Genomic DNA, 60,860 nt, shown 5'->3' on the forward strand with positions numbered 1-60,860 from the left:
TATATATATATATATATAATTATTCCTATAGTTAAGATAGGAGAACTGAGGCATATAAAGTTTACTTGCATTAATGAATTACTATAATACAAGGACAAATAACTATTAAATAACAGAACAAAGATTTGAGCAGTCATCTGCTTCTTTCTTTATTCTACCCTCTTTTTTTCCCTTCTATCTTACTTTTCCCCCTTTTCTCTTTGCCTTAAAATATATAGCATGATGCACTTAATTCATCTCTAACATAAGGGACAACTAAGGGCATAAGTACGAATTATGACTGAAGATTATGTTAGAATATATGGTATGTAATTCCAAGACCTAAAACCTCAAAGATATATCATTATCTAAAAAAAAAAGTTCTTTTGTCTGAGTAAAATAAATTAATATTTTCAAGTGTCAAGTCATTGTAGGTCAAATATATTCAGTAAATACAAGGGTGCTTCAAAAAGTTCATGGAAAAATGGAATTAAAAGATAACATGAATCTTTCTATGAACTTTTTGAAGACCCCTTGTACATACACACAGACCTTACAAACGTATATAGTAATCTTAGACATTACATATTTTGAAGCACACTCTCAAATAATTTTAATATGAATTCTTTTTTTCTTATATGAGTTTCTTACATTGCTTTTCTCTGTATAAAAATTTTCTTTTGAAAGGAGCGTTAAGAAATACTTTATTTTGTTTGCATCAATGTATTATAATTTCAATCTGAAACTTTAATGTTTTTTTAAACTTAATATGGTATTTTCAGGATTTGTAGAGTTTATTTTTAAATATCTTATTACATCTTGTTAAGTAAGCTTGTTAGATTCTTTACACACATTGTTTACTCCTTACTGGTCTCTGTGGGGTTAATTTGTCACTGTTAATAGCTGCATTTTCTCTGTTCTGTGTTGAATACTCCAGGGTTTTCTATTAATACCAGCGAGTCTAAGTATGACAGAATTACACTATAATTTTTTGTCATTGGGGTTGTCTCTAATATATATTATATATGAAACTTTTAAATAAATATTATTATTTTAATGACTAACTTTTTAAAATGAGTATCTGATAATTTTATCATTTCTCAGTAAAACTAATCTTAAGACCATAGGTTTTTAAGTGACTTTTTCCTCTAATACTGTTGAAAAGTAATTTATTTCATTATGAAAGGATTATGCTGAAAAATATTACTAACAATGTTTTTTTCAATATAAACTTTTTAAATGATTCTTATTTTTAGTACATTTTGAAAACATAAAAACAGATAAAATTCAACTTTCCCAGTGGTCTAAATATACTGTTCATTAGAAAGTTCACTTGTGGAGCATAATTTATATATGTACAGCACATGCTACAAAGAAGGACTAACACACATTAATTTAGTAAAATGGACATTTTTAGGTTAAGAATGACTCAAATATGACAAGTTGTTTTGTAAGAATTGGTTAAAGCATTGAAGTTTCAAACTATCAAAGCATACTGTTTCATAATATTAAAACATACTATAATTTTTTTACTTGTTTTTATTAGATCACTTCAAACAAATAGCTATTAACCCTTAATTCTACACCAAAAATAACTAAAATAGTATGAACTCTGTTACATTATTCTTAGTGTTGTCTTTGTTTTCTAGGTATAACATGTCGAGAAAACATGCTATGTACGTTATAAACAATGTTCTATTAAATCCTCATAACAACCCTCTGAAGTAGCCTTTCTGACTCTCATTTTACAGATGAGGAAACTGAGGTTTAGAGAGTTTAGTTAACATGACTAAGAGGATAAAGGTAGAAAGAGGTGGAGCCAAGAGCTGAACAAAGCTCACTACAAAGCCCATGCTTTGTTTAGCTCCTTCAAAACTGAGGCTAATTTTGGCCACGTGATTTGAGAGAGAGATTGAGAGAGAGAGAGAGAGAGAGAAGAGGAAAGAGCAGAAAGTGCTTCTTCTTCAATTAATTCCCCTGTGTTCCTGCCAATTAAGATCCAAACTCCCATCTAGGGATGATACAACATTTTAACGTTGTCTTTCCTGCCCTTATCTTTCTGTTTTTCAAAGGATAAAAACTGTTGGTGCAAACTGTTGAGACAGTGATAGGACAGAATTAGACACCTGCAGCTTGATCACCTCCTCCCCTACACAAATCATGCTACATAGAGGATTATCTGTATTCCTTACAAGAAAAGGAGACTTCACTCTACGGCATTTAAGCACTCTCAAAAACAATATTCCTGGTTGCCTGATGTAGTCAACCAACTTTTCAAAACACAAATTAGGTCAAATTCAGTTATAGAATATTTATATACTAAATCCATGGATGCACAGAACTGAAGTTTACAACATGAGGAGACCTTGTACTATACTCTTTCCGAAGATAAATTAACTTGTTTAGAGGCTAAATGTAAAGTAGGGAATCATTCTATAATAGGCAGTATAATTAAAATTGCTCAAGGTCAACTCCCAGAAACACTGCATTAGAGATCTCTGAAATATCTCAGAACTGGAAAGGTCTTTTGAATCAACTGTCTCCTTTTTTCATACTGCTGGTTTTATTCCTGGGTGATGCAAAGTCTGCCACTGTTTCCGACTATCAGTAACTATAGCATAATGGCTATGTACACATTTTCACTCACACACAACTAGCAATGACACCTTCAATAGAAATAATGTTAAACATATATTTGAGATTAAGCATAAATGTCATTACCACCATCTGCAAAGCCAGTTGCAGTGATAATAGGTATAGCCACCATAATTAGTCCACTGCTGCTCCAAACATACTTCATCAAGAATTGCTCTATCATGATGTACCACAAACGTTTGGACAAAATGAGGTTCATCTGGTCCACTAAAGCTTTGTAACTTTTCTGGAGTTGTTTCATTTCTACCTATAGAGGGAACAAAAAGATAAGAATGAGCTATAAAAATAAATATTGTAGGTGTTTGAGGACTTTCTTTAAAGATATCTACATATTACTTTGTTTTACTTAGTACGGTACTACCTATGAGACTTAAGAACCAATAAATGCAGATTAATACTAGAATTAGTCATTAAAATTTAGTTTTGGTCACATCTACATTATTTTTTTTGCAGCTGGCTGGAATGGAGATCAGAACTCATGACCTTGGTGTTATAAAGTTGTGTTCTAACCAACTGAGCTAACCAGCCAGCCAACATCTATGTTATTCTTTAAAAATTTATGCTACTCAGTGAATATAATGTTAGGTATAAAATAAGTGATTTATAATCATGGTTTAAAATTTATATTTATAATAAGTTACTAAAATTAAATGATATTCTGGAAAACAAATAGCTTTATCCTTGATTATGCCAAAAATATCTGGAAATGAACACATCACAAACACACATACACATACAATGCACAAACATATACGAGAGTGCTTCAAAAAGTTCATGGAAAGATTCATATTATCTTTTAATTCTATTTTTACATTAACTTTTTGAAGTTCCCTTGTGTGTGTGTGTGCGTGCATGTGTGTGTGTGCGTGTGCGTGCATGTGTGTGTGTGTGTGTGTGTGTGTGTGTGTGTGTGTATAAAATTAGGCTCCACTTTAAACTGACTCAATTTACCAGATTTTGTCTTTTATGCAAGAGGCCTACAGCACACTATAATCTACATCACTGGGTTCAATGACTCAAGAAGAATGACAAATCAATATGATTAATACAACATATGAGACCAATTTTCAAGTACGAGTAGAAATCCTAATTTTGCTTTAAATTTTCTTCTTCAGGTTGGTACTGCTGTAAAAAAAACCTCTGATAATTACTGATGCTTCAAAAATTAAATAATTCTGTTTGATGATTAGAATACTATCTTCAACTTTAGAATACCTTACTATTTCATTTGCCAAGTCATTTGTGTGAAGATTTTAGATGCATTATCACTTTCAAATTTTCTGTCATATTTAATATTCTGAAGTTGCTTTCATACACTCTGAGTTATTTAGTTGGACTAATTGTTTTAGGGACCAGCTTAATGATGAAAGTCTTTAATACTTAAAAACATTCTAGAACTCCTTTTGTCCTCCTCATTTCCTTTCTAATCTCAGATTTTACCTCAAAGCTAAACAAAATTTCATTTAAATGCCTCTTTTTATGTGTCAAAATATGGTGCTGAACATGAATTGAAAGTAATAGAAATGCCATTTTGTGAGAGATTCTCCTGCACTTCTCAGGACTAAAGCCTGTCCGTATTACTCAGATATGCAAAATTGTCAAAATTGTCTTCCATATGAAAGCAGGTTTTTCCCTCCCTCTTAAACAACAAAGAACAACAAAGAATACCATCCCAAATTTTCCATCTCAAAGGAAATGTGTTTACTCCTCGTTTCTAAATACATATTTTCTTCTCATGCTGTAAGACCACCTACAATTAGAGTTTCAGTTTTAAGAAAGGGCTTTAGAGAATTCTGAGCATATTTGAGTAACTGAGTCTAAGTAATCTGTATTTTAGAGTGCTGAAAATTTTATTGTCATGAAACTTTAGAAAAGTTTGCACTTTACAATTCTCTAACAGCTTGTGATTAAAAAGGGTAATGAAGCATATATTTTAATACGGGTTTAGATGTCAGAGGAATCTAAGACGCTAAAGAAGTGAGTCCATCAACAGTACAACAGATGGTATCTAGTCCTGCAGCGGCAGCTTGAATAGTCTCACATTTCACCCATCACCTTAATTTCTATCTTACCTTATGTCCTCCGTAAAAAGCTATTTCTTCCACATTGGCTATGATTCTGGAGTGTACATACCGCAAATAGCCTTTTCTATGAGCTTCTTCAGCCACCAATTTACCAAATTTGGGAGAGCAGGCTTTCAACACTTTAGCAGTGGCATACACTACAAGTCCTGCTAACAGGGTCGGTCCAATTGGGCTTGCTCCTCTGGATGTAGCAGTCTGAATGAGTGTATAAGAGGTCAGGATTACATCTAAAATAGGTTTGGTCAGATTGGAATACAGATGAGCCACAGATTGGGAGAACATCATAATATCCTCAGTAAGAGACTGGTCAGGGTTTGCCAGCCTCCCATCCATATTGATCACTTTATAATAAGTCTGATTTGTAAAATAGGTTTCATAGGCATGGTCTACTAGGCGAGTTCTGAAGGCCAAAGCCAATTTGCACTCCAGGTACCTTATTGCACTGTTGACGAAAGTGGCAGGGATGGCAATCATAAGCCACTTGATTAATTTTATGATGAAAGTCCGAGGCTTCTTTTCTACAATGCTTTTCACGATTTTCCCATCCAGACCTGCCACATAGATGGACAGAAAGGTTCTTGAGATCAGAGCCACCGAGTGGAGGCAGAGCCACCCTGTTTCAGTGGTCACAAGTTTTGGAAAGAGAATTTTCCGAAGTTCTAGTAGCTGTTTGAAAAAATCTGCATTCACTCCTGGCGGAGGGTTTTTACAAATAGGCTCGGTGCAATGCAGTATTTCTCTGTTCTCTGCAGCCGGGTAAGTTTCTTTTTTCTTCCAGTGGCCAGATTGCTTTAAACGCTTGCCAATGATGGGATAGAGGGTTTTCAGAGCATATGCCGCAGCCACCAGGCAGGCAGCCCTCTTAGCTGCGCTCGATCTGGTCCATTTCACTCGATCAGCTGCTGCATTTAGCATATGTGTCATTTTCCCAGTTACACAAACCGGCTTCAAAAAGAATTCGTTTTAAAAGATCATGCTCCACAGGAATCCCCAGGAAATATTTTAGAAAGTCTTACAGCATTCCACCGTCTGCAGCGTTTCTCCTCTACTGTTTTTTGCGTTTTGTTTTAGTTTAAAAAATTTTGTTCTGCTGTGACAGATGCAGCAGAGCTCAGACTCTACTGCACATACTGGGGATGATTCCTTCAGAAGCTCGAGCTGCATGCACTAAGCTCCTCCCTCCCAGACCCCTCATTGGCTGTGAGGGCGGTGGGACCTTGGAATCCTCGCCGCTTTCCTTTGAACCTTGAAAATGGTGAAAGAGCAAAACGAACTACATCCTTAAACAGGAGTTCAGAGAGGTAAATGTCTATTTTTAGAGAGGTTGAATCAGGCCATCTGCTGGCGAACAAAACCTGCCCTAGCTACTGAGCATGCTCAGCGTCACTTAGAAACCCGTAGAAGTTTCAGAATATACATCATTTCTCTAGGGTTTTAGTAGATAACACAGGGGAAGAGTAAGTAAGAAAGGGAGACTTCCAGGAGCTTTAATGAGATGAGTGAGGAAGGTCAAAAGGATCAACATAAAATGAATATTAAAAGGGTATGGAATGAATCTGAAAGGGGTCAGAGAAGAAAGTGACAAGTGGAAGGAGCACTGGAGAAAACAAAGTATCAAATCCAGTACTTGGATTTGTCTTGTGGTAAGCCCTCCCCCCCACTTCTTTTTTTGTTTGTAATTTCAAAAACGGTCCCAGAACCTATCAGTCAAATTGTAATTGAAGGTATCCCCTGTAAATAAGTAGGAGAAAATCTGTTTTGCAGAAAAGAATTCTTTGCTATATCTCTAGCCCTTCTCCCTTTTTCCACTCTATCCCTGCATTTACTTGTCCTTATAATAAAAATCTTCCCAGCCCCATAAATGTTATTTTTAGCAATGGAGATCCAGTGCACTTGTATTTATTTATAAGGTGACCATTAAATAAATGACAGCAATGTTTCACTTCTACCACCCCCTGGTGTTAGGTAGTTTTTACTTGGAGGTATGTAGTCCTATAACCAAAATTTAACCATTTGAGAATCCAACTGGAATTGGATGATGAAAATAGCTTCTCCAGGACCTTACTTCTTTTTTCAAGAATTCCTTGTCTTTTTCAAGTTTTTCCTTTGCTTGTTTTTTTTGGACTTAGAGATCTACTGGCTTAGAGATCTACTGACTTAGAGATCTAATTCCATTTTGGTTATTTGATAAAAACCAAAAGTGTGAAAAAAATCCTTCAGATCCCTAATAAAGGGCTTAAACTGGTCAATAGTCAAGCAAAATTTTGCATATTTTAAAAGATGTAAGGGACATTTTTTAGTCAAGGCTGAGTGTATTTTTTGAATATGGGAAAACTATTTTTTGCTCTCTCCCCATCACCCTCCCCCACACAACATACATACATACATATTTCTAGTCAACTGGAAGCTTGGGAAGATATGCATTAAGCTGGAACAGAGGTTGGCAAATTACAATCTGCCTGCCACTTATTTTTGTATGACCCTTAAGCTAAGAATGGTTTTTATATTTTAAAGTGGTTGAAAATACATAGGAAGAATAATATTTTGTGATGTCAAAATTATATAAAATTCTTACTTCTATGTCCATAAATAAAGTTTTATTAGAACACAGCCACACCCATTTATTTACTTCTTGTCAATGGCTTCTTTCAAGCCACAATGGCAGAGTTGAATGGATGTGACAGAGACTAAAATATTTACTATCTGTCCTTTTATAGAAGTTTGACAACCTCTGTGCTAGAATGTAAAAATTGTCTCAGTGTTCAGTAATCTTCATTATTCAGTTTATCATGAATAAAGAATTATCTCCAATTTTATAAGTAATAATATTCTAATACTCTTAAGACTCCTCCTTCCCATGTAACTATATTAATTTCAAGAACTGTCACATATCTGTTTTCATTTGTTTGCATTCAATTCACAGATTTACTAATACATGAGTGGCATGTATTAGTCTCTCTGATAGCTGAACATATAAGCAGTACACTCTATCATTTCACAAAGACTTTCTAAGTCTGTATGCAGAGATTTCAGTTTCATAGTAGTTATTGTCAAAATCTTTTATTCCAAAGCTCATGCTCTGGTGTATGCAAAATAAGCCTTCTTTACATTTATAAATTTTAATCATTTATGTTACATCTCCTGCCAGCTAAACACAGAAGGGTTAACTGTGACAGGACAGGTTGAGGGCCGGGGTAAACCTAAACTAGGGGTAATGGCAGGATGTTCAGTCAGGCAGAACATGGTCCACAGAGAGATGCATGGGTCAGACGGCAGCTGGCAGTCAAGGCAAGTGGCTTGCATCACTGGCAGACAATCAGAGGTAGCTATATCAGGGGAGGAGCAGGGCAGTGGGAAATCTAGAAGCAAAAAAACACAAGAGATTCAAACAGGACTGCACTTACCTGTAGGTAGGTCATTTTACCAACTGATAATGGGGCTCAGGTGTAGGAAAAAGCTTTTAATGCATAGAATGAGAGACTTGTGAGAATGAAGAATTGGGTATGAAAAAAATGATTAGGATAGAAATTTAGTTACCAGAATTGTTGTACAAGGATGGTTGAAAGTCAGTTACTAGAACTGTGCAAAAGGTCAATGTGAGATTTGACTTGATGTTGAGCCACTTAGGTACAGACCTAATTATGACGATTTAAACTTCACTCCCACCCTTCACCCAACCCTGCTCCCAAGGGTGAGGGTTGGTCCTAGCATTTGAGGCTAGACTCAAGCTTTCAGATAAGGATTCATGATAATAGGAAACCATATTGGCAATCAGAGTCAGCAATACATACTATTTAAGTAAGAAACTAAGAATGTCAAGGTGCTTCTTTCATTTTTGTATACTGGCAGTATGCAATTAAAGGAAAGAGAATGTTAATTTAGTTTGAATTTCAAACTACGAGAGAAAAGGGAGATGACAAAAAATCACTTGTTACATACTTAGTAAACATAATTAGGCCTAATTTCCACTAAGCTTCTCATCTTTATGTGTGTTTATATGGGAAAATATTAAATTTTTCTTAAGAGAGGAGAAATAATCTTGGAGAAACACTTTAAAAATGAATGAAAATTTTATTTATTCATTTATTTTTTGGGGGGGCAACTGGCCAGTATTGAAAAATTTTAAAAAAGCAGTAATTCTCAAATCCCTGTGCTCTCAAGTGTGATACTTTTATGACACTACCAATATCATGCAAGAGCAGAATTAAACAGATTTTTTCCATACTAGAAAGTATATATTAGAAATAATATATATATACTCTATAAACTGTAACACATCAGAAATTTTTTATAATAAAGAGAACTACATATACATCTATATAAATAAATAAATAAAGGAGGGTACTTCAAAAACTTCGTGGAAAAAAAGAATTAAAAAATTAAAAGATAATATGAATCTCTCTGAAAGAAAGTGAGCCGAGATGCTGGGTACTGTTCAAGCTTTATTAAAGAAAGAAAATCTGCTGAGCTGTGCTCAAAGTAGCAGGCAGCCCAGGGCTGCCCTGGAAAGGGGACAGCACCAGGTGTGGGGGTGGTAGAGCTTATATAGTGCGCCAAGGGCTGGCTGATACCATCAAGGAGGGTCATTATGCTAATGTGGATCGGGGTGGAGAACTGTGTCCTTGCGGAAGCAAAAGGGTTTCTGTTTAAGTCAGGAGGCTTCTCCTAAAGGGAAGTGGGGAGGGAAGGGGAGGAGGTGGGCAGTGCCATTTTGTACTTGGGCATGTCTAAAGTGGTGCTGGTTATGTTGCAGATCTATTACTTTCCATGAAGTTTTGAAACACCTTTGTATATAATATAGATTATATATGTGTTGTCTGTTTATATTATAAATCACCAGAAAGTAAATAATTTTTATAAGTAGGAAAAGATAAATCGTTTAGAATTTAACAATTTTTAATAGATTTCCTTCTCAACAAACGTTAAATAGTATTTCATCTGTGCTGTATTGCTTTCTTGAACAGTTTCCTGACCCAAGAGGTTAACCAATTGCCATTGAACAGTTTCCCGATCCAAGAGATTAACCACTGGCCCTAAAACAGCAGTGTTTGATTTTTATTATCTATCATCCATAGTAATCTTACTCATGAAGGAACAACAATGTTGTTCAGAAACAACATTGCAGATGAGATCCTAGGTCAGCATTGCAGCTGTTACACATGACTACCTAATACCTAGTTTATAAAAAAATGCCTTTTGCTGTGAAAGAAAACTCAGTAAAAATCTTGTCTGAACATGTGTCTCATAGATCAATCTTTCCTTAGATTAATTCACCACTCCCACTGCCTCCCTGTGACTAAAAGCAAAGCAGTGGCTATAGTCAGGGAAAAGAGATGGTTCCATCCTGCTCTTAGTTCTTGTTTCTTCTCAGCAAATTGGTCAACCTCTCCTTTATGTCCCTTCACACATAATACAGCAAAAAAGAAAAAAAAAAGTCGGTTAATTCTTTAGCAAATTATTTTCCCTTCGAGTTAACTTAGTCAACATGTTTTAAAATGCTAAAAGTAGGAAAGGCTGATACACAGGGCCATTGCTCCTGATTTGACTGTATCGTTTAGTAACTGAAAAACCACTACCCACTCTATGTGGACAGCTACTTTTCTCTGAAATGCCAAAATCACTTGGTCTAATTCAATTGTAGATATACTTTGATGAATTTTTTAAATAAAAATCAGGATTTATATGACTAAACAAGTTGTCTGCTCTGGGACACCATCCTATTCTGCATACCATTTCCCAACGATTTAACATAAAATGTATTACATTTGAAATTACGAGAACTTCCCTAGGTTATGCTCTGGGAAAAAAAATCTTGGTAATTAAAAAAAAAATGTACTTTGTGCATTTATTTGGGACAACAGATTTCTAATTTCTAACCAAAATATCATAGAACGGTTTGTAAGACAAAGATTTTGTGAGCATATACAAACATAATACAGAAATGAACAGCAAAATCCAATTTTTGTTTTGAGATTTTTTTCCTATAAGGAGTTTAAAGTCTTTGGGCCTTTACAGCTAAGTTAAGCTTTGATCAAGCATGCTCAAGAAATGCACAGAATAGTAAATTACTACAGTGCAATGTTTCTTATATACAACTGTTTACTGAATATTAAAACTGCACATGAAAGATATTTAAAGAATATGGGTATAGAATAATAAATGAAATGGAAACATCATTTTTAGCGTTAGCAATCCATAACTTTGTCCTGGCCTTCTTTTTCTTCCCAAATCTGATCTCTGACCTGAAAAAGATGTCAGAGACCAGTACAGAAGTAGAGAGAATTGTGGTGGAGACAGTTTAAAACACTAATCCTGGGGCCACTGTCAGATACCTCTATTCCTTTAGGTTTGCCTGGCTTAAGCAAAGCTGTTAGTCAGGCTGACTGCTCTCCTACAGCGACCCTTGCCAGATCTCCGCCAGGAAGGAGCATGCGGAAGCCGCAGAGGCTGTCGGGAGGTTGGCCTCAGGCCATGAACCCGGAAAGAGCCAACCCGGAAGGAGCCTACCTGGGCGCAGAGGCTTCCGAGAAGTTGGGCCTCAGGCTGGGAGTACTGGAGGACGCCGGTGAGGCTGTGTCTTTGCACAGAGCTGAGATATCCGAGCTTCAGCCATACGGACCTCAGTATCTTGCTGGTCAGAAGATTTGGGGAGATGAATTGGGTCGGGGGTTCCCGGTAAGTTGTTCTTCTGGAGCTTGAGACTGTAACCCTCAAGTACCTGAATATGACGCCCCTTTCCTAGGCCCTGGAGGAGACATCACAGCCTGAGCTGGAAAAGTTGATAGAACTGGTTCTTTCAATCGTTATCCAAGTCGGGATGGAGACCCTCCCACCCTGTCCCTAATCCTAAAACAGAAGCAACTCAGCTTCTCCTGTCTTAAAAAAGGCTTCACTTTTGGAATCCATCATGGGCGAGGTTCCCCGCTCCTCTTCCCCCCTCCCGTGCATCCTGAGCCCTCCTCCTCTAATGAGGCCTCCAGCACCTGAGCCCTCCACTGCTGCCTTCGTGTGCCTCTCTTGGGAGGGGGTTCTTCTGGGCCCATGCATAGTTTTTGCATGAATTTGGAAAGTACAGTATTTTGAACAGTCCAGTCCCAGCTACACTTCAGTCTATAACAGGGCAGTAGTATCATCATAAATCCAAATTATAGTTTGTTTTTTAAAGGGAAAGTGAGCAGTTTTTACTTGAATAATTTACAAGAAAATTTACAATTTATTTTCTGTTTAAGGATAATCACATAAAGCAAGATAGGTTGACAGTTTAGTTTTATATAACCTATTGCTATTGACCTTAAAGTTCACTGGGATGGAAATCATGTAGCCCTGTAAATTCATTTGATCCAAATCCTTGACAAGAATTATTTTGATTGTAACACGAAGCTACCACATACAATTTTTTTTTTTTTTTTTTTTGTTATTACAAGTAGACCCAGACAGTGGTGATACAGTTAGAACATAATACATTAAAGTTGTAAAGAATTTTATGAGGAAAGAGAGCTTTTGTATTTACCAAGTAATGATTCTTGATAATTTTAGCATGAGCATTTATCTTGTTGAAGAATATGCAAACATTGTGTTTTAGAAATTTTTCTGAATTATTTCTGGCCAGTGTTCAGTGGAAATTAATTTATAGGCTTCAACAGGAGTTAGTTGATAACATTAGTATAATTTGATGTTTTCAAATTTGACATTCTTTAAGATGAATATTAAATAAGACTATATGAAATCATTTTACAAATGCTTAAGCAGTATTAAAATGTAGGTGCTGCTATTCTATCATACAGCACAAACTTTTCTGGCTACTGCGGGAATAATAGTTGCTATTGGGAGGATGCAAAAGCAATATAATGCAGGATTATATTAATGTAGTCTAGGATTACATTTCTCAAAATGAGAAACTGTTGCACCTGGAGATGTTAGGTACCACGGGGCTTATGAAACCATAGAATATACATGGTTACATATCCCTGGAGCATCAGTTTTACTCAGAGATTGGGGAAAATACATTACTAAATTTAAACAGACATCAATACATTATAGAGTGGAATGCAAAACTCTTCTGAAATGTTAAGATAAACTATGCAATTTTAAATTAATTTTCCTTGGGGAATGGGCTTCTTAGGGTGAAGCCCCAGATTGGTAATGAAAAAATGGGTTTCTCCACTTTCTACCATCTGAATAGACAGGGTAGACAAGATTTGTTGATCATGGCGCTCTAATTATGAGGCCCTAAAGGGCCTCAATTCACAACGTTAGTTTTGGTAACCAGTAGCACCTTATTCAAGCTACTATAGAATAGAAATTTTAATCCTTATCCCAGACCATCCTGGAATACCTCTTTACTCCCCTTTGTTGTTAGGGGTGTTTCTTGGTTGAAAATTTTGAGAGCAGTTAGGAACTTAAAATATAGACAAGTAAAGTGACTAGAGAATAATTATAAAGCTCCTTCGGAACAATTCCAGATCATTCAACTAATGTTAATCAAACAAATATATTTTTACATACCTGTTTAGGACATTGATAACTGTACAGGGGGAGTCAGCAAAGAAAAAGATATAATTCTGATTCATATAAAGAACCTGTGGTAGAATGTCAAGATTAGAATTAGGTAAATCACTGTAATAATAGACCCTTAACACAGCACTTAATATGTAAAAAGCACTGTTCTAAGGGTTTCTTGTATATTTTGTATATTAGCTCATTTACTCTTAACAGGAACTCCATGAGGTAGTTACAAGTATTATCCTAATTTTACTGATGGGGAAGCTGAGACACAGTTAACAGTTAACATTAATTAAGTGACTTATCCAGGATCACCCAGCTGATAAATGGCTGAGTTAGGATTTGAGCCCTGTGTGCTTAACCACACAGGAAGTTACGCTAAGCCTTGAAGGATATCAATATTGTACAGAACAAGCACCATATAGAAGCATTGAAACACAGGTTCTTAAAAGTTGAAGTAGAGGTAAGATAAATAATTGATCAAATTGGAGGCCTAGTTTTTAGCAAGCCTTCTTAGAAGAGATAGTTTGGGAAGTGGGGTATTAAAAAACTTGAAAGGATTATTTAGCAGATAGTAGGTGGGTCTGCATTAAGACCTTAAGTACTTAATAAGGGGATCGATCTATATATTTTTTTTTTCAAGTGAATGCATGAAGCAGGCTATAGAAGTTTATGTTTTGGTGGTAGCAGCCTGATTGCATACATTAATTTGAAACAGAATGTTCTTGTATACTATAGAAACCTGATATATTAAGTTTAACTGCAGAATCATTTGATAGGAGCATATTTACAACTTTACAGTTGCAAAGGTCTTTACAACTTCTTTTGTGTAAAACAAACTTGGCATTTAACCTCTTCCTATTGGGGCAGATCCAGGTTGTGGGGAGCCTTCTTTTTGGAAAAAAAATACAAAATTGTGACTACAAAATGAGACACAGGGCCTTGGAAGGGACACATTCAGGCGAAGGGCCACATTCAGGCAAAGGGCCCTGAAGCTTAAGCTTAAGTAGCTTTACAGTAAATTAGCCTCTGTCCCTATGTATCTCTTCCTTCATCTGTTAAGTGTGGATATTGCTTGCACATTTTGTATTTGTACAGTGAACATCATTGCAGTTTGCCTGGAACAGTCAAGGTTTATGCCTGTGGTCCTACAGAATCCGAACCCTTGCCCTTGGTGTTACAACACTGTGCTTTAACTAACTGAGCTACCAGGCCAGCCCTTGGAGTTTTTGGTTTTTACCTAAATGTAAACTACCATTAACAGTTCTATGAAAATGAGTCCAAGTAGTTTCTTTTCTTTTTTCTTTTTCACCTCTGTCAGTGTTCTATTAGTCTGTGAACCATATGTGCAGTGCTGACAGACATTCAGTGATACTCCAGCTCTCATTTCCTGACACTTTCCTGATGGAAGGTAACTAACAGCTCTTTTAAAGACAGCACGAAAGGCACTTGCTAATAAAAGGAAGTGTGCTGGTACATGAGCACCTAGACACAACTAATTTGCCAGGTAGGGTGAGAGAAGTATTTATTGCTGCTGTCTCTGCTGGCCATTTAGTGTACCAGCTAGTTATACCATTGCATACTAAGGTCTGAGAGATTTATATAGTTCCTGTGCCTGGAGTGGGGTCAATAGGAAACAGCGAGAATTTCAGATTAGGAATAAATGAAACATTTGCCAAGGATAGAGGGTAATCAGTCCTGTCAGAGGGTATAGAGTAGTATGAATGCTGTTGCTGTGGAGGTTTTGTCAACAACTATTCGTTTGGTAATGCTTCTGTAATAATTCTTTTTGGCAGCAGGGAGCTCAAATAAAGGAAAAGTTTATGCTTACTGAAAAATTAAGTACTGATACTTCATTTTTCATTTGATGAAACCTGTAACTTGTGTAGAAAATGTTTGCCAACATTTAGCATCCCCCATGGTTATATCATTGACCACATGAAAATCTGAAGACACAAATCTACTGAAAAAGCATAGGGATTTACTTTTAAATTCATTAGTTATTTTGAGGAGATTATACCTGAAGATAACAACTCAAACATTAACTGCAGAAGGTGCTTTACGTGTCATTGGGAAGTATGACTTTTCATTTCAATCAAATGAGTTCTAAATTCATTCCACTTATTTTAATTTAAATTTTTTGTGTGTACATTCAAAAAGGAAAGTAATAGCTGTAAGGGTGTAGTCTTTATTAGCAGAACTTCATAAACATTAAATGATGCCAGTTTTACAGCAGCGTCATCAGATACTACAAATAGAAAAATAAGCCAATTCCGCTGTTTTTCACCTAATTTATGAATTAAAGAGAAGTTCATTCTGTCAAAGGTGAAACATTGATATTATTGTGAATGCAATTTTGAATTCCTTGAAGTTCAACACTGAAGATAAAATTATTTCTGCAATGACAATATTAATACAAATTTGGTGGATTATAGCATTGTGGGTAAAACAGGATTCTTACTAAAGTAACCTGTGTAGCTGAGATATACTTGGAATTGGTTGTGGTTTACATATATTACATAGTTGCATCCTAAGAAGCTTGATATTTTATGAAGTAGAAGCTACACTTGTCCAAAATAGCCAGTTATTTTTTTTATTTATTTATTTTGGCAGGTGGCTAGTACAGGGATCTGAACCCTTGACCTTGGTGTTAAGAGGCCACGTTCTAACCAACAGAGCTAACTGGCCAGCTTGCAAATTATTTTATATATGCACAGTAATGTAAAATATTTCGAGACAACACCGATGTTGAGTATAAAAGGAGTGCTTTGGCGTGTTATAAGCTTTTTCTCTTTGTAACCTTTTCATTAATTGGATTTTACAAACATCTGAAGAATTACTTTGAAGAATTACTTTATAAGTCAATCTATAGGTTCTGCATTGTTATTGAAAGATTTTTATGAGCAAGTCCTCTAAACTTTGATGACATTTTGTTCAAAAACAGTTGGAAATCTATATTCAAAGTCTTCTACAAATGGAGTGATCAAAAACTTTAACTTTTGAAGCTTTTAGTAATTATTATCATTGAAAATAATTTTTATGATTTAATTCTGGACAGGATTTAATTCTGAAGATTTATTTCTGATATTCAAGTTTTATATCGGATTATTGTGACTGGTACAAAGAATCTTTTGATGGAGTGCTTATTTTTAATTGGTTATATTTTGTACCAGAACAGAATGAAATTGAAGAAGTCTACTGCTTCACAACATCTACATTTAGAGAAATATTTAAAAGAATCATAGGCTACTTATTTGTCAAGTTTGTCTTAAAAAAATAAGGAAGATACTCTAAATGGAGTGACAAAGATAGTACTTGTGAAAATATTTGGGCTAAATATCTAAATACAAAAAATAAAGGACAGTATTATCAATTTGGTTAAATTTGTTCTGAGCTTAACAGGTACTTCCGCATCTATACAGAGAGTATTTTCTCAATTAAAAATAATAAGGTTTGTGCAGAAGTGTTGATTGAAGGTTCAGCAGTTTTAAATTTATTAACCAAGTGTAATTTTAAAGAATATTGCAAGCAGTTTTATGAAGAGAATTTAAATATAATGAATTTATATTGAAAAAGAACTTTCTTCTGAAAACTATGACTAATAGTGTTAGAGACAAATTAAGCAATTAATTATAGTACATATATACAATAAGTAATTTTTCTGCTTGTGCCTTTTTTTAACGTTCTGGTAATTGATATGAAGAATATCTTTTGCTTTAATGTTCCTGGATGTACATATAATTTTAATTTTTTTTAGAAATTAATTTATTTTTGAAAATAGTTTTCATAGAATATTTCAGAGGCTTGACAGCATAGTAAAACCAATGTTTCGTTCATAAATAAAATTTTAAATGTGTATAGATGTGTATAAACATCAATAATTTAATTAATGTATATGTACATATATGTATATACACATGTGTACATATACATACATGTAGATATGCATTATATGCATAATATGCATATGTACGTGCTTACATATACATGCATGTATAATTTTAGTGATATTTAATTACCATTTAGCTCCCTTTTTTTCTCAAGTGTTCTATTTGGACAATAAATGAAGAAAATGCCAGTATTTCTGGGCATGTAGCGAGCATTGAATAAATGTTAGTTATTATTTTTAAGTGAGTGTGGTGTAGTCAGTAATGCCAAGGTTGGCCCAGTTGGTTGGATGGAACATTTGGAAATTTAAGTTTTGGTAATGAAGATCCTTTGAATGAGCAGTGTGCTTGGCATGTAGTCAGTGGTCAATAAATGTTAGCCGCTAAAACTTATATATTCAGTCAACCAATTCACAACTATTAAAAAGCAACAACTGCCAAGCTGGGGCCACTAGGGCTCAGAGGAAGAGGAGGAGAGACCTACAGAGATCATGAAGGCAGGAGAAGCCATGGTGAGAGAAAGAAAGGACCACTCTGACCTTCCGAGCCCCAGCAACTTCAAGGCTGGCCCTGGTGAGCACACAGAGCAACAGCTGGCAAAAGCCACTGCTGTGCTCTTCATATGAAGTTGTTTGGATGCAGCTGGGGAGAAGAGGGCCTTGGTGGCTCCCAGGCCAATAAGACCACTAACTGTTCCTGTGGACCCACATAGGAGTGAGGGGCCACAGACAACTGAAAAAAGGAGCCACTCAGAGGCTGGTGAGTCATCACAAGGGATCGGCGCATGGCCTGCTCCATGGGAAGTGTTTGGAGTGTGGGCAGTCGGGGAGACGGGCCCACCAGGAGAACATTGGGGGACACCATGGGCAGCTGATCTGCCCTCCAGTCAGTGCAGGACCACTCAGTAGGGACTGGTCAGGAATATAGAACAGCAGGGATACAGTTTGCTGAAAAGATTCAGGCCCAAATCAGAGTTTCCACACAACCCAGGTGTACCGGACTTCCAAGACCCAGAAGTGCTTTCAAGGTCAACAATTAAAACTTGAGCTGCCCAAAAAGCCTTCCCAAAGGAATCCGTAGCAAAGCAGCAATTGAGCTCAACCACAAGGCTCAAGTGTTGGTTCTCACAGGAAGTTCCCCCATTTTAGATGTAAGCAAAGGATGACAAATTAGTTCCACTGCAGAGTTTAAGTTGTGGGAATAGCGAATAATCCAATATAGAACTGAGGGAAAAAATGAAAAACCCACAAATCAGAGACAAAGTTTTGATATTAACCAGTAAAGGTCTAACATCACCAAAGAACACCTATAAAAGCTAGAAGGACTGGAAGCCGCCCTGGCTCCCAAGCTGGGGTGGGGGGAGGGCCAAGGGCCTCAGCCATGCCCCCCCGCAATGTCTGAATCTAGCCCAGTGATGACGAGCTATAGCCAGAAGACCCCCAGGCTCCTGAGCTAGGAGGGGGGGGGGGGACAAGGGCCTCTGCTATGCCCCCCCAGTGTCCACATCCATCCCAGCAACAATTACCAGGCTGCTGTTGAAAGTGCCCTGGGCTCCTGAGCTGGGGTTAGAGGTGGGCCAAGGGCCTCAGCCATGCTCCCCTGAAGTCCACATCCATCCCAGCCACAACTAAGCTGCTGCTGGAAGCCCCCTGGTCTCCCCTGCTGGAATGTGGGGGAGGGGGAGAGTGCCACAGGCCTCGACTATGCCCTGCCTCCCTCCTTCCTCCTTCTCCCATCCTATCCCCCTCCTCCTCCCTATCTCCCCCTCCCCCCAACTGCTCTGTAACATCTTAGAATGTAAAAAATAAATTTTAAAAAACCTAATATATTCATAGTACTGATGCTAAAATTTAGAAATACTTATTACTGTCATCATCATCATCATCCTGAAAGTGCATAACATTCAGGCCCTTGACACTTAACTGTAAGCTTTATGACTGTCTCATTTCATTGCCTACCCTTTTTCTGTTTGTGAATAATTAGGTTTTAAAGATTTATATAAAGAAGTTTTTTTTTTCTTAAAGGAATTTAGTGCTTTGTATTTATAATGTTACTTATTAAAGTTAAAATCTATATCTAGCTACTGGTAAGACTACCAGGAACATTTGTGTGGAAAACTTGCCAAGTTTTTAGCTATAAAATGAGTTGCCAAGTTGCATCTAAGTGTAGTACTAGTTTAATAAATTTGACGGAAATGTGTTAAATGTTTCAAGAATATTTCTAAATTTTAGAAACAGTGCTAATAGAACTATGAATATATTTTTTTCTTCCTGAGTTAATGATAGTGTGAATAGCCTGAAATATACATCCATGTTGAAGTGTGGTTTGCATTCTAAAATCTCTTCCACTGTGTGACTCAGGAGATGGCTGTTCTGTTTATGATTATGCTTGTAGCTGTGAAACAATATTTTCTGTGTGAAAATATAAGAATTCAGTCTCTGAGAACTTACTTTAATTAGGCTCTGTATTCTGAGTATTAGATGGATTTCTTTTTTTTTTTTTTTTTTTTTTTTTTTAAAAGGATGACCGGTAAGGGGATCTTAACCCTTGACTTGGTGTTGTCAGCACCACGCTCACCCAGTGAGCGAACCGGCCATCCCTATATGGGATCCGAACCCGGGGCCTTGGTGTTATCAGCACCGCACTCTCCCGAGTGAGCCACAGGCCGGCCCTAGATGGATTTCTGCTTTATTGATTTGGCAATTTTTTTCCCTCAATACCTTTCCCTTTTGTAATTCATAGATCTCTACAAACTTTTTTCATGTATTAGAAGAATTTGTTTAAAAGCCATAACTTTCTAACATATATCATTACTATTCCTAACACATCAGGTCGATCTGCTTTAGTTTTGTGGAAAGCCAATGTAAGTACTTTTTCTAGGCTAGTTACTGTCCTGAATCTTAATAAGTCCACCAGCTAACAATGTTAGATTTTGATGTTCTAGGTTAATATTAATTTCAGTGTAACACAAGCCAAAAATATTGTTTTTCATTTGTTAGTTGTTGCTCTATTAACTTACTTTGCATTTTCCACTTTTAATCACACTTATTATTATAAGATCTTAACATTCTGACATAGTTTCTTTTGCATGGCACCATGCCCCTAAGAAAATAAACTAATTGGGAAACCAAAAAGCAAAACAAAAGAAATAAAAAAGAGCAATTTGACACTGACAATGTAGGGTATTTATATGACATCCATAACATTTAATTCCTAATGTAGTCTCAGTATCTCTTGCATACTCCATGTAAAATGTACATGTTAGTGTTGTTTTTAATATTTCTTGGCAAATGTATTGCTCTTTTGTCTTTTTCTAAATTTATTTTTTAAAGAAAGTATTTCTTTAGCATTTTCCTTTAAACCTTTCCTTACTAGAAAGAATAGCAAGAAGCAGAAATGCCTTAATGCATTTCTGTAATCAGCATGGTATTTTCTCTCTTTTTTCTCTCCCTCTCTCTCTCTTTCCCTTCTTCTCTCTCTTTTCTTCCCTTCTTTCCCTTCCTTCCTTCCTTTAACCCCTATACACTTCATTTTCTTTATTCTTTCTTAGCAAAGAATAATGTAACAAATAGCTATATTCCTAGTACACAAAATAGTTAACTTGTAGAATCTTCTACGAAGAGGTTATGACTTATATAGACTTTCTTTGAAGTATGTAGCTATAATAGTAACTAATATCGTTCATGAAAACTTTGATTAAAAGAGATGGTTGCAGGCTGGCCCGGTGGCGCACTGGAGAGTACGCCGCTTGGGAGCACGGCAGCGCTCCCGCCGAGGGTTCGGATCCCATGTGGAGACCGGTTCCCGCTCACTGGCTGAGTGCGGTGCGGGCGCGACACCAGGGGTTGTGATCCCATTACTGGTCAGTAAAAAAAGACAAAAAGGAAAAAAAAAAAAAAGAGATGGTTGCAATATATTTCTTTAAAAATCTAATTTCCAGAATAATATAGTAATTGCTTTTAAGAAGGTGAGTCTCATTCCCACCCTCCATCTCACCTCCAATTCTCTGGTAATTTAAATTTCAAGACAAAAATTAGAGAAACTCTTATTAAAGTTATTATTATAAAGTGCACATTAATTTCAAAAGAAATTGACATTCAAATGAGGTCTTGAAGGTATTGAAAGTTTTGCATATGAAAATATGGTGGGAAAAGTATCCATAATATGAAGAAGAAAAGCATGTATTTTAATTTGGTTGGGGGTTGGAGTACATAAAGTAAAAGAATGGAATACAAAGTAGAAAGTTAAGTTAAGGCCATGGTTTGGAAGTCATGTCCCTAACTGATAATTAGAGCTGTGTTTTGGAGCGATCACCCGTGTAGAAAAATATAATGGGGAACATTTGCATAAAATCAAAGAGCTCCATTAAGATTTAATTATGGTAGTTGGCTATGTAATATTGCAGTAGTCATCGTAGAATACTTTTAGCAAATAACTTCTGGGTATACACTGGCAAGTCTTCGTAATTATGTGCAAATTTTTGGTATGATTTATTTTTGTTAGGTATAATGTTCCAGCTAGTTTCCACCATTGTTTAGGGAATATGTCCTCCCAACATAGCTGTTTTATTTTTATATTAGCCTAAGCAAACCATAAGAAGCAACTATTAGGAAATATATATATCTGATATAACCAAATAGAAATGACAAAGGAACTGAATAAACATTCTCAAAAGAAAACATACAAATGGCCAAGTATATGAAAAAAGGCTCTGTATCACTAATCATCAGGGAAATGCAAATTAAGACCACATTGTGATATCATCTCACCCCAGTTAGACTGGCTGTTATCAAAAAGACAGAGAATAGCAAATATTGGCGAGGATGTGGAGAAAGAGGAACCCTTCTACACTGTTGGTGGGACTGAAAATTAGTACAGCCATTACAGAAAACAGTATGGAGGTCTCTCAAACAACTACAGATAGAACTGTAGTTCTATCCAGCAATCCCACTACTGAGTATATACCCAAAGGATGGAAGTCATCATCTGGAAGGGTTACCTGTGCTCCCGCATTTATTGCAGCTCTATTTGTGATAGCCAAGATATGGAAACAACCTAAATGTTCATCAAGGGACAACTAGATAAGGAAAATGTGGCCTACACATGATGGAATGCTTCTCTGCAATAAAAAATAATGAACTTCTACCATTCGCAGCAGCGTGGATAAGCTTGGAGAAAATTATGTTAAGTGAAACAAGCCAGGGACAGAGAAATACCACACGTCCTCACTCGTAAGTGGGAGCTAAGAAAATAAAAAGAAAAAAAGAAAGAAATTCAAAGAAACAGCAATCACAATAATACTTCGAATTTTCAGAAGGAGAGAACAGAGCAATGGTTACTAGAGGTGGGAAAATGGGAGGGGGATTAGTGAGAAATTGGTTAATAGACACAAGGAATGATTATATTTTGTAATGATGAACATGCTAATTATCCTAATTTGATCATTATACATTGTACACAGGTGTGGATATTCAACTCTGTACCCCACAAATATATATAATCAAGTATGCTTTAAGACATCTTAAATATAAGGATAAAAACAATCTAACGTGTTCTGTTTGAGAAATCACCTGTGACATGTATGTCAGAATCTTTTTTTACTTTCATTGTGGTCTAGCAGTTACTAGGGTGATCTACATATTGGTTTTAAATTCTTAATTAATTTTTTCTTAGGCACATAGGAATAGGCATTATGTAGTACATAGAATTTGGTGAAAGCCATGACTGTCCTGGATAATACTTGATTTATTCTTAGAAGAATGTATTTAGACTTCAACTGGTATCTAATTCTACTGAGCTCTATGAGAACTGCTTATATAATTGATATTCCTTCTTCTATCTCTTTGTAATATGGATTGTTTAATATTATTGACGACTCTGCATGTTTCTTGTATTTCTGAACTTTGAAAAGTCACTGCTTTCTGTGCCTGAATTTAACAAGTTTTAAAATAATGGAGAATAAACTAACCTCAAAGGTCCTCCTTATCCTTAGTATTTGATGAGTCAATGAAATGTAATTTCTTTCCTTTTCTTTTTGTAGTTTGAATGACAGCAGTACATTTATGATGCTGCATGAAGCAGAATATGTAGAGTTCTTTGCTCAATAAGTTCAAAATGGTCAATTAAGACATAGTTAATAGGAAATAAGATAAAGAACAAGTTTAATAAGTGGCAAAGTCTGGGGGTATTCAGTAACTCATTCATGTAGTTTATGAAAATCATTGGGAAAAATGAACAGCATTGCATATTCTCAGTTCACAAACTTGAAAGGCAGTATAAGGCTCTTTTGGTTAAATACTTTAAAATCAGACTTTCTGGATTTGACTCATGCCTCTGCCACTTATTAACAGTACTACCTTGTACAAGTTACTTAGCCTTTCTTGTGCCTTAGTTTTCTCATCAGTAAAACTGGGATAGAAATAGAACCTGCCTTATAGACTTGCTGTGGAGATTAAATGAGTTTATGCATACTTGCAAATTGTCTGAAGTATCTAAAATGGTGCAAGGTATATAGTACTCATTATTAGCAATTATTTTGATATAATTACATCATCTCATAGTTAAGATACATTTTGTCATTTTAGTTATAATTCTTACATAAATCATGAATTTGAGATCATAGTTTCATGCATATCTAAAATATATATTCTGCAGATCTGCTTATATTGTCATGAATGTTTTGTAACATTCCACTGTTGTTAGTAGAGCAAATATTCTATAGCCATTAAATATTGCACTGTCATTGGTATTCAGTGCTATATTTGGCAGAAGGATCATAAGTGTGAAATACATTCATATTGACTAGGTTTTCTTAAAAGAGGGTACTATGATCTGAATGTTTGTGTCCCCCCCAAAAATTCATGTGTTGAAATTCTAACCCTCAAGCTGATAATATTAGTAAGTGAGGCCTTTGGAAGGCCATTAGATCATAAGGGTAGGGACTTCATGATTGGAATTGGTGCCCTTTTAAAAGAGACCTCAGAAAGGTAGCTCACCCTTTTACTATGTGAAGATAAACTCAGAAAGCATCATCTATGAACCAGAAAATGGGTGCTCACCAAACATCGAATCTGCTGGTGCCTTGATCTTGGATTTCTCAGCCTCCAGAACTGTGAGAAGTTTCTGTTATTTATAAGCTACCCAGTTTATGGTATTTTGGCATATGGTATTTTGGTATTATGGCAGCCTGAGTGGACTAAGACAGAAGGTATGAGATTTCAAGTACCCATATCTGATATATTAATGTAACTGAAGTTGCTTTAACAATAAATTTAACATTTCCTGAAATCCTAGATAGATTTCTACCTTCTCTCTGTTCCCTATTGATTTCAGAATATCGAAATACAAAGAAAGGAAAAGAAAGAAGTGTTGACCAAGAATATTGCTATCAGCTGAGAATGTTTCAGTTGTATATCATTTCCAATGCATTAATTTCTCTTATCTTGGTTTTATAATTCAGACTTATTGTGTGCTTAATTATTCATTGTACATATGGAGTATTTTTCATTAGATTTTGGAATTCCTAACTGAGAAAATTTTGTGAAACATCATATACTATAAATACTGTAAGTACATTTTTGTGTTTTCTTTTTAGAAAGTAATACAGTTGCTACACTCTTAGATTTTGTTTCCAAGTCTTCATTTCAGCTAAAATGGCAGTTATCTTAGAGACCATTTCTTTAATCATTATGTATTTTATCCTGCTTCTCTTTTCAGGACCAGGGTTCTGATCAAGCAGGAAAGGAGAAAGCAAAAGGTAAAGAAAAAATACTTTCATTTGTTATATTAGTCTGTTTCTGTTGCTTATAACAAAATACCTGGAACTGGGTAATTTAAAAGAAAACAAAATTTACTTACTGCTTGCAGGGTCAGAGGCTGAGAAGTCCAGAGTCCAGGGAACACATCTGGTGAGGGTCTTGGTGAGGTTGACAGTGACCCAGGGGTCTCACGTGGCAGAAAATGGTGGAACAGAGAGAGAGAGAAAACTCCTCATGTGCTTTTCTTTTAAAGCCCTCAGAACTATGCCCATGACTGACATTAAACCATCAACTTAATCACCTCTTCAAGGTCCCACCTTTCAATCACCGTAATAGGACTTACCACTTTCTTAACACTGTCACGGTGGGGACAAGCCTCCAACACATTAAACTTTTGGGGAAACACAATTCAGTCCATAATATTTGTGTTAGCCTTATCAGAATAGTGGTATTCTAAAGCATTTTTCCACCATTAATAAACTCACTTAAATGAAACTCGAGGATCTTCTTTCTTTAGTCTTCTCCATCCTTGTAGATAGCTTGATTAGCCACCCATTGTGCTCAGGCAAAAACTTAGAAATTATTATTAATTCTTGTTGTTTCTAGTTCCAAAATATATCCTAAATCTTACCACTCCACACTACCTGTACTATTAGCACCCTCATGTAAATCATCATTTACTGCCTAGGGTACTGTAATGGCCTTATAACTTGTGTTCTACTTCTGTTTATTTTGTCTTTTTTTAAAATTACACTGATTGCATTATATAGTAAGTGGAGCATGTCCGTACCTTACAGCTGAGCAGCGCATGTCTGAGAGAAACTTGCACATGTGCACTTTGAGACATGTACAAGATTGTTTGGGTTACTGTTATTGCTAAAATAGCAAACAGAGAAAAGAAGGAGAAAAAAGAAGAAGGGCAGGGAGAGGGAGGAAAAGAGAGAGAAGGAACCACCCAAATGTCCATTATTGGTAGAATAATGTGTCATGTCCAAGTAATGGTATAGCAGTGAAAATGTATGAACTACATGTAATTGATGTGGATGAATCTCAAATATATAATGTTGAGCAAAGAAATAACTCACAGAAGAATACAAGCAGTATGATTCCTTTTAAAAGAAATCCCAAAACAGAAAAAAAAAAATCACTATATCAATATGGTCAAAGGTAGTGAAGTTTAAAGAAAAGCAAGTGAGTGGTACGAAAGCAAGATAGTTGCCCTTTCACCCCCTTTCTTTCCTACTATGCCCCTTCACTCTTATGTGACATTCACACTGAATAGCTCTTGCTAATATCAACAATGAACTTCATTTTTTTCAGTTGAAAGGATATTTTTCAGTCCAACTTACTTTAATATGTTGTCATCTCCTGCATAGTTTGCCATTCCCTTAATCTTGAGACAAACTCTTCCCATGCTTTCTTTGACACATATTCCAGATTTTATTATTGTCTGGTCGTTTTTTTTTTAATGGCTATTTTTAAGTTAAAACTGAATTACTTATTTTCTGAAAGTTTTCTAATTTTCTTCAAATTGTTTTCTGGTTGTTTCTACCAATTGTAGCTGGACAGAAAAATTGAGCCTAGTCTTATCAGGTAAATCAGTCACATACCTTTATTTTTTCCTAGGAACACGGAGATGAGAGATTATCGTGCTGGCTAGAATGTGAATGATAGACCTCTTCAGCAGTGTTCTCTGGCATAAAGGCTAATAACTCCCTTTGCAGAAAGCCCTTGTTCTGTCTTATTCCTAGAAACATATTCTTATCCTCTTTGGCTAACTCTGACTCATCCATTCCCTGTCCTCTTGCCCTCCCTCTATCCATCCTCCTCCAAAAAATAATTTGCATATGCTTCTGAGTAATTTATAAAACATCCTCTCTCACACTTGTAATTATTTATGTTATTATCTCCCTCACTATGGTCTTAGCCATCACAAAGTACCGTGCCTTAAGAAATAACATCTTAATTCCATGACACTGTCAATTATAAGATCTACATTGAGTTACTCATTTTTTTCAAGGGGGAAAAATATATACATCCTGAAGTTCTTATTATTTCATTGCTGAACCATAGTGATGTTTTAAAAGACATTTTAGTTCCAGTTTGGGGTTGTAGATTACTAAATGAAATATGAACAGATATTTTATATTTATGATTTTGTATAACAAGACATTTACTTTTTTGCTTGATAGTTGGCAAGTCTCATAGTTCTTACAAGTTTTTTGCAATCTTAAAAGTCAATTTTTTTTTTCCTTTTTGTCTTTTTCCTGACCGGTAACAGGATCGCAACCCTCGGTGTCGCACCCGTACCGGGGACCGGCAATGGGATTGCAACCCTCGGTGTTGCGCCTGCTCCGCGCTCAGCCAGTGAGTGGGAACCGGTCTCCACATGGGATCCGAACCCTTGGCGGGAGCGCCGCTGCGCTCCCAAGCAGCGCACTCTCCAGTGCGCCACCGGGCTGGCCCTTAAAAGTCAATTTTAATTAACAATATTCTTAGATGTTATTGTGAAAGAGCCTTAACATCTTGAAAGTATGATATGTAACCTTTTGGAAATGTGACATCTTGCATTAAATTTTTTGCCATCTTAGGCTTTTCTCATTTTTGACATCTTACCTTTATAATCATGCTTATAGTATTGTATTATGAGTTATTTAATGGAAGAGATGTTTCACAATTTGTTAGTGTCTAGCACATAATAGTTGCTCGATAAGTAAATTTTAAACAAATAAATGCCTTTAACTTGGTAAATTAAGGATGTAATCTGAAAGAAAAAGAATGAAGATAAGGAAGAATAATTATAGTTCAAACAGCCAGAAAGAAAATAAAAACTGAATGAAGAATGATAATTAAGTGCAAGTCTGGATTAAAAAAACAAACATCCAGAAGTCATGGAGAAATAACAAAGTGAATTACATTATCTTTGGTTGTGGATTAGTTCTCACATAGCTTCTTTTTCATTCTCTCATTTCAATTGACTTTTAATGCACTCAGCTGTGCATATCTTTAAGGCTTTTTCATATCTGTAGAAAACAAGTTTTTATCTTATCAGATTTTTTTTTACTTTTTACATACAGATAATTTCCAACATTTTGATATAGGGGAATAGCTTTTTAAAGTTCTGTTTTAAAAGTAATGCTTAACAAAAGAAAGATTATAACAGGCTGTAAAATTTAGAGTCTTTAGGCAGACTGCAAAGTATCGTGATTGATTTTAATTTACATGTCGATATATAAAAGTGGTGTCACAAAAATATGACGTCAAGTCAGTGATTTAATAGCATTATTGCTTTTTTATTATTTATGATTCTGCCTAAAACCACATAATTGCTACATTAATTTTTAAATTTTAAAAATTATTTTAGGAATATTTTGAAAAGAGCAGGTTAAAATCAAAAATGAAATTACTGGGAGTTTTATCACCTGTCAAAAATTCTACTGTCAGTTTAGACCTTCTCAACCTATATATGGTAAATCAGATATCCTGCAAGAAGACACCTGGTAAGTGTTTCCGACAGCATTTTGTTTTGACCTTGAAGTGATCATAATAATATTTAGCTTTCTAATTAGTTTATAATTTTAGAACTCAAAGCATGTGGAAATTAATTTTAAAACCTGGTAGCTTAAATTAGAAGCTTAGTTAATATATGCTTAAAATTTTTTGTTGCCTAATCCATTTATTTTCATTTTTTGGTTGTGTATATGTTAAATAAAACTAGTTTATTAGGTATGGTTAAACTTATTAGAGTGCAGTTGTTTTAATTATTATGTTATTCTATCTAGGCAGGTAATGTTTACCTAGAGAGCAGGAACTAAATGTCTTTATTATGTTTTATTATTTAGAGAATTTGTTCAAAAGGAAGAGCTGAAAAGATTTTTGCCTCAATGACTAGTTTTCTATCTCACAACTTGAATAATTTCTTTGACATTCCTGGGATAACTATAGTAGTCTGGTACTTCAAAGTAAAGTTCATTTTGTCCCATACTTTGATTCTTCAAGTAAACATAAAGTTTAATCACAGTATTTTTTTTCTTTCTCCAGGGAACTTGTGTCTGATATTGAATTTTTAAAATACATGCTAAAATGAGAGCTTAAAAATAAGACGATTCATCAAGGAAGGATAATCAGAATATTGTTAATATCTTCTTTCTTTTTCTCTGCCATTTTTCTTTCTCCCTCCACAGATGACAATTTACACAAGCAAATTAAGTTATACCTTAGAAAAAGTAAACACATTCATGTACTTTGGAAATAAATCATTTAAAAAATCTGTTTGATGTATTTACCTTTACTCCTTTTTGTGGGGAGGAAATACATGTCTTCCTTACCGATTGCTATGTTCATGGCTGAGGCCCCAATCACAAAAAGACAGATTAAAAAGAGAAAAGCATATAGATTTATTTAATAAGTTTTATATGACATCAGAGCCTTCATAAGGAAATGAAGACCTGAAGAAATGGGTAAACCTGTGCATTTTTAATGCTACGTTTAATGAAATGGATAGCCATGGGGAAGTATGGTTATATTTAAAAAATCATGATCTAATGTTATAAACTGAGGATTTCATGACTGGCTTAAGGGGAAGGTCAGAAAAATCCTTTGTATGTTTTATGACCCCTGTCAGGAGAGAAGCAGGGAAGATGAGAGTGACCTTCCTGCTTTTGCTGTTTTCTCAAATGCCAGGATGCTATATTTGGGGGTAATGTGTCTTGAACCCCATCACGTTTTGCTCACTTTTTTTCATTCATTCGTGAAATGTATGCTTATTGAGTACCTAATATAAGTACTGTATTGCATACTGAGAATAACATAGAAAGCAAGACTTTATTAGTCAAGACTTATGGCTACAAATGACAGAAATTCAAAAAAGAAATATATTCTGTTATTTAACTAAAAGGAAGGGCCATAGTGCAGTAGTCCTCAGAGATAACTTGAATTAGGGACTTGAATGCTAACTACCAAGATTTTTTTCTCACTTCAGATATTAGCTTTACTCTCTCAGACTGTCTTTATCATTGAGGCTCAAAATATGGTCATAAGAAACTAATATCGCTCATCTCTTCTAGTTTTGCCACCAGGGAAAGATTAAGTGTTGTTTCTCTGGTTCCAAATTTTTAAATTCCTGTGGGAGGATGTTGCCTGGTGCTACTGGTGCTGGGTCCCATCTGTGGAACAATTTTGCTTATGACCCGAAGGATGGGATACAGTTATTGGTTCATCTTTAGTCAGATGGCTACCCCTAAGCTATTTATTTTGTCCAGAGAGGCAGGATTTTATAGGAAGATAGAAAGTCTCCACTAGAACTGCATAATTGGGGTGGATGTAAAAAGCATTTCTCAGAAAAGGAGAGTACGTAAAAGTACTGAGCAGACAAAATGATGTCTTCTATGAAGAAAGGCTTCTGTCCCTATAAAGTTGAAAATCTAGTGAGTGAGATAGAGTTAATCAAGTACAATAAGGTATAGGAAGTGCTATAATAGAGAAAATATATAGTGCTACGGGAATATCTAACATAGGTCTGATATAGTCTGGGGATCAGGGAAGTCTTGGAGGAAGTAGAAGAATGAATTAGTAGGCCCCTTTCATGAGGTGTATGTAAGATGATAAAGAAAAAGGTGTTTGTAGTTGTCTGTGGTAGCTGTTAGTACTGTAATGACCTTTTCTAGCATATATAGAATATAAATATTTTAGTAGAATTTCTTAGGTACACATTCATTTAATGAACATGATACAATGCTTTTAAAGGACTTTACTTTTTATTTTAAAATTGCAATTATACATTTTTTCATTATAGAAATGATGAGAAAACCAGTCCATGTGAATATGAATAGAGACATAAAAATGCCTCTAAGAAAGCATGATTTAGAACTTCCAATGTCACCTCACTGTATACCTTCTAAACTCTGCCTTGATGATATGGAAAACAAGTATGTTTTAGCTAGGATTTATATTATTGAGTTTTTAAACTGGTTATTACTAATACTTTTATTCATTGGAAAATGTACAAGGAGCTTACCTTTTAGCTTCAGTTTTTGTTTGTTTGGCTAAAAGTATTATAAAACTATTAAAACCTTTAATCAAATGACCTAGGTGTTTTGTACAAATAGTTTGACTTTCCTTATCATAAAAATGTCTATCATTAGTATTAATATAATTTTTTTACAACTCAGTAATATTATGACCCTTGAATGATTTACTTAGAGTTCTATGTTATTGTGTGCTTGTGTAGAACAGTACGTATTTTAATTATATACAAAAAAGTCAATTTTATTGCCATTTATATTTTTAACCTTAAAATTTTCTTTTCATCAGTATACGCCATCAAAGACTAGGTAGCAAGGATGAGGTTGGCCCAGCTCAGGTGAGATTTTTTAACCAAATTTTATAAGTTATTTTAACAATTGTGACATGTCACTGAATAATCTAAAATTTTGAATATTGGGGAAAATTAGTATCCTTTAATAAAAATTTTAGTCCTTTAATTCTTTTAAAAGCTTTCTAGTATAAGAAACCTATACCTTAAGAATATTTTAATTGATTGCTTTTGAAAATCCCTTTGGATTACTGGTAATGTCTCTAGGCCTCCGTGTGCACACCATTTGATCCTGCTTGTCACTGATTAGCTGCAAAGGACAATCCATTTAGAGATTCTTACTTTGGATTCATATGATTATTGGGCAACTTTTCTCTTCAAACATAGTGATCAGTTATTTTATCTTACATTAAACTGTGATGTTCAATCTTCACATTGATCCCAAGATGATTTCTCCTTCAAAGTATAGCAAATAATCAGTTTTTTAGCAAATAAAATTTTAATCAATTAGAAAATGCATAAATTGTGATTAAATGTTAAAATTGTGTTTAACATTCATTTTCATATTATCAACTATTCTTTCTTTCCTTTGAATTGTCAGAGATAAACTAGATCAGAAAGATAATGACAATGATATGAAAATTCAGGAAATCTCATCACCTGAATTGTGGGTTAATGAAACTCAGATTTCCTGTTATTAGAAGATGGCATACAAGAATGGAGCTAGATAGTGAAGGGGAGCAGAGGTGGGAATGGCAAAGGGAAAGGAGCTCCTAAATATAATCTTAGTTGATAATCTGTGTCATACAAGTCCTATCAATTACTGGTGGCTTGCCTTTCCTTGGGACCTTGTTTTTCCCTCAATCCATGCCCTTTTCACTTGTTTTAATTTCACTGTTTGAATTTCATCTTCTCTAGTTTATATATTTTGTGCAATTTAAATGATTTTCTTTTCTTTAGTTGTCACAAGTCATGGACTCACATAGTATGTTTGAACCTCAGTTCAGCAGAAGAGAAAACTGCAGTTCTACTCCACCATCTTTTTCAGCAGAATTATCTTCTAACAGACATATACCAAAACAAAATTTCCGTCCAAAAATAGCACCTAGTCCTTGGAAAGTTGCATATGAAAAAAAGCAGAATGAGGAGGTACCTTTGAATCACTATTTCATAGCATTTTATATCATTATATTTTTGTGATATGCTTTTTCAAACCCTTTTCATAGATTTTAAAAATATAAGTTGTGAGTTGCCATAGATATAACCAAATTAAGAGATAAGTTAAGGATAATTATTTCCCTTAAGTCTAAAGTTTAGTTCTCCTGGAAATTATCATCCTTTTAGGAAATTATTGATAGTAAAATTGAAGATAGTTCAATATGTTACATAGTAGTTGATGTTTATAATCACTGTAAATGACTAGTTAGTGATGTCCTGGTGACCCAAAATGCTTGATATGGGAAGTGTCTTGTGAATAGCAACATACAGTCTCAGTGATATCATAGTAGTCTCTTAAAGTATGAGTTGTGATGGCTTAATTTTTTCTGTGATTTGAGAAATGACAACTGTTTATATGCATTTCTACTAACACTATGCAAATATATAGAAATATTTAGTGCTAAAATGTTGTTCAATCATTGTGTGCTCTAAAGTTAAAAATATAAAAACATCCAAATTTTAAAATTCTGAAATATATCTATCATAGAACATACCAGGAAATAATCTTCTACTAAATTTGTATAGAATTTAAAAAATAAAATTATTAAAAGTTACTATACTCTTGAATATAATAGTAATGATGAAATGGTTATATGAACACTATGTCTTAATAGGAATATTTAGTTTTGAATTTCTCCCAATTTTAGTGTGCAGTGGTATTATGCCATGTTTATGTATGTACTTATTATTTATAAATAAATTTCTAATCTGTAATTTATAAATTCATAGGTTATATTATAGTTATGTATTATAGTATATTATAGTTATATGTCTATGATAAAATAGTTATATATAACTCAATATTATTAAAGTATTAAAGTATATTTTACTATTTCTCAAAGAAGGGAAAATAAAGTATTATATTTCAGTGATATGTGCTGGCCTTATCAGTTTAAGGGCCCAGTAATCTTCGAATGATGCAATAAAAGAAATTCAATTACCAATTTGATTTATATTTTGTAAGATGAAAACTTGCATTCTAGACAAACTTTTAACTTATCCTTGCTCCATTAAATAGTTTATGGGATAGAGAATAAAACACTGTAATCTCTATTTAAACAGTCTCTTCCTTGCCTACAGATTAGTTGTTAACTTCAGAGAGGTAAATAATGTTATAACTAGTATGTCAGAAGACTGAAAAGAGAGGCTAATGTCCCTTTCCAAGTTATCGTGTCACATCATGAAGTATTAGCGAATTAATTAGTAGCTTATTTGGAGGGATTTCAAGAAAAGTGATAATTAAAATGAAATTATAAAATACTTAAGAAAATGAGGTGAAAAACCAGGTTAGAAGAAAAAGTGGTTTGGGGCTTCCTGGACCCTAGAGAAGTAGTATTGAGCCAAATATGTAACATTGTTTTCTCTTCTCTGTTGATTTGTTTGTGTGTCTGTTTCTCACTTCAAGGGATGACTTTGTCTCTGCACCTCTGTCACTGTTTTTCTTTCTGAGGGTGAGATGTATTAGCTGAGATGTTAGTGTCAGCTCTCCCTGACTGGTCTTTTTCTTTTTTCCCCAAAGACTTTTAGTGTGTTTTTTTGACCCCTGCTCTTTTTTTCTGACTATTTTTTGTCATTGATTGTCTTTGGCCTTCTCATTTTTATGTTTCATGGGTTATAAATCAATATACTACAGCTATAAATTATTGTCGCTTGATAGATTAGTGTTGGACCAATATAATAAGTTACATTTATACGGTACCTTCCACATTAACAAATGGATTATCTTGTCTGCTTTTCATACACTATCCCCTGAATGATACTGATATTCAGAAAAATTAAAGTATCTGTCTAAAATTACTCAGTAAATGGAAGAACTGAGATAAGTACAGCTGTTTTCTTAGGACAAATTATTACTTTCTGTCAGAGGAATTTAACTTTTAATAACTCAAGATCCTTGTATCCTGCTTGTGCTTTGTTTTGTTTTTTAATCTTTTTTTAAACTCTGATAAAATAGTTAGCTCATCATAGTGTCAACTCTGCTATTTTAACAATTATTCAAATATTGATACTGGTTTCATTGTTAGAAAAGTATTTGTTTGCAGTAAGGGCTAAAATTACTTACTTTCTTTTAGACTAAAAAGTACATTTTTGAATATAGATGTAGTTCACTTAAATGACATTTTACCATAAATAATTTAAATTATATGTATGTACATTTACTTAGTTGGCATTTTTTTTTTTCATTTTTCTTTTCAGTTCAGTAATGTTAATTGTTCTGATGCCTTGGTTCTCAAATTAAATGAAAGTCAGGATGTTCTCAGTCCATCATTTAAAACAGCACGATTTGGAACACTATTTGAAAGATGTAACAGGTAAGCAAAGATGCTGAAGGTAATAAAGAAGCTGTAGCATTCTGTACTTTCAGTTATTAATTTGATTTTAATGGACACAAATATTTTTAATTAGAAATATAAACAGAACTGTAACTCTTCCCCCCAAAAGTGACTATTAGTAAAATGTGTTATTAAAATAATTTAAGTAATTATTTTCTAACGTGAACATCTGCCTTTCATTTACATAGTTTTTAAAGTATTTTGGACAAGGTATTTTGTATCTTTTGTAATCTCTATGAATCACTATTTTATTTTTTTGAATCATTGATTTCTTTTTCACATTTATGGCAGTTAGTTGAGCAGAATCCCACTTTTATTTTCTGGATGTTTGTGTATAAACCCTGGTTCATTGTTTTAAAATCCATTAAGCTTATAAAACCAGTTTGAATCACTCCTGGTAATGTAATGAGAAACCTTGACTCTGTAATTCTATCCTAGTCTTCTTCATCTTAGTAAGTGGCACCACTATTCACTCAGTTGCTAAAGCCAAAATAAAAGTTGTCCTTAATTCCTTTCTTTCCTTCATCTCCCAATATCCATTACACCAACAAAGCAGTATCGTTGCTATATTGTAATAAACTTTAAAATTATCTATGCACATTTCTATCTCTACAGGTTCTATCCCAGTCTAAGCTATGGCTGCTTCTTGCTTGGAGAATTGTCATGCCACATAACATGATAACATTTTTATTTTTTCTCTGTTCTAACATTTTTAAAAAAACAGTTTAAGAATGTATAATTGAGATACCACAAACTGAACTTGTTTAAAATATGTACTTTAATAAGTTTTGACATATGTTAAAGACAATTAATACATTCATCATCCCCAATAGTTTCTTTAGGCACCTCAAGGCTCCACATATGAGTGCGATCATGAGGTATTTTTCTTTCTGGGTCTGGCTTATTTCACTTAACATAATGCCCTCTAAGTCCATCCATGTTGCCATAAACAGGAATTCATTCTTTTTTATTGATGAATAGTATTCCATTATCTATATATACCACATTTTTTTTTGTATGTTCATCCTTTGTTGGGCACTTAGGTTGATTTCATATCTTGGCTATTGTAAATCATACTGCAATAAATATGGGAATGCAGATATCTCTTTGACATGTTGACTTTATTTCCACTTGGTGTATGCCTAGTAATGGGATTGCTGGATCATATGGTAGTTCTGTTTTTAATTTTTTGTGGAACCTCCATACTGTTTTCCATAATATCTGTACTAGTTTACACTCCCACCTGCAGTGTACAAGTGTTCCCTTTTCTCCACATCCTCACCAACACTTGTTTTCTTTTCTCTTTTTGATTGTAGCCATTCTAACTGGAGTAAGGTGGTGTCTCATTGTTGTTTTGATTTGTGCTTTCCTGCTGATTAGTAATGTTGAGTATTTTTTCATATTCCTGTTGCCTATTTGTATGTCTTCTTTTGAGAAATCTATTAAGAGCCTTTGCCCATTTCTCAGGTGGGTTATTTGTGGGGTTTTTTTGCTGTTAAGTTCCTTATATATTCTTGATATTACCCCTTGTCAGATGTATAGTTTGCAAATATTTTCTCCATTCTGTAGGTTGTCTCTTCATTCTGTTAACAGTTTCCTTTGATGTTAAAGCTTTTTAGTCTGATATAATCTCACTTGTCTATTTTGGATTTTATTGTTTGTGATTTTGAAGTCTTATTAAAAAATTCCTTGTCCGGCTCCATGTCGTGCATTGTTTCTCCCTGTGTTTTCTTTTAGTATTTTCATAGTTTTGGATTTTACAATTAAATCATTAATACATTTTGTGTTGATTTTTGTATATGGTGAAAGGTAGGGGTCTAGACCTATTGTTTTGAATATACAGTTTCCCAGCATCATGTACTCAAGAGATTGTCTTTTCCCCAATATGTACTCTTGGCACCCTTATCAAAGATCATTTGGCTGGGGGCCGGCCGGTGGCGCACTGGATAGTGCGCCGCTTGGGAAGCGTGGCGGCGCTCCCGCCCGAGGGTTCGGATCCCACATACAGACCGGTTCCCGCTCACTGGCTGAGCGAGGAGCGGGAGCAGCACCGAGGGTTGCGATCCCGTTGCCGGTCCCGGTCCAGTGTGGGGGCGACACTGAGGGTTGCGATCCGTTGCCGGACACGGAAAAAAAAAAAAAAAAAAAAAAAAAAAAAAAAAAAAAAAAGATCATTTGGCTGTAGGTGTGTGGATTTATTTCTGAACAGTCTCTTCTGTTCCATTGGTCCAGGTGTCTGTTTTTATGACAGTACCATGCAGATTTGGTTACTATATCTTTGTAGTATACTTTGAAGTCAGGTAGTGTGATGCCTCCAGCTTTGTTCAGTTTTTTTCAGGATTGTTTTGGCTGTTCAGGGTCTTTTGGTTCCATATGAATTTCAGAACTGTTTTTTCTATTTCTGTGAAGAATGTCATTGGTATTTTGATAGGAATTGCATTAAATCTGTAGATTGCTTTGGGTAGAATAGCCATTTCAATAATACTAATTCTTCCAATCCATGAACATGTGATTCCATTTATTTAAGTCCTCTTTAATTTCTTTCTTCACACTTTTACAGCTTTCATTGTAGAGGTCATTTGCTTCCTTGGTTAAGTTTATTCTGAGGTATCTGAATGTTTTTTTATAGTTACCATAGAAGGAATTGTTTTCTTGATTTCCTTTTCAAGTAGTTCACTGTAAGTGTATAGAAATGCTACTGACTTTTGTATGTTGACTTTGTATCCTGCAACTTTGCTTTACTCATTTATTCTAACAGTTTTTTGTTGGAGTCTTTAGGGTTTTCTGTATATAAGATCATGTAGTCTATAAACAGACAGTTTCACTTCTTCCATTCCAATTTGGATGCCTTTTATTTCTGGCTCTTGTCTAAATGCTCTGGCTAGGACTTCTAGTATTATGTTAAATAAAAGTGGTGAATGTGGGCATCCTTACCTTCTCACTGATGTGAGAGGAAAAGCTTTCAGCTTTTCTATATTTAGTATGATGTTAACTGTGGGTTTGTCATATATACATACATACATATATATATATATATATATGTATGTATGGCTGTATTAGTCCTTTTCTGTTGCTTATAACAGAATACCTGAAACTGAGTAATTTATCAAGAAATAAAATGTATTCCTTACAGTTTCAGAGGCTGGAAAGTCAAAAGTCCAGAGAACACATCTAGTGAGGGCCTTGGTGATGGTGGCTCGACAGTGACTTGGTATCACATGGTGAATAGCTTGAGCAAGAGAAAGCTAACCTCCTCACTCACTCTCCTTATAAAGCCATCAGAACCACTCCTATGACCACCTGTTAATGGATTAGTGCATTCCCTAGGGCATGGTCCTCACAATCTGATCACTTCTCAAAGGCTCCACCTTTCAATAACAATAACAAAACTTCCCACCCTCTTAACTGTCACAGTGGGGATCAAGTTTCTAATATGTGAAACTTTGGGGGACACATTCAACCCATAGCAATGGCCTTTATTGTAGGGTGTACATACCATCAATACCTAACTTGTTCAGAGTTTTTATCATGAAGGAATGTTGAATTTTGTCAAATGCTTTCTGAGTCAACTGAAATGATTATATGGGACTTCTGGTCAAGATGGCGGAATAGACGGTCCCCAGCATCACTCTCTTCCACAACTAAACTAATTTACAACTATTAAAAAGCAATGACAGCCAAGCTGGAGCCACTAGAGCTCAGGGGAGGAGAGACCTATGGAGTGTGTGAAGGCCAGAGAAGCAACAATGAGAGAAAGAAAAAACCTCTCTGACCATTTTGAGCCTCAGCTGCTTCCAGGCTGGAGCTGCTGAGCGCATGGAGCAAGAGCCAGCAAAAGCTGCAGCTGTGCCCTTCGGACGGAGTTGCATGGAGGGGGCAGGGGAGAAGAGGGCCTTGGTGGCCCTCAGGCCAGCAACACAACTAATAGGGTTCCTGTGGACCCACATAGGAGCAAGGAGCCACAACAACTGAAAAAGAGCCACTCAGAGGCTGGTGAGTCATCACAAGGGATGTGTTTGCACGTCCCATGGGAAGTGTTTGCAGCATGGGCAGTGGGGGACATGGGCCCACCAGGAGAACACTGGGACAGAGCAAGGACAGCTGATCTTCCCCCAATCAGCATAGGACCACTCAGAGGAGACTGGTCAGGAATAGAGAATTGCATGAGGTGCAGTTTGATGAAAAGACTCAGGCACAGACCAGTGTGTCTCACAATCTAGGTGCATTGCATTTCACTAAACTCAGAAGTCCTATAAAGTCAACCATTAAAACCTGAGCTGCACAAAAAGCCTTCCCCAGGGAATCAACAGCAAAGCAGCAATTTAGTTCAACCACAGAGCTCAAGGAATGGTTCCCACAGGAAGTTCCCACACTTTAGAAGTAAGCAAAGGCCAATTAATTAGTTCCAGTGCGGAGTTTAAGTGGTTGGAACATCAAATAATCCAGTACAGAACTGAAAGCAAAAATAGAGTACCCACAACCAGAGGGAAAGTTTGATATTAATTAGTAAAGGTCTCATTTCACCAAAGAACACCTATAACACCTAGAAGGACTGGAAGTCCCCTGAGCTACCAAGCCAGAAAGGGGAAACAAGAAGGCAAACCACCAGTGCCACGGGGCCTTCCTGGGGTCCCAAGATATGGAGCTGGGGATCAGATCCTCCTCCCACAACCAGTCACAGCTCCTGTGCCATGGGGCCCATCTGGGGTCTGGAGGTATGGAGCCAGGGTTCAGACCCTCCTCCCACAACCAAGCACACCACCATCACCACCACCAACTAGGTAAGGAGCATGCCAAAACATCACCTCCATGTGGGTGGCCCACCACAGTAACCACAGCTGCTGCGAATGTTGCTAGACACCACAACCACCATGCAGGTGGTCTACCAGCACTGGAGTGCATTGACACAAGGAGAGTCACCAGCAGAGACCAAAGAAAAGAAGAGGATGTCTCTCTACACAAAACTCATTCCAGAGTGACAGAAGAAGCATCTGCTATACAAAAATATTAGGGGACCTGAACACACCTCAACATTGGACAGATCATCTAGGCAACAAATCAACAAAGTAATTTGAGAAGGAGTGAAGAAATCTAGGGTAATTAGAGGGGGGAGTGGGGAGGGAGAGGGAGATGGGGAGAGATTGGACAAGGGACATGAAGAATAAGTATGATTTGTAACAATATATATGCTAGTAATATTGATTTGATCAACATATGTCAACATTGAACCCCCAAAACATGTATAATCAATTATGATTCAATGAAAATTAAAATACAAAACAAGACAACATGAAATCATATGGTTTTTGTTTTTCTTTCTGTTTATGTGGTGTATCACATTTATTGATTTGCATGTGTTAAACCATCCTTGTATCTCTGGGATAAATCTCACTTGATTATGGTGAATGATCTTTTTATTCTGTTGGATTCTGTTTGCTAGTATCTTGTTGAGAATTTTTGCATCTATGTTCATTGGGGATATTGGCCAGTAGTTTTCTTTTTATTGTTGTGTCCTAGTCCAGTTTTGGAATCACAGTAATACTGGCCTCATAAAATGAGTTGGGAAGTATTCCCTCTTCCTCAACTTTTTGAAATAGTCTGAAGATAAAATGTTTGGTAGAACTCAGCAGTGAAGCCATCACATCCTGAGCTTTTCTTTAATAAAAGACTTTGTATTACAGAATCAGTTTCCTCACTTGTTAGTCATCTGTTTAGATTTTCTTCATAATTTAATCTTGGTATTTGTTCAGAAATTTGTCTATTTCTTCTGTGTTATCAAATTTGTTGGCATGGGGCCGGCCCGGTGGCACACTGGATAAGTGCGCTTAAATAAATAAATAAATAAATAAATAAATAAATAAATAAATAAATAAATAAATAAATAAATAAATAAATAAATAAATAAATAAATAAATAAATAAATAAATAAATAAATAAATAAATAAATAAATAAATAAATAAATAAATAAATAAATAAATAAATAAATAAATAAATAAATAAATAAATAAATAAATAAATAAATAAATAAATAAATAAATAAATAAATAAATAAATAAATAAATAAATAAATAAATAAATAAATAAATAAATAAATAAATAAATAAATAAATAAATAAATAAATAAATAAATAAATAAATAAATAAATAAATAAATAAATAAAAAAAGACAAAAGACAAAAAATAAATAAATAAATAAATAAATAAATAAATAAATAAATAAATTTGTTGGCATGTAGTTGTATATAATAGTCTTTTATGATCCATTGCATGTCTGTGATATCAGATGTATTGCCTTCTTTTCCATTTCTGATTTTATTTGAGTTTTCTCTCTTTTCTTGGGTAGTTTACCTAAATGTTTGTTAATTTTGTTTATCTTTTAAAAAACCAGCTGTTTGTTTTGCTGATCTTTTCAATCGATGTTTTAGTTTTTATTTCATTTATTTATGCTCTGAGCTTTATTATTTTTTTCTTCTGTCAACTTTGAGTTTAGTTTGTTGTTTGTTTATTTCCTTTGGGTGCTCTCAGGTTGTTTGTTAAAATCTTTCTTCTCTTTTGATATAGGCATTTATTGCTATAAACTTTAATCTTATAACTGCTTTTGTCATATCCCATAGGTTTTGGTATGATGTGTTTTCATTTTTGTTTGTTTCAAGGAATTTTTTAATTTCACCTTTAATTTCTTCATTAACCCATTTGTTGTTTAGGAGCATGTTAGTTAATTTTCATGTATTTATAAAGTTTTTGAAGTTTTCCTTGTTGATTTCTAGTTTTATAATATTGTGGTCAGAAAAGATACTTGATATGATCTCTGTCTTATTAAATTTGTAGACTTGTTTTGTGACCTAACTTATGATCTTTCCTGGAGAATGTTCTATGTGCAGTTGAGAAGAATGTGTATTCTGCAGCAGTTGGATGGAATGTTTTGTATATGTCTGTTAGGTCCATTTGGTCTATGGTGTAGTTTAAGTCAGATGTTTCTTTGTGTATTTTCTGTCTACCTGATCTGTCCATTGTTGACATCAGGGTGTTAAAGGCCCCTATTGTTATTGAATTGCAATTCATCTCTTTCCTTAGATCTAATAATGTTTGCTTTGTATATCTAGGTGCTCTGTTATTGGGCACATATATATTAAGAATTTTTATATCCTCTTGTTGAATTGATCCCTTACCATTATGTAATGACCTTTTTTACAATTTTTAATTTAAAGTTTATTTCTTCAGATGTAATTATGGCTACTCCTACTTGCTTTTGTTTTCTGTTTACATGGAATATCTTTTTCCAGCCCTTCACTTTCAGTCTATGTTTGTCTTTAGTAGTTAAGCGAGTCTCTTGTAGGCATCATATTGTTGGCTCTTTTTTTTATTTTTTAATCCACAGACACTCTTTAATTGGAGAATTTAATCCATTTATAATCATGGTTATTACTGATATGTGAAAACTTATTCCTACCATTTTAAAAATTGTTTTCTGGTTGTTTTGTACATCCCTAGTTCCTTTCTTTTTCTCTTGTTATTAACCTATGTGGATTGATGGTTTTGAGTGGTGTTAAACTTTGTTTTCTTTTTGTCATTTGTGTGTCTGCTGTAATTTCTTTTCTCATGATTACCTTGGGCCTAACTTAGAGTTGTAGTTGTAATAAACTGTTTTAAGCTGATAACAACTTAACTTTGGTTGCATGAAAATACTCTAGAGTCTCCCCCCTTCCCGATTTTATTTTTATTGCCTTAATTTGCATTTGTATTTATTGTATGTTTCTTAGCTACTAATGGTAGCTGCTGTTGATTTTGATCATTTTGACTTTAAACATTCATATTAGAGGATTGAAGGATTTACATAGCACCATTACTTTACTGGGGTGTTCAGAGTTTGGATTATGAATTAACCTCTACAGGTGAGTTTTGTACCTTTTCATGTTTTCAAGATAGTAATTATCATCTTTTCATTTTTAGTTGTAGCACTCCTTTAAGCATTTTTGTAAGGCCAGTCTAGTAGTGAATTCCCTCAACTTCTGCTCGTCTGGGAAGGTTTTTATTTCTCCCTCATTTCTGAAGGATGGCTTTGCTAGATAAAGTATTCTTGCCTGACAGTTTTTTTCTTTCAGGACTATGAATTTATCATCCTATTCTTTCCTGGCAAACACGGTTTATGTTGACAAATCTGCTGATAGTCTAATGGGGTTTCCCTTAAATGTGACTTGATGTTTAATCTTGCAGATTTTAGAATTCTGTTTGTCTTGACTTTTGACAGTTTGATTATGATGTGCCTTGGAGAGGATCTTTTTGTGTTGAGTCTAATTGGAGACCTTTGAGCTTCCTGAATCTGAATGTCTGTAGCTCTCCTAATACTTGAGGAGTTTTGAGCTATTTTTTCATTAAATATTGTTTCTGTTCCTTTCTCCATTTTTCTCCCTCTGAAACCCCTATATTTGAAGATTTGTTTGCTTAATGGTATCCCATAAATCTCGTAAGCTATTCTGTTTTTTCCTCTGACTGGCCAATTTGGAAAGATCTGCCTTCAGTCTAGAAATTCTCCCTTCTGCTTGATCTAGTGTGTTGTTGAAGTTCCCAGTTATATTTTTTTATTTCATTCATTGAATTCTTCAGCTCTGGTATTTGTGTCTTGTTCTTTATTATGATATCTGTCTCTGTTAAGTTTCTCATTCAGATCGTGAATTATTTTCTTGATTTCATCAAATCATCTGTGTTTTCTTATATCTTGTTGAGTTCCCTTATGATCATTATTTGAAATTCCTTTACAGGCATTTTGTAGATGTCTTTTTCTTTGGCATTGTTACTGGTGACTATTGTGTTCCCTTGGGGGTGCCATGTTTCCTTGCTTTTTCATGTTCCTTGTGTCCTTATGTTGACATCTGTGCATCTAATGGAGTTGTTTCTTACCCAAGTTTTATGGAGTATATTACAGAGAAATGACTTTTTCCTGGATGTGGGTCCTAGGGTGTCTATTAGATATGTTACATTGGCTTTGGTTTAGGGTGTAGTCAATAGTGTAATCTCTGTGCAGTTTCTTTGGTTGTAATCCTTTTCAGTGATGTCTGCAAATGCTTCAGTGGCCTCACCTGTGGGAATTTTTGCCAATGCTCGCTCTGTTTTGCAGGGTCAGAGGTTCCAGGCTGGTTGTTGGACCAGGCAAGTGTGGGTGCAGAGGGTTAACTGGTTGTTTGGTAGTCTCTCTGAGGCACAGAGTTGCTGTCAGGCCACGCATAGGCATGCAGCTCTGAAGTGGTTTCTCCAAGTGGATGCATTGCCTGACTAGCTTTTGGGCTGGATACAAGTGTGCCTGGGTGCAGGGATAGGGGGGTGAAGCATCTCTGTGAAGGCTTGTCAAAGGAGTGGATGCCACTGCCTGGCCAGGAGCTGGCATGTGTGGGTGCAGCCAGGCCAGGTGGCTCTGTGGAAGCATGCTGGAGGAGGCAAAACCACCACTTTGTCTGTTGTTAAGCAGGGAGCAGGCATACACAGGTGCAGCTGTGAAGTACTGCTAGATCAGCTATTGAACCTGGAGCAGACCTATAATGGTGCTACAGGGCCCACCAGCTCTGTGGAGGGTCTCCAGCAGGAGGCGGAACTGCTGCCCAACCCAGTGTCCAGCAGGGGGCAGGAGTGCAACAGGGCCTGACAGCTTCATGGAGGCCTGTCAGTTGTCTAACCTGGACCAGGCCTACAAGGGTACAGTCAGGCTTGGCAGCTCTGCAGAGGCCTGCCTTGTAGAGGTAAAGCCTCTGCCCAGTTGCTGTTGGTCATGGAGTAATTGTACACTAGTGCAGGAGGGCCCAGCTGCTCTGTGGATGGCCATGAAGGGAGGCAGGGCTACCACTGGATTGGCTGTTGGGCTGGCATGGGCCCCTGTGGGCTCAGCGGGCCAGTGGGTTGTGCAGGATAGGCACATGCTAATGTGGTGGACCACCACTTATTGGTAGCAGGTCTTTCTGTTCTCTTGGGGGCAGAGGGGGTGCCATGTGGATTAAGACACTGTGGTTTCAGTCTTTTGTCTGGCCTAAGCTCCAGGCAGCTAGGGTCATGGTCTTGCTGGTGCCCATGTGAACATGGTAGAATGAAGGTGGAGTCTCAGGATGGAGGGAGTCAGTTTGCACTGGTTCCCATGACAGGATGCAGTCTTGTAGTGGGTTTGGTTTTGTAAAGCTAGGGCTAGGGCTCACAGACCCCTCGAGTCTGTTGCACAGACTGGGTCACAAACCCACCACACACAGGTCTACGAGCTAGGTAATAGGAAAAAGGTCCTGGGAGCCATGGGTAAAAAATTAATAGGCTTTATTCAGAGCTAGGAGCAGCCGTCCTTAGTGGCTTCTCCGAGAGTTTTGAGAAGCACAGTGGATCAGAGCTGTTAGTCCTTTTTACTCAAATCCATAACCCAGGACACCTGGGTGCCCATACGCAATTACATTAAGTAGTAACAGGGAACACCTGAGGATATTTACAGCAAATGCTCAGCAAGATTCTGAACATCTGAGGAGCCCTGACCATTTTCCTATATTTTCCCAACAGGTTTCAAGATGGCATTTTTCCATAGCTGCTTAGCACAGAATGGTGGGGGTTGCTCTTCCTGGGCTTCTACTATGAAGCTGTGCAGCTGCACAAACTCTGAGATACTCTCCAAACTGGGTTTGGGACTTGAGAGGACTGGGGGACTCTCTTGTGTCAGGGATTGCTGCTGTTGGTGGCAGCAGTGGGAACAGCTGGGTTTTTACAGCTTACTTTCTCTCTGCTTGACTCTGAGCCAGAGCAGGATGACTTGCTCTGCTCTGTATGGTGCTGTCCTGATCTTCTGTGCTCCACAAAGATTTCATCACTCCCCCGGTGCTTTGCAGTATATTTCTTCAATCATTTCGATCTAAATAGAGTTGTTTATTTGTTGTTTTTGGTCTCTTTGTGGGTAGTATGAGTGCCAGACAACTGTAGTCAGCCGTCTTACTCTGCCATCTACCCAGTACATTCTTTTTTGTTGTTGCTGTTGGCATCTTTCACTCAGCATAATTATTTTGAGACTTATCCATGTTTTTTGTTGCATGTATCAATCTTTCATTCCTTTTTTATTGCAGAGAAGTATTCCATTATATGGACATAGCACAATCTATTCATTTACCTGTTGATGGAAATTTGGTATTTTCTCCTCAGTTTTTGGCTATTACAAATAAAGGTGCTATGAAAGTTCGTATACAAGTCATTGTTTAGATATATGCTTCATTTTTCTTGTGTACAAGTAAAACAACTAGGTTAAGTGGTAGGTGTATTTTTAACTTTTTAAGAAACTTCCATTCTATTTTCCAAAGTGATTTGTATCATTTTACATTACCATCAGCAATGTATGAGAGTTCCTGTTGCAATACATCCTTGCCAACACTTGGTACAGTCTTTTTAGATTTAATACATTCTAGTCAATGTGTAGTCAATGTGTCATTGTTGTTTTTAATTTGCATTTCACTAATGACTAATGATTTGGGTATCTTTTCATGTGTTTCTTAGCCACTCATGTACCTTCAGTGAAATGTTTACTGTTTTTGTTTTATGAATGGTACTTTTTTGAAGTGCAAAAGTTTTAATTTTGATGACATTCACTTTAAAACTATTTTTGTTTGTAAATTGTGGTCATGGTGTCAGAGTCAACAGATCTTTGCCTAACCCAAAGTCATGAAGATTTTCTTCTATGTTCCCTTCTGTTTTGTAATTTCAGATCTTATATTTAGGTCCATTTTACGATCCATTTTAGGTTAATTTTTGTGTGTGGTGTTAGGTAAGGGCCTGAATCCATCATTTGCACTTGTGGAAAAGAATATCTTTTTTTCACTGAGTTGCTTTGGCACCTTTGTCAAAAATCAATTGACCATAAATATAAGTTTTTGGGTTTTTTTCCTGGAATATCAATTCTGTTCCGTTGATCTGTAAATCTTTGCTTATGTTAGTATGATACTGTCTTGATTACTGTAGCTTTATTGAAAATTTTGAAATTTGGGAGGGTGTTAGTCCTCCAATTTGTTCTTTTTCAAAAATGTTTTTGCTCTTCTTAATTATTTGTGTTTTTATATAAATTTTAGGATCAGTTTCTCAGTTTCTGTGGGAAAAAACCCCAAGCCAAAAAACAAACGAAGTTGGATTTTGATTGGGATTATGTTGAATCTGTAGATCAGTTTGGGGACAATTGCCATCTTTACAGTAGTGACTCTTCCAATCCATAAACATGAAATGTTTCTCTTCTTCCACCTTCTTTAATTTCTCTAGTAATCTTTTATAGTTTCAGTATATAAGCATTATACTCCTTTTGTTAAATTTATTCCCAAGTATTTTATTCTTTTTACACTAATGTGAATGGAATTATTTTTCTAATTTCATTTTTTGGATTGTTCATTGCTAGTATATGGAAATACAATTAATTTTTGTATGTTGATATTGTATCCTTTTACCTTGATGAATTATTAATTCTAGTAGTAGTTGAGTGGATTCTTTAGGATTTTCACCATAGTGAATTTTGTCCACTACAAGTAAAGGTATTTTTACCTCTCCCTTTTCAATCTGGATGCCTTTTCTTTTTCTTGCTTCACTGCACTGATTAGAACCTCCAGTACAATGCCAAATAGCAGTGGCAAGAACAGGTGTACTTGCATTGTTCCAGGTCTTAAGGAAAAAGCATTCAGTCTTTCATGATTAAGTATGATGTTAGTTATAGGTTTTTGTAGGTGCCCTTTATCAGGTTGAGAAAGTTCCCTTCTAGTTCACTGAGAGTTTTTATCATGGATTTTGTCAAATGCCCTTCTGTGTCTCTTGAGATTATCATGTAGGCTTTTTCCTTTACTAACATGTAAGTCATTAATTTATTTTTGAATATTAAAGTATCTTGCATTCCTGGAATAAAAAGCTGCTTGGTCATGGTGTGTAATCCTCTCCATATGTTGCTGGTTATTGCTGATGATTTTTGTGTCTATATTCATGAAGTAAATTGGTCACAATATTTCTTTTCATGTAATTAATGTCTTTGTCTGGCTTTGGTACCAGGGTAATACAGGCCTCATAGAATAAGTTGGAAAATATTTCCTCCTCTGTTTTATGGAAGAATTTGTGAAGGATTGATATTATTTCTTTTTTTTTTTTTTTCTTTTTCCTTTTTGTCTTTTTTTCGTGACCGGCAATGGATCGCAACCCTCAGTGTCGCGCCCGGACCGGACCGGGACCGGCAACGGGATCGCAACCCTCGGTGTTGCGCCCACACCTCGCTCAGCCAGTGAGCGGCCGGTCTGTATGTGAGATCCGAACCCTCGGTGGGAGTGCCGCCGCGCTCCCAAGCAGCGCACTGTAGCAGTGCGCCACCGGGCCGGCCCTGATATTATTTCTTCTTTAAATATTTCATAGAATTGACCAGTGAAGCCATCTGCACCTGGGCTTTTCTTAGTGGGAAAACTTTTAATTACCAGTTCATTTTCTTTACTTGCAATGGTCTATTCAGATTTTCTAATTTCTTCTTGAGTCAATTGTGGTAATTTGTGTTTTTCTAGGAGTTTGCCCACTTAATGTTAAGTTGCATGAATTGTTAGCATGAAGTTGTTGTAGTATATAGACTCTTGAAATTCTATTAATTTGATGGTGATGTCTGTTTTTAAATTTCAGATGCATCTTTTCTCTTTTTTTTCTTGTTTTGTATAGCTAAAGATTTGTCAATTTTATTGGTCTTTTTAGAAAACTAAGTTTTGGTTTTATCACTATTTGTTTTGTTTTCACTATGTTTTTTTCTCTTTTACATTTCATAGATTTCTTCTCTAATGTTTATAATTTTCTTTTTCTGCTTGCTTTGGGCTTAGTTTGCCCTTTTCATTTCTTAAGTATAAGATTATTCTGTTGATTTAATATCTTCTTTTCTAATGTAGGCACTTAAAGCTATAAATTTCCCTTTTAGCACTGCTTATAGGTCAACCAGGATTGGTCAGTGGTTGTTTTTAAACACCTCAAGCTATTAAGACTTCCTCCTATGCACAAGACATCACATTCAGCCAAAGATGAGTAGATACCTGAGGCCCTCTCTGGTCTTTCTTGAGTGAACACATAGCCTTGCTTCTGTGTGCAGCCTTCTAGACCACTAGGGGTATCTGGATGTTTATCAAAGCCTAGTGTGATTGGCTTTTTTTCCAGATCTCTCTGTGAAATTTCTGGGTGGTTTTTGCTTGCTCCAACTTATTGCAGCTACAGTGCTGAGCTTCCCTGATAGTTTGCCACCAAACTCATGATTGTTTTTGACAACCCTCCAGACATAGAGCTCTCCTTCCTTCCCCCAAGACTACTCAGCTTTGGTGGAGCTACCACCTATGGATATGGAGATGGAGTGAAGGTACAGCCCCAGGCTAAAACTCCACAGACTCCTACTGTTCCTACTAAGGTTCAGTAGTTTTTCTTGAAGTACTGCTTCTCAGTTTATTGTATGCCTTTGGTCACTTCCAGATTCTGAATGTTGTTTCTGCAAGTTTTGTTCAATTCTTTCATTGCTTTTGAAGAAGATCTGCCAAACTTTACACTCTACCATTCCAGAAGTTCTGCCCCAAGTCAGTTGACTTTTAAAAAATCTTAAACCAACCTGTAATTCTGGGATAAACTCCACTTGGTCACAATATGTTATCCTTGTTACATATTCTTGGATTTGATTTGCTAAATTTTGGTTAGGTATCTTTGCATCATCTTCACGAGGGATGTTATTTTGTACAGTTATTTTCTTGTAATATCTTGGTCTGGTTTTGATATCAGCCTAATGCCAATGACATAGAATGAGTTAAGAAGTATTATCTCCAGTTTAATTTTCTCAAAGAGCTTGTGTGGAATTGGTATAACTTCTTAAATCTCTGGTAAAGTTCATCAGTGAAGCTACTTGGTAGTGGTCTTTTGTAATGGGAAGCATTTTAAATACATTTTCCATTTTTTGCTGTACATAGAGCCAGTCAGATTATTTTTTCTTGAGCAAGCTTTGGTAGTTTGTGTCTTACAAAGAATGTACCTATTTTTCTCCCTTGTAGAATTTATTGACGTAAAGATATTCATAATATCCCCTTATCATCTGTTTAAAATTCTTAGCATCTATAGTGCTGTCTTCTCTTTCATTACTGATATTGGCAAATTCTGTCTTCTCTTTTTTTCCTCCTGATTATCCTAGTTAGAGACTTATCAATATTGTCTTCTCACAGAATCATCTTTTAGTTTCACATGTCTCTATTTTTCTGTTTTTTATTTTATTGAGTTACACTGTTCATTATTTCCTTTTGTCTGTTTATTTTGGATTTAATTTGCTCTTCCTTTTCTAGTTTTTTAAGGCAAGAACTGAAGTTATTGATTTGAGACCATTCTTCTTTTCTAATACAGCTATTGAGAGCGGTAACTTTTTCACTAACTGCTGTTTTTGCTACATCTTTCAGATTTTGATGTGTTTCCATTTTCATTCAGTTCAAAATACTGCACTTTGTAATTTTCCATTTAATTTCTTTTTTGGGTTACTTAGAAATTTGTTATTTTGGTTGTAGAAATTCCAAGACATTCCTGTTACCTTTCTGAATTAATTCTATTGTGGACAGGGAACATACTTTGTATGATTTGATCCTTTAAAACTTATTGGGACTTGTATTATGGCTAGGAATAAGGTTTACATTTAATGTGACAACCTATATAGTTCGGTTTAAGTCTGGCCTCTTGTTATTTGTTTTTTATTTGTTCTGTATAGTCTTTGTTCCCTTTCCCTCTTTTTTTAAATCTTTTTTTGATTTGAGTATTTTTCATGACTTCATCTCTATTGTTGGTTTATTAGCTATAACTCTGTTTTGTTTTTCAGTAATTGCTTTAGAGTTTATAGGATATATCTTAATTTTTCACAGACTAACTTCAAGTTATATTATACCACTTCAGGTATAGTATGAAAACCTTACAATAGTATACTTGCATTTCTCCTCTTAGGCCTTTGCATTGTTGTATTCATGCATTTTATTTGTGCATATGTTATAAACCGGATAATACAGTGTTGTTATTTTTGCTTTAAAGGAAGTTGAAAAATAAAAAAGAACATGTTGAAAGTTAAAAAATAAAGAACATGTTTTTTATGTTTAAGCACATATTTATTACTTTTAGTTGTCTTCATTATTTTGTGTATATTTAGATTTCCCTCTGATGACATTTTCCTTCTGTTTGAAAGGCTTCCTTTAACATTTTTATAGTATAGGTCTGCTAGTGATTAATGCATTCCTATCTTAATATCTGTGAATATGATATGTAATTTTTCGGTTTTTCAGATTTCTCTATCATGGATTTTCTAACATTGATTTCTATCCTTTGATTAGGATGTTCGTTTTCTTTCTGTTTCTTGTGGTTGGGCTTTTTTGAGCTTCTTGGATCTATGGATTTTATATCAAGTTTGGAAAAATTTCAACCATTTCCTCTATTTTTTCTGACTCCTCCCCTACCTCCTCTGGGAACTCAAATTAGTAAATTAGTCTGTTTGACGTTGTATCACAGTTTACTGATGTTTTGTTCATTTTTTTTCAGTCTTTTTTCTTATTTCATTTTATATAGGTTATATAGATTATGTTGCGATATTTACTAGTATTTCCTTATATCTCCTTTGTTGTCTAATCTGCTGGTAATCCTGTCCAGTATATTTTTTATCTCTAGAAGTTTGATTTAACTCTTCTTTATATCTTCCATGTATCTATTAAACATGCTTAGTCTTTCCTCTATTTTTTTTTAAATATAGGGAATATAGTTATGATAACTCTTTTAATGTCCTTTTCTATGAATTCCATCATCTGTGTCATTTCTTGGTCTGTTTCTAATAATTGATTTTGATCCTAATTATGGATTGCAGTTTTCTTCTTTGTTTTCTTGGTAATTTGATTGGATTCTATACATTGTGAATTTTATCTTTTTGGTTGCTGGAAATTTTTATATTCCTACAAATAGCCCTAAGCTTTGATCTGGGATACAGCTTAGTTACTTGGAAATGGCATGATCTTATTGTGGCTTGCTTTTAAACTTTGTTAAGCAGGACCGGTAAGCCTTCACTTACCTTTTGTCCCACTGCTGAGGCAGTATCCTTCTGAGTACTTTCTTGATTCCCCTTGAATTATGAGGTTTTCTGCTCTGGTGGGTAGAAACACAAGATTTTCCCAGCTCTTTGTGAGCTGCTGGGATTATTGCATCTCCTCATCTTGTGTGGTTTTTTTTCTCAGCCTCTGGTAATTACTTCACATGCATGTGCTGATCAGTACTTAGCTGAAGACTTGAGAAGAACGCTCTGTAGATCTCCGGAGCGCTCTCTTTGAAGCACTCTCCTATATTGTGCTCTAACCTGTGAATTCTATCCTCGGCAGACTCCCTGGACCCCTAGCTCTGTTTCCTCAACATAGGTAGTCAGCTGGGTTCTGATTGGGTTCCCCCTCCCTGTGCTGTGGCCTGGATACTCTCTCTAGGCAGTAAACTAGGAGCAATCAGAGTTCTCCTCATTTGTTTTCTCTTTCTCAGGAATCATTGTCATGCCCCACCTGGTGTCCCATATATTTTGTTGTCTCATATATTTTGTCCAGTTTTTTAAATTATGTTGGTCAGGAGGGTAAATTTGGTCTCTCATTTCACTTTGGCCAGATGGAAATCCTGAAATTCATTCCTCATCCAGCATCAGAATGATATTTTCCAAGGCAAAAGTCTCTCCATAATCTGGGTCCTTTTGTACCTTGTTAGCCTTAGGTCATAAGTTTTCTTTCACTGATTCTAATCTGGCTTTACTCCTTTTCTTTTTCTCAAACATACTGAAAATCTTGCATTTACGCTTATTATTCCATCTCCCTGCAGTGTGCTTACTCCCTTCACATGTCTAACCATTTGTATCTTTAGCTTATTTATCACATCCTTACTAGGGACTTTCCTGACCAAACTATCTGAAACACAACCTCCAACACAAGATATTGCATCATGTGCTCTTACAGTACCTGTGATTATCTTTTGTATTTGTTTACTTCTTTATTTCTTATCCATTGTACCTATTAATGGTTAGTTTATTATCTTTCTTCAATAGAATATGAGGAATAGAATAGAATAAAGAATAGAATAATAGAATAGGTTTTTTGCATCATTTCTCTCTGTCATCTCTATAAGTAATAATTCTTCCCAGCATTCAGTCCTCCAGTCAGATGTCACCTACCTGATTTTTTCTCAAGCAGAAGAATCTCTTCTTTCTGTTTATTATAGTAGCACTTGACTATAGGATAACATTTACAAATTTGTAATTTTTTTCCTTCCTCTTCTATGCTATAAATTTATTCTTGGGAATAATTATGTATTATATATTTCTCTGTTATCCAGATCTCTTAGTGAGTGATTCTCCTGAGTCAGAATGCTTACGATTCCTTTTAAAAAATGATGATTTACATTTATAGCATGCTTTGTAACTTACGAAGTGCTTTTACACACTTTTACATTTATTCTCCTATTTGGAGTAGTACATATTTCTCTGGTGTTAATGACATATATTATTACATAATATAGATAATGTCTTTTGGTATAACAAAATAGCATTATTCTGCCTGAAACACCAGTAAGACCATTAGTGAGAAACAGTGTAGGATCATCAGCTGTGAACATTCATGGACAAAACATTACCCTCTCTCTAATACCAAACTGAGTTATTTTGTCTCTGTCCCCAACACATGGCGTAGTGCCTAGAACACGGTAGGTGTCTGTTAAACATTTGATATATAACTTAAAAAATAAAATTAGAAATCAGTCAGAGTTGTGAAAGTGTGTGTGTTTCTTTTCTAAATTTCTTTGGTGCCTCCAATCTCTGAAACAACCCATTCCCAAATAAATTTGTATGTAGTAACTGGCAATAAAATCAAAAACATCTTGATTTCTAGTTATTTTCTATCATAGCTTTGATTCTTGTCACAAGTTAGACTTAACCTAGAATTATTATTTCTGCATTAGAAGGGAACTTACAAGTTATTTAATTCACCTAATTAATTTTCATCTAATTCATCTTATCTCTTGACTGTATTACTTACATACACATTTGTGTCTATGTTGTTCTTCCTTGGGAACTTTGGAGTTGATTTTATATGCTTGTAAGGTTAAGAGAAATATCTCTTACAGTGTTCTCATAACTATTTGATTTGATGTTTTAACACTGGGGATAATTTTTCTCTGCACGGTCTTCAAAATATTTTTCTCTGATTAAATGGAATAGCAGTTACATACATTGGTTGTCTAGGTTGTTTGTTAGACTTTGTTACAGAAGACATACTATAAGTTGTTCATTTTTTTTTTCTGTTAATATAATAGTAAATTGAACCATGCATTAATTTTTAATGTTGAAATACAAAACTGAGTGTAGGTTACTTTTATATCCAGTAAATCATTAGAAGAATACATTAGACAATTTTTCACCCAAAGCAATCCTATTTATTTAAATATAAAAATTAAAATGTAGCCTAGGTAAATGTTAGTAGCTACTCAATATGTTCTCTAAGAATTTAACTTTAAAGTGTCTCTGAATGAAAATGATTTGTGCTTTTCTTCAGAAGTATGTTTTTATTTATCCCAAAGACCAGGAAATGGGAATTTCCTTACTAAAAGACCGGCTATAATTATGGGTGAAGATTGTGGAAGCATGGATGAAAGAAGACAGTCAGACTTCATTCCAGAAAAACAATCAGTGCAATATATTTGGAGAGAAAATGGAAAAGAGGTTTCAAATTATCTTGAAGATGTGAACCAGCCACCTCCTAGCCTTCTGTCAGAGAATTGTGACTATTTCGTTAGTCAAAATGTGACAAATTTATTAAACATAGATCAACAAAGGATAAAGGAAACCTTTGACAGGTGTGGTTATGATAGTATGAGAAATATTTGTGTAGTCACTAGTTCTGATAAAAATCATTCCACTGATGGATGCATTGGAAGCATTTTCACAGATCCAGAGTTAACTTTTAATAATTCTACTTTTAATAAAACAAGTTATCCAGAAGAGTGTCAGCCAAACAAGAGCTATCAGAAAGAGAACAACAATAATGAAAGAAATAATCTTAGTACACCTTTTGAGAAGGATTGTTGCCCAACCAGCTCTGGCAAAAAAGGTTGGTGTTATACATGGAATATAATCTATTCTATTTTGTTTGTTTTCAGTTTCAGTATAAATATATATATATTTCTAGTGTTTACACACATCCACACACATTTATTTGTGTGTGTGCGTGTGTGCATGTGTGTGTGTGTGTGTTTTTAGAGGAACATGAAACCAAAAATAGAATGACTTTTTGTTATATGACATTGTGGACCCATGATTTCTCCCTGTACGTGTCATGCTAATGTGCTTTGAATTAAAAAATGAGACTAGACTATGCTAAATTTTTAATTCAATGCATATTTTTACTTTTGAAGGAAAACTTGAAAATGATTACCAGGAAAAGACACCACAGAAAAATATCCAGATATATCCAGTGACCTATATGTAAATTTTTAGGTAAATCTGGGAAATGCAAATCAGGATTTAGTATAATGCATGTTGAAGGTTGAACAGATGCAAAGTGTGTTAAGCATATTGCTGTCTGAGGGTGGGCAACCTGGTCTTAAAGAAGCCTTACCAGTTGTCACAATCTTGATAATATCACCCTAGTTAAGAGTATATTGCTCATATTTGTCAACTCAACCCCAAAATACCTTTTTATCTGAATATTAGTATTGATTAGATTTGAGAAAACTGGCATACATGTTCAAGAAACTCATATACCCACCAGATTGTCAATTTATTAATTTACAGTAAGAAATAGAAGGGTCATATGTATAGGAATGTTTACTGGCATGAAAAGCACATTTTCATAATTTCAGGCAACTCTCCATGGGAAGATTGCTTGGTTAGTATGAAATCAGAATAGGCAGTAATAGAATTCAAATGCTAGTGGCATAAACAAGGCTATCAGCAGTTTATGGGGTAGAGCACTCTCCTCATTGCCAGCATTTACCACTGAGACTCCCTGTGTTCTCTGTGTTCAAGATTACCATCTCTTTCACCCCATCGTTGACATTTTTTTTTCCTCTGAGAAAACAGTCAGACTGCACCAGATTTTACTTCATTTTCTGACTGCTGGTGTACAAAATGTTCTGTATTTAAGGTGGCTTTTTTTTTTTTTTTTGTCTTTTGTCTTTTTTCCGTGTCCGGCAACGGATTGCAACCCTCAGTGTTGCCCCCGTACCGGACCGGGTACCGGCAACGGGATCGCAAGCCTCGGTGTTGCTCCCGCGCCTCGCTCAGCCAGTGAGCGGGAGCCGGTCTGTATGTGGGATCCGAACCCTCTGACGGGAGCGCCGCTGCGCTTCCCAAGCGGCGCACTATCCAGTGCGCCACCGGGCCGGCCCTTAAGGTGACTTTTAATTTCATCCACTGTAGTTGAAATTTAATTTATTCCATGGTGTTTTGGAGCTGCCTTACTGGCAAGTTTAGGAAATTAAAGAAAACTTTATTTTAGCTAGTTGTTTCTGAGTAGTTCTAACTTTCTTAATAATTGTAATATCTTTGTGATTTGAAATCATGACCCAGAATACATTTTTATTCTGGAAGTGATTTCTCATGGAAAAAATATTTAAAATATCTTGGTAAAAAGAACACATAGATGCCATTTTTATGGGATTGGAACATACAAATTAATTAAAACATAGACTCAAACTCATTTTATAAAATTAACAAATAAGGTTCTTTGTTGTTACATATCCAAATATCCAGATACTTGTGAGTGAAAAACAGCATGTTGAGTTTTAAAATGTACGTTATGAAAGTGATTTAAAACATGGTTCTTAAAACTGTCTGCAGATCCATATTACTGATTTTAAACTATAGGATTCCAAGTTTGGCCCACACATAATAAGTAGACTCCTTGGCATGGAGCTCATGATTCATTATGTTTTATTTTATTTATTTAATTTTTTGGTGGTTGGCTGGTATGGGGGATCCAAATCCTTGACCTTGATGTTATAACACTGCACTCTAACCAACTGAGCTAACCAGCCAGCCCCTGATTCTTTACATTTTAAAAAGCTTCCCATATGTAATTCTGATCAGAAGCCAAGTTTGGAAACCATAATTTAGAACAATAATTTTTGGTGGGAAAAATGTAAACTTTAATATTGTCTTATTTCTAACCATGAGGGGTAATATCCATTTGGAAAAATTGCATTCTAAGCAATCATGGGACGTTGGACTTGGTGAGGTAAAGCACATTCTCTTATTTTTCCAATTAAGTTGGTTTGTATCATATAACATTTTAATATTTATAATTTACTTGATTTAAGGTTAGATTTTATTCATAAATTTCTTTTTTGGGGGGCTCTTTTTTTTTCCTTATATTTTCTTATTCTGGGAAAATTCCAGCTTAGATCTAGAAATAAAAACTTTCAGAAAACTGTAATGTGCTTTATTTGAGACAAACCAATCTAGATATGTTTTAAATACTTTTTATAAGTACTGTAAATTTCTTCCAAGATGAAAATGCTGTAGGTTTCAATGTGCTACTGGTGAACATAGTTATATATTTAAGAATACTGAAACATCTATAAATATTGGTTATTTAATAACCATTCCTCATAATAAGAGTGTAATTGTTACAACAGTGCCAGGAGCTTTTTTACTTTATCTGTAGTCTACAAGAGTCTGATCCTATAAAATCTTCAAAGCATCCTATAAAATCCTATAAAATCTTCTGAAGTTTAGGAGATTAAATACCTTGTTCAAAGTCACAGACTTGAGCCAGGATTCAAACTACTGTCTTATCTGACTCGATATTTTCAACTATGCTTTCTCTATTTTCTTCAGTAAATAAGGATTGAGTATATATTATGAATTCATTTAATATAATATACACTTGTTGAATATCTCTTGTATGCTAGACATGGGGGATAAAATGGTGAAAAAAACAGATTTTGTTCTCATGAAGATTACTTTCTTTTATGCACTAGACTCTGCAAGGTACAGTGATGAAAGGACATGGAACCTGTCTTTAAGAAGCCTTTGTCTAGTCAACTGGATAAGGAAAATGTAGTATATATACTCAATGGAATACTACTCTGTCATAAAAAGAATGAAATTCTGCCATTCACAGCAACATGGATGACCTTAGAGAAAATTATGTTAAGTGAAATAAGCCAGACACAGGAAGAGAAATACCACATGCTCTCAGTCATAAGTGGAAGTTAAAAAAGAAACAAAAAAAAAAAAAAAAGAGAAAGAGAAAGATACAACAATCACAATAATTCATTGGACTTTCAAAAGGAGAGAACAGAATTGAGGCTACCAGAGATGGGAAAGGGGGAGGTGGAGAGGGAGTTAGCAAGAAATTAGTAAAGCGCCACAAGAAATGATTACACTGTGTAATGTCGAATATACTAATTATCCTGATTTGAGCATTACATATTGCACACAGGTATTGATATTCAATACTGTATCCCACAGATATGTACAATCATGTATGATTCAGTAAGAAATGAAGCTTCTGTCTAGTAGCCAGACAGAAGCAGAGAAAATCTAGAGCATTTAGAAAATTGGAGCTTTTAGATAAATTGCTCCAATTGAAATTTATACTGTATGAAGGTCAATGGGAGCCTAGTAAAAGGCATATCTGTGTTTCATGGATAGTCAGGAGGAAGATGAAATAGAAGGAATAACTTTTGAGCAAAGTATCCAGTTCATCAAATGGACAAACCTGGGAAGAAGGAGCAACATAGAAACTAAGATGTGAGAGAGTATAGCTTGTTAGAAACTTTATGTACCTTGTTTCATTCTAGTTATTGTTGCAGGTACTTATACAAGCTTCTTAAAGACAGGTTCTATGTACTTTCATCTCTGTACCTTGCAGTATAGTGCATAGCAATGGAATCTTCATGAGAACAAAGGCTTTGTTGTACAAGGGATGTGGAATGGCAAGAGATAATTCTGGAAAATATAAACGGTCAGGTCATAAATGTATGATAAATAACAGTTTAATTTCCTATCACCAAAGAGAGATCCACTAAAACTTTTTTAGTAAAGGAGTTTTTAAAAGTTGACTCTGGAAACAATGAGGAAAGATTTCATAAGCAGAAAAACTCAAGAAAATAATTAGGGCTTGAGGTTGTGCAGTGGAAATGAGGATGGAAACAAGGGAAGAGAAGATTTAGACCTAGATTTTATAAGACTTGGTTAATGGTGATTAGTTAAAGGAGAAGGAAGAAATTGAGGAAGACCTGGATTTGTGATTTGGGCAAATGGGTAGTTGGCGGGATGGTGCCATTTACTGAAATTGAAAACATAGGAAGTGGCAGAAAAAGTTAACTGTACACCAGAATTCATGTACCCTGTTTTATAGAATCAAGCTGCTACTGTAAAATGGCTTCCCATCTAAGGAACATACTTCCTAATTGTCCATCCATGTATATATGGCCATATGGTTAAATCTCACTAATGAAATGTTAGCAGGAGGTCACAGCTTGTAAGAAGTGGGAATTCCTTTTCCTTGCTATCTTTTTTCTGATGACTAAATGGCAATGAGGCCCAAAGGGATGGTGGAGCCACAAGATGGAAAGGGCTGGACCTCTGAATCACTACATGGAAGAAAATTTTCTGCTTATCAGGAATACCCGTTTTAGATTATTACATGAGAGAGAAATACTTGTATTTGAGCATTATACATTTTGTGATTTTTTGTTTGTTTGTTTTACAACACCTAGCGTTACTCTGACTGAGAGGAGGAGTAAATTTCTGAGAGAAGATGAGTCAAGTTTCACCTGTTGAGCTTGATTGAGGGTCTTCTGAAAAACCCATCATCTATGTGAAGATGTATAGGAGCCATTTATATATACAGGGCTTGAGGTCAGAAGAGATTTTTAATCTTTAATGGATATGTGGTAATTGAATACATCTATCTATATGATTCTTAAGAGAAAGTGTATAGAATAGGAACAAAAGTTTACAGATTCCTAAGAAGCCACAACATTGAGATTGGAGGTCGTATAGTAGAAGAGAAGCGAAGGAAAAGAGACTGAGAATGAGCTACTTGAGAGGTTTGAGGAATATTGGAAGAATGGTGTCACAGGGAAGAAAAAAGGAGAGACTTTCAAGGAGAGAAATATGGTCAATAATGTTGGATGTTGTCCTGTTACTCTTTTAAAGAACTTACGTTTTCCCAGATAGGAATAATGTAAATTTATCCTCCCATAAAAGGAATTACAAGAGGTTAGAATACTAAACAAACAAACTCTATTTCACTACATCTGTGTCTAGGAAGCTGGCAGCTTGAATGTGGCTCGAGCTAGTGAGAAAAGAAAACTAAGCCCATTGATGGAGCCTGAAGGGGATCAGATGCTGTGAGATCTTTGGGTAGAGCAGGTGCAGAGCTTTTAATTTGTGATGCCTGGCCAGGGCCAAAGATGCAGTGGAACCCTGGCTAAAATCTTGGGTTCTACCAGAGAGACCAAGGCAAGAATCACCATAGGAGAGGAGGAAGGGGTAGAAGCAGAAGGAGGACTGCACTGCACCAGCCCACTGGTTAGTTAAAACAGGTAGATTCTATTGAGGAAGAATTAATGAAGAGACAGAAGAGCTCAAACAGACAAGCAAACAAAACAAAGCAACTAAGAAACAGTGGAAATTAAGAAACACTTTGGGTGGGGAAAAAAAGGAAAATAAATTTAAAATTACATAAAGTGATGAAAACCAAAACCAATGGTATGTCCTATAGAAAATTATACCTTTAAGAGCTTTTATTATTAAAAATAAATAAGTAAATGACTGATAATCAACTTAAGAAGTTAGAAAAGGCATAACAGAAAAAAATGCCCAAATTCCCTTAATATCTTTGTCCTTTTTCAACTGTATTTACTATGATTACTTGAAACCTTTCCTTTTTATCAGTAATTCATCTCTTACCAAGTGTCTATTCTGTTGCTTGCTGTTTCTTAACCAATTTAAATTTCAATTTTATTGTTCACCACAGGCTAACTTTTCTTTGTGGCTTAAAATAATCTTTGTAGAATTAAAGTAATGTAAAAGAAAAGTACTATAGGATTGAAAATGGCGACGGGTCTGGAGCACCCGTGTCAGGAAACAGCGCGATCCTGAGAG

The 60,860-nt window shown here is 35.3% G+C and overlaps 2 protein-coding genes across 3 annotated transcripts in view; one reads left to right on the forward strand and one right to left on the reverse strand.

Moving 5' to 3' along the window:
- Positions 1–6,084, reverse strand: part of ABCD2 (ATP-binding cassette, sub-family D (ALD), member 2) — a 51,089-nt gene extending 45,005 nt beyond the window's left edge. The window contains exons 1-2 of one of the 2 annotated variants that reach the window (XM_008570173.1): positions 4,707–6,084; positions 2,701–2,881 (exon numbers count right to left, since the gene is read on the reverse strand). In XM_008570173.1, the coding sequence (XP_008568395.1) occupies positions 2,701–2,881; positions 4,707–5,642 (1,117 nt within the window). In that variant the 5' untranslated portion in view covers positions 5,643–6,084. The remainder of the gene's footprint in view (positions 1–2,700; positions 2,882–4,706) is intronic. The other variant, XM_008570172.1, reaches the window with a different exon arrangement.
- Positions 6,085–24,830: 18,746 nt separating this feature from the next.
- On the forward strand, positions 24,831–56,976 carry LOC103588493 (chromosome unknown open reading frame, human C12orf40; the record flags this gene model as incomplete). The annotated part of the gene is made up of 9 exons (XM_008570175.1): positions 24,831–24,863; positions 28,229–28,364; positions 30,659–30,791; positions 31,177–31,225; positions 32,138–32,326; positions 34,592–34,707; positions 54,320–54,849; positions 55,154–55,223; positions 56,916–56,976. Coding segments are annotated over exons 2-9 (1,251 nt in total), but the record flags the coding sequence as incomplete, so codon positions are not given.
- Between the last annotated feature and the right edge of the window lie 3,884 nt (positions 56,977–60,860).

Source organism: Galeopterus variegatus, unplaced genomic scaffold (genome assembly GCF_000696425.1).
Source record: "Galeopterus variegatus unplaced genomic scaffold, G_variegatus-3.0.2 Scaffold577, whole genome shotgun sequence".
Lineage (NCBI taxonomy): Eukaryota > Metazoa > Chordata > Mammalia > Dermoptera > Cynocephalidae > Galeopterus > Galeopterus variegatus.